This window comes from Elaeis guineensis, chromosome 1 (genome assembly GCF_000442705.2).
Source record: "Elaeis guineensis isolate ETL-2024a chromosome 1, EG11, whole genome shotgun sequence".
NCBI classification, from domain to species: domain Eukaryota; kingdom Viridiplantae; phylum Streptophyta; class Magnoliopsida; order Arecales; family Arecaceae; genus Elaeis; species Elaeis guineensis.
Genome location: NC_025993.2, coordinates 144,088,842 through 144,149,481, shown reverse-complemented (window position 1 = coordinate 144,149,481; position 60,640 = coordinate 144,088,842). Strand labels below are relative to the sequence as shown.

The following is a 60,640-nucleotide window of genomic DNA, read 5'->3' as shown; positions in this document are numbered from 1 at the left end:
GACTTTGGCTTCATCCCAAATGGATTAGCTGGAACATAGCCTGTGTTCAAAGTCCTTTCTTCACCATCTTGATCAATGGATCGCCATCAAATTTCTTCCACTTTACGATCCGACTGAGACAAGGTTGTCCCCCATCCCCTTATCTTTTCATTATTTGTATTGATGCTCTTTCACGAGCCATCCATGCTGCGGCCCAGGGGTCGGTCTTAAACTCCTATGCACCGGCTATAGGTGTCCAACTGATCTTGTACCTTCTCTTTGCAATGACTGTTTGCTGGTGGGTCGGGCTTCTGTTCGAAATGCAGCAGAGTTTTGAAGGATCTTGGTGGAGTATTATGCTACGTCGGGCCAAAAGGTCAACCTCTCTAAATCTGTAGTTATATTCAGTTTGAAGACACTGACCTAGCTACGGCTCGTGATTATGAATATCCTTAGGATTGGAGAGCATAGTGAGACTCTATAGTACTAGAGAGTTTCTATCACCTGATGCAGGTTGAGAAAGGCTGAGTGCATGGATGTTGAGCAATCGATCCATGAGCGGCTGGAGGGTTGGCTGGCCCGTGCCTTATCCATGATGGGACGGGTCATCCTGGTGAGGTTTCTTCTCAGCTCCATTCCTGTTTACTTACTATTGAACACAATACTTCCCAGATCCCTGGTGGTTAAGCTGGAGTAACCTTTTCGGAGTTTCTTGTAGGGATCCCGTCTAGGAGGAGGGGGAGGTGTGCATCTGCTTGGGAGATGATTTGTTAGCCTTTGAGGGATGGCGGTCTGGGTATCCAATCCTTAGCTACGAGAAGAGAGGCCTTGATCGCAAGGCATGTGGTCCGGATTCTACTCAATCCGAATTCTCTGTGGAGCATGATCATGATGGCTAGGTATGGATCTTGGTCTGCCAGCAGTGATATCTGGCCCAACCATACTGCTTCATTTCTTTGGAGAGAGATCTGTGCCCGTGCCTCCGATGTAATTTCTCAGACACATTGGGTGGTGGAGGATGGACGTTCTGTAAGCCTTCTGCATGACCAGTGGATTGGAGACCTGCCCTTGAGTCGTTGACCGACCTTTATCAGCTTTGAGGTGTTGGACTCCATGAGAGTAGCTAATATTCTTTGTGCCAATGGCAGGAGGTGGGATCGAGTAGCGGTGTCCCATCTGTTCAATAAGGAGTAGGGGGAGAGGATGTTGTCTCATGTGACTCCCATCTACAGTAGTCTGAATATCAGGATTTGGGGTCACTCCTGCACTCTGAGGGCTGTGATGGCTGACCTCTATTGGCTTTATAGTAGGAAGCCCACTAGGCATAGGGATGTCGAGTGGATTTGGAGGATCGGGTGCATTCGAGGGTGAGTTTGTTTCTCTGAAAGGTGGCTTGGGGCTGGCTCTCGACTAGATCTCTCCTACGAGCTCGAGGTATAGACATTCAACTCGTTTGCCCTTGTTGCAACTTCGAGGAGGAGACTATGGAGCATATTCTATTCTCGTGCCCGAGGGCAAAGCATGTTTGGTCCTTAGCTGTGATGTACATACAGGTTGTCCAGGCAGAGGCCCCTATCGAGGCCTTTCTAGAGCTCTTGGAGTGCAGTTTTGAAAGTGGCACACCCAGAGCAGTGGGCATCCGAGTGGCCTATGTGGCCCTCCATATCTGGCTGGCTATGGATGGCCTGGTGTTTGAGTCCATGCGATCTTCTATGAGATTTACTGTGGTGAGAGCCTTGGCCATAGCAGCGAAGACAATGGATGTGACATCCAGACAGTCGGAGATCTGGGGCTCCCACCTTGGTCATGCAGTGATCCATCAAGTATTCATTTCATGGGAGCCCTCTCCTTCATCGTATCTTAAGATTAGTTTTGATGGGAGCGTCAAAGGTAGGCACTGTGGGGCTGGCTTTATGATTCGTGAGCCCGACTCTAAGCTGGTGGCGGCATGGGAGGGTTACCTACTAGAACCCACAATTCCTGAGATGGAGCTCCATGTGGCTTGGGTGGGAATCATGTTTGTCAGGAGAACTCTGAGAGCTGGTCAGCTGCTTATCAAGGGAGACTGCTATGGTGGTATCTTGACTGTAGAACTGTACCGTAGTGGAGCCACTCATCTCCTTCTGTATGATATCTTGATTTCACTAGAGGATGCACTACTTTAGTCATTAGGTATATTTTCAAGAGGCGAACACTACAGCAAACTGAGTGGCAACTTTTATAGCTGAGTATACTAGTGACACCTCATAGATCGGGTTTGCGAGCATTTTTGAGGATCTTTAAGATTTTTTATTTTCTGATTTACTTAATTATATTTATACAAAAATTATTTGAATGAACCACTTTATCAAAATAAAATAAAATAAGATAAATAAGTCCAAATTGAATGATGTAGGCCTGTTGACGTCTGGCTAATTCCATTTGTCTTAAGAGAGGGGTATTCCTTGTGAGCCTGTTCTAACCGCTTAAAAACAAAAGCATCTAAGACAAGATTACAAGAGACAGATTTTGCTCCTCTCAACACAGAAGTGGGTATGCTCTTCTCTCATTTCCAAAATCAATAATTAGATATTCAAATTAAAGATTCAGATAATTTTTCATGACTTATATCCCTAAAAATGCCTCAATAATGAAAATCACATGTTTTTATGGTCTTTAACCTATGTGTCAATTAGATGAAAACATCGAAGGTAAAGATAACACGAGGCGAATGATGAATGGTGATTAGTAGGCATGTCTATCAGGCTGTTGACCACGATGCCATGACCCTTCTTGCAGCAATATTAACAAAACCTATCTAATTTATCATCACCAGGCTGAACCTTGTAGTTGGAGGGATGCAACTTAATCCTATTCATCTTCAACAAGAAAAGAAATGAAAGCACGTCTTCTATCATTACAACTTTGCTCTTGCCTTTCGGCTCTGCTGCAGGAGTAGTTTGTCTTCTGCTGCACATGAGCTGAAACTTTGACACACGGAATACCTTCGGAAGTCCCTCAAACTCCCTAGCATTCATAGCCTGACAAAATTAGACTATAGTTAGACCTGTCAAGATTGCCAGTGACTCCACCTCCACAGTTGATTGCACCCTAACAAAGCCTCTTTCGGGCTCAGTTAAAAGTTCCTAAATCTGATCTATAAATCGCCAGCCATGATTGTTGAATCTATCGTGAATTCTCGCATTGCATAATTGGAGAAAGAAAAAGGAAATCGCACGTATTTGTGACCCTGCGTGCGTTTCCTTCCATTTTGAAAATCTAGCTACATTGAAGGGGGGTATTGCCAATCACACATTGTCCACATAAAATTAGCAGATGGAAGCGGGGTGATCCAATACTGGCAAAGACCAATTCTATTTTGTTGGCTGATGCTCATGGTTCTTGTTTTCTGAGAATATAGGTCGGGGCTTCTCCCCTGTTTGTTCCTCCACACCAAAAGGTTGTGCTTGGGTTCTGAATTTGGCTTGGTTCGACCTATTCTTATGTCCAAGTGAACATGACGAGGACCTGAACGCCAAGCGTGCCAATACAAGCATGGTGTAAATCAGCCCGTTTCTATTCAACTAGCATTTAACCCCCGAGTTACGGAGATTTAATTGATAATAATGATAAAATTTTACATTAAAGATTACTCTCACCAATTAATCCCATGATGAGATCAAAAGGATCTTCGAGAGTTCTTCTTTCCAAAGATGGTCTCCCAAACCAGTAAAAATCACTGCATTTGATAAATGTCTGACATCCAACATCTCCATGTAGTACTCAACAAAATCTTTCAATTTTATCTTTTTGCACAAGCCCCGAATCAGATCTGCATAGCTAAAAATTTTCGATATATCCCATTTTTCTGCATCTTTCTTAAAAATTATCTTTCGATCATCAAACTTCGTTGTTTTGCAAAAGCCTTCCACAACCACCGTGTAAATCACAACCTTAAAGATTATTCTCTTCTTACGCATTAACTCGAATAGCTTTATGGAGACTCGGGTACCATAGAGTCAAGTCTAGATGATGTTTCGTTTGCTTCTAAAGAGCTTCCTCCATCTTTCCACCATGATGGACATTATCAAAATTTAATTTTTTTAAAAGGAACGATAACAGAAAGCCGAAAATAGAAAACACAAGCTTCGGAGGCGACGTTAACAATGAGGTAGAAGAAGGACAAAAGATTCTAACTTTTGATGATCGCGTCTGTCTGCTTCTTATTTTCTTCTCTTTTTTATAATAAAATTAAATTATAATAATTTAAAATATTTTTTATTTTTATTATATTATTTATATTATTTATTTTTAAAAATATAAAAAATAAAAAAATAAAATTTGATATATAGCATTGACTATAATTTTAAATCTCAATATAGAATGCCATCTCTAATATTTATATATCATTTTATTATTATTATATAGACATACAAGTTAAATCGGCCAAATCAATTGCTGAAATTATCATGGCTGGAAGTATATACAAACAGAAGGGTCAAAAACCTGTCTCGATATGAGATGCAAACGGTATCGACCGTACCATGGCTCACTGTGGCAGACCGAAACAGTTTTGAGTACCAGTTTTGCAACGTTGCCCGGAGTTTTCAACCCACTGGTGCTTCATTAAACCCTTCTGGAAGAAAACAAATCTCAAAAATGTCTACCAGTACAGAAGAGGTTTTTATTATATCAAGACCTCCAAAGAAACTTCATATGACAAAGTCACGAACCCAAAAGTGTATTCTTCGGTGGAAAAACCTTTTGGACCCACTCTGTTGTTGGGTGTATGATACAACATTGCAGATATTGGACGGTCTGTCTCTCTAGTATCGTACACAAGCACCATCACTCGTTTTAGCCGAGTTACAACATCCTGTCAATGACCCAATGGCCCCAAATGCATAGGTTGAAACCAGAAAAGAAATCAGTTATCCATATAATTTAATCTATATCTTCAAAAAAATAAGTACAAAAAAATTTTAAAAAAAAAAAGAAAAAAATGTTTATCAGCTTACATTGAATACCAAAGCACTAGCTTATCACCATATAGAGGGTACCTTTCACCCTACTCCCTCCTTAAATTACCCATGGTAACTGAGAAGATTGTGTGACATGTTGCAACTTTAAATCCATTATATGACTACAAGCTGCAGATGAATGTGCCAGATCAGTATTGTGTTCCCCAATGGATCCACTGACTTGGAAGATTCCTTGCATAGAACCTGGCTCATACAGTGGGGATGGCACATAGAATCAAGATCAAAATCAGCAAAACAGAACCTATGCATTGCAACATGCTTACTGAAGGGATCCTCCAACTCGTGTGCTCCATAGTAGAAGTAGCTATCGGACTAGATAGCCTATGTGTTCTGTTTGAGGAACTCCAAAAGGTAACTAGATGATTTGCTGTACATAGTCAGTGCCCATTTGTGGTGATTTCCAGAAGATCTTCTTTCCTTTGCTGATAGATGGTCTTCTGGCGTTCCACTTCCTCCCTGTCAGAATAAGAGGCAGGTAAATATGACTTCTTTCCACGCTATGTCCAAAACACAAGCAGCCAGTCAGTCCAAGGGCATGTTCCAAGATTTACAACTCAGCTGGTAGATGTGAAAGGTTCATGTTTGTGATTTCTTCCTTATAATGATTATGTTAATGTTGATCATGAGAGGATATATTTATAAGATTAAACATTAATATTTTTTTTATAATTTCATCAGAGAAAAGCTGCGTATTTATATCAATCAATATCGACTTGAAAAATTAAATTGGATCAACATTAATTTACATCTATAAGAATATAATAGTTAACAAATAGAAGACCAAAGACCTCAAAAAGTTTGTAAAGATCAGGGATCTAACAATAAAATTTGCAATAACTTCCAGTATTATCATGATATAACACAGTTACATAAAGGGATGTAAACTTATTTTCTTTCAAGAATCATGGACTTCTATTAAACTAACACTGAGAAGAGAAGCAATTAAAAATAATCTGTTCTAGGAAGGCTCATTAATTCTTTAGGCAATGGCATAATAGTCTAGTGAATAGTGAGTTGAGATCTCAGACACTACTTTCCCCTTTTTATGCACCTCTTGAATCCTCTGGCGTAGCAAATAGGAAGTGAGTTCAAAAACTGGAACCAAGAAGTCAATTAATCCATTAATCCAGCAAAAGTGTGAGCATAGAAACCAGAAATACTGACCTAAGGCAGTGCCCAATTGAATCATAGCAAAGAAGAGCAACCAGTCTACGCTTCCATTTGTTTCTAGAGCCCCAACCACGCCTGACCACTGGCAACTGCTTGATTCCTTTGGCCTCCATAAGCTCCTTTGCAGTTGTCAAGTCTGTGTCTGGGAAACAGGTTAATAGTCCACGTTCACTCCCCCGATAGTTGAACCCTCGAGTAAGGCATGATGAAATGAGACAACTATTCACCTGCAAAACAATTTTCCAGTCAATAATATATGCATTTAAAAAGCTTCTAGAAAATAAAAAAGCCAGCTGGAAATCTTAAAATGTCTGTTGTCAAGTTGAATGAGGTTGGGTTTAGAATTTAAGTGGGATTTAATGATGGTCAATGTGGAAGATTATGATAGAATACACACTACAATAAGGTGACCCAGATAGTAGTGGTCACACTTACATGCCTGCTATTTCTTAATGAAACTATCAATTAGTATAGATGTTGATAATTTACCTTAAAAGCTACCTAGGAAGATGGATTAGGTTTGGCTGAAAGTTGTGCAAACTGGATAAAAGTCCAGTATGGTGCACAGACATGATAACTTACTAGATAGATTATACCTAGGTTGATTACAACCTAACCTGGAGCCTTCCTTACCCATTTACATATATTGCATCATAACATATGTAAAAAGATTGATAATGCAATGAATACCTCTGCATGTGCTTACGTCAAAGCTTAAAGTTGCTTATATAAATCTATGTAGAGCTATGCTATGACCAGTGCAGCCAAGGCAGACCTACATTCGTACGTTTGTCCACTTAGCCACTTAATTGTATCAAGAGTCCGAAGAGTCCGATGTGCAGCCTGAAGCCCCGTGCACATTTGGACAGAGGATTGTACAGAATAATTACTGTGCATGACATCTCTCTCTCTCTCTCTCTCTCTCTCTGTGTGAGAGCAAAAAATGTGCTTTGTATGATAGTCTCCACAAAAATCTTAACATTTTGATATGTCATATTATAACTAACCATTATATTCATACAATAAGATGATAATCAAAACTAACAGGCAACAAAATTCTCAGAGATTACATACATCCAAACCAGTTGAATCACCCTTGGGAGTACGAGGAGTCTGTCCACGTGCCTCTAATCCTCTCCGCCGAATGTCACCCAGTGTAAGAATTCCCTCCAGAAATTCTTCATCGTCAACAATGAGAACACAACTTTGATGACTATCGTGCATAAGTTTTATAGCTTCTTTCAACATGACTGTCGGAACAACTTTAACATAATTCTTTGACATGGCCTGAGAAACCTGATAAAATAAACTAGTTGTGAATTAATAAAGTATGATAGCAGAAATGCCTTACTCTAACCATATCTGATCAAAAGTATTGAATATGTTTGACAAAAAAAATTTAACAAAGCAAGTTACATCACAGCTTGATCACCAACTACAAGAAAATGGAGAATCGAACCTTCAGCTCATCCAGAAGCATTTCCTCATTAATAGTTCCATGTTGGTGAATGCCAGTTTCTATTGTAGAAAGTTCAAGATTGTCTCCTCCATCAGGTCTTCTCCAGACAGCTTCATTTTTGTTTTCAGCAGATGAAAGTGAAGAATAACCACCCCCGTGTAACCTGGATTCCAATATATCACCATCTTTGGACTGGTTTGCCACAGAAGGCACCCATATTGCTAAACCAACAGCTCCCTGTTGACCAAAAAAAGATTAAAGGATTCATTAAATCAGCAAATACACAATCCATCTTTGCTCACTTTTCACCCATATAGGTAAAATTGAGAACTTAAACTATCATATTATACAATGATTAGGACAGCAAACTTCTGAGTTATTTTTCCTTGGATTTGATGAATAACCAAAAAGACCTGAATTTCATTTGTGAATTGCACAAATACTGAGTCATGCATGTTACCAGGGATCAGCTAGTAGAATGCCTCATTTCATATTAGGTTCATTATTCATAAACTTAATGGTTCATTACTAGACTAGAGTGCAGTATAATCATTATGATTCAACAACAAACTAATGCAATCCAAAAGCACATAAGTGCGAGATGATCTCCCTAGAATGCCTGCTAAACTGAAAGATGAAAAAGAGTTTTCATCATATTCTTAGGTTCTCAGTAATGTGGATTTTAGGTAACCTAGAAAGCTCCATTAGAAATGTCTATATTTTTTTAACAGTGTAGCTTACTAGAATCGGACCATGGATGGATACCACATGAATCATCATAACCACATATTACAATCACATGTTAAATCATCATTGAATGATTCCATTTTTATTTTACATATACCAAATTTTGACAATCATATGCATAAAGGACCTTATGAAAAATTGAGTTTGTGAACAACAAGATGAATGACTTCAAGGCACCAAAATAAAGAATAAAGTTCATGAATTTTGTTTAAACGACCAAGTACTATCAGGCCCTACGGGATATCTTCAAATGAAGCAGAAAATCAGCTTAACACTGCTTTAACAAGAATAGACAGAAGTTAATATACGAGAATGTGCATAAACAAGTGGGGTTAAGTCATAGATTGGTCTCACAAAATTGTGCTTCAAAGAACATGAGACCAAGAAAAATTTTCCCCCAACATCAACTAAGGAAGGGAGACTATTTAATACACCAGAAAGTTGATTAAAAGAAAACTATTCAAACTAGTTGATTTTTCTCAAATTCTAAAACTAGTTGATTTTCCCAAGGAATGATCGAAAATAATATTATTTGTCAAAGAGTTGCAATTTGTTTGTATCTATATATGTACATATGTACGTTAAATACCCCAGAAAGTTGATTAAAAGAAAAATTTTAAAAATAGTTGAATTTTCTAAAATTTTAAAACTAGTTGATTTTTCTAAGGAATGGTAGAAGATAATATTAGTTGTCAATAAGCTGCAGTATCTAATGTACGTACCATGTACATATGTATGTATATATATGCCCGAAAGTTGATTAAAAGAAAATTTTCAAAACTAGTTGATTTTTCCAAGGAATAGTAAAAATAATATTAATTGTTAATGAGTTGCAATACATATCCATGTATGATGAAAGTTGATTAAAAGAAAAATTTTAAAACCAGTTGATTTTTGTAAAATTTTAAAACTAGTTGATTTTTCTAAAGAAGGGTAGAAAACAATGTTAGTTGTCAATGAGTTACAATATGGATGCATGCAAAACAAGCATCCATAAAACTTAGTAGGCTGTCAAAATAACATAGTCCATACTTGATATTGTGGTATTGTCTTTTACCAGCTCACTATTAGTCATTATTCCATAAACCATAATCCATATTTTATATCTAATATAAATATCAATATGGTACAAAATTGATCCTCCCTTTCATATAGCATCTAAAGTGTAGTTATGAAGGATTCAAGGTGCTTTTTAAATTTAAAAAATAGGATGCTTAAAAGTTTCAGGCATGCACTCTAGAAATATCCGACGAAGAGCATCGATATTGGATGCCAAGATTTGATGAACCATGCCAAATCGGACTGCTCGATTACCAACATAGTTCAAAGGCTCTCTTCAAAACAATAAACACCTTCCCCTTTTGATGCTCCGAACCCTCACCCCCCCTTCCCCCCCCCCCCACCCACCTCCTCTGGCCTCTCTCTCTTCTTTTCCCCTTCCACAACCTACTCAATTTAAGTCGAGTGACAAATATCGCTTTCGAGGGCCTTGCTCGATGGTTCTTAGGGCCTATCTCTCACCTCTTTCCCTCGTCGCAAAGAACTTGAAGCCCTCTTCATTTGGATCCGGCCTCTCTCCCTCATCATGAAACCCTCAAAGCCCGTCCAAACCTGTTGAAGCCCGATCGAGCAAGTCCCCTCTCTATCACCCTCCTTCCTCTCCACCCCTCTCCTTCTTCCTCTCCAACCCTCTCCCTCTCTCTCTCTGCGGTTCTAGTATGCTGCAGTTTAGTATCGTCCACACTGATACTATGTTGTACCTATCGCCAACCAACACACCTGTCGTTATCTATTCTGCTTACCTTATCTGATACGGATACAATACATATATGGCATGTGATTTAAACTATCTGTGCTTCTTAGATTAGACATATCCCTTCTTTGTACATGCAAATTGTTTTGACGTGTAGGAAGAAACTATCCATTCCTTAGACATAAAAGTCTTCTGGATGAGCAATCCAACAATCCTTTAAGGTGAGCTTTCGTGTATTTTGCTGCCACATGCATGAAGGACCACATTCCAAAATTGTGGCTAAAAGCTTAATGCAACAACTAGATCCACAATAATCTCACCTGCAGATGGGCTAGGGAGTTACTTGCTATCCCTCCATCAAGGGTTGAAATATTGTGCATGCTTGCCTTATATTGGTCGGTATGCATTGTACTGCCATGAGCAAGGTTCACGGACTCGATATCGGAAGCAGTGCCGATCGGCCGGCGATACAGGTCGGTACGGATTCGTATCGGATCGGATCGATGCGAACCGACACAAGGAAAGGAAGCAAATTGGGAGAAAGAGAAAAATAGAGAGAGGGGGAAAAAAAGAAAAGGAGAGAAGGAAAGCCATCGGAGAGACCGCCGGATAGCCTCCGACTAGCCGCCGTGGCCATCAGACGGCACAGACCATGCACGCAGTGCCGCAGGCGTGAAATAGGGGCGACGCCCTTGTTTCATGAGATTTTTTTTAAAAAAAATCTAAAACAACGTGAAGTCAGCAATTGGTTTGCTGGCTTCACTGTTTTTGAATTTTTTTAGAAAAAATTAAGTCAAACCGACAAGCCGAGTGCCGGCTTCACTATAAATCATCCTTTTAAAAAAAGATGATGAAGGAATAGAGGCAGTAGGCCCTGTTCCGCGGCTGCGGCTCCACCCCCGCAGTTTCCACCGTCCGATGGCCCCGATGGCCACCTGACAAGCTCCAACGGCCCCTCCGCCAGCTGCGCTTCCCTCTGGTACGTCGCTCTCCTCTCTCTCTCTTTCTTGCTCGTTTAAAAATCCTATGGGGCGATGGTCGAGCCGCGGAGGCTTCCGAGACCCTCCAGCAGCCATAGCAAGCCACTGTCGGCCTTCGGCGGTGTCCTCTCTCCCTCTCCTCCTTTCTCTCTCCCTTCTTCTCTTTCCTTCTCTTTCTCCCTCGATGCCAACGTGTGCCACTTTCCAAGCCAAAACCATCTCGGTTTCCCATCGGTCCAGTTCGGCACGCCCCAAACCGTCCAGTTCGAAATGGTTCTGAAAATCTTGGCCATGAGCCAATATGATTGGGGTCAATACTAAGCAAACTAAGCCCATATTGCACCACACTGTCCATATCGAGGCATCTCACCCCATATCAGATGTCCCATACTATTTCGTACACTTTCTTTTGTTCTTCTTTGCACTAAGGTATATCAATTCATCCCACCCCATATCAAGGATCATAACATACCAGCCAGCCATCAATATGATTATCGATCCTCAAATTTAAATCAATGATTCACATCAACAATGTTGAACAAAGCATAAAAAACTGAAAGAAAAGTTTATTTCTACATCTAACGAAGCTGGATTAAAAAGCATGATTCGCCCAAGAAGAAATAAGAATTGAGAAAAAGAAAGGAAGGGGACAGAGAGAAATGCAAAAGTATATAAATTGAGAGGGCAGGATGGGTACTAAAAATATCCTAAGAATTACAGAAACTGAATTCCTATAAGAGAGACAAACCTATAAAGAAAATGTGATACACGCATTATCCATCCATACATACATGCATACATACATAAAGACATAAATAGACATGTATATATTTCTATATGCTGAACTTTTACCATGAGTGGAAGCAAAATTCTGTAATCCTTTGTTAGCTCGAAGAGGAGCAATACCGAGGTCAGTGGAACTGAACAAACTGAAGCTAGTGTAGCAGCCATTCCAACCTGTATGCGGAAGAAACTCAAAACCATTTTACAACAACCAAAACTTTATTTGTTCTTTGCCTAAACGATTCAACAAAACTTACCAGTGCATAGGCCTGTGGTTGGGCAACAGCGGCATTTCCTGGAATAGCTGAATTTATCACTTCTGCAGCTGAACCACCAAAAACAGCACCAACAGCAGCGCCGATCATCAAGCTTGGGGCATATAGACCACCTATAAGGCCTGAACCTTTGCAAAGAGCAGTTGCTACTACTTTTGCCCCAGCTAGTTGAGTTAACAGCCAAATTCCAGGTGCTGAAGCACTCTTCCCTGTGTGTAGGATTTCTTCAACATTGGTGTAACCCCAGTACAATATTCCAGGATACCTAAGAGCTATCATGCCTGCACCTAAGCCACCTAAAGCAGGGCATACAACAGCAGGAAGACCAAACCTTTCCTTTATATACTCAAAAGACTTTGTGAACCAAACTACCAATCGAGTGAAAGCCACACTCACTGCTCCACACAGCATCCCTAGGATAAGGTATAGAGGTAGTTCTGCAAGGGAATGTGGCAGTCAGACTATGAACTCAAGAATAAAATACAAACATAAATTTATGCAGGTCAGTCAATTAATATCCACAACCTTTCAGAAGCATCTTTCTACTTATAAGCTCTATGTGATATATTTATCCGGCCTCAGACTTAGGAGCTCACCAGTTCTTATGTTTATTAAGACAAAATTGCAAAAAACTAAAATAAATCAATTCTATAAAATCTATATTGTTTGCATTTCATAAAACTTGTTTTTGAGAAATTGACTGATTACAAAACTTCAAAACGAGGTGGGGTGGCAAGTAGATTGGGTCGGACCACATACGGGTCAGTTTGGATGCAAGATAGATCAAAAATCTGTTAACCCAAACTGGACCTATTTATTAAAGAGGTCAAAAATCTAGACCCGAACTTGACCATTTCATTAAAAAGGTAACCTAACCTGACCTACGACAAGTTGAATCTGTTAAATGGGTTAAGCACTTGAGCATTGCCACCCCTAAAACTGAATTTTATGAGAAAGCTCCCCCTTGTTCCTCATACAATTGTTTCATAAAAATCATGCTTCATGATATCTATTTAACTAAAACTGACAGACTACCAAATAGCTCTTTATTTGATTGGTGGCTGTCAGGAATGGAGAACTAGTTCCCTTGAAGTAAGATGGCAGAAGGAAAGACAAATAGGTTCTAAATGGGATTTCAAAGCTATGAAGTTTCATAGCTGCCTGGTTTTCAGTTTCTGATGTGATCAGATGAGGGGTAAGAAAAATTAGAGAAAAGATGAGGACAAGGAAAAAGATGAAGGGTAAAAAATGAACAAACTTCCTTTAATTGATTTGAATGCCAAAGTACTAGGTAGCCTCTTAATTAGACCTAACAGAAGTCAGTCTAGTGAAACACTAACCTGGGCCTTTGGTATTTCCTACAATTAAAACATTGATAATGAAAATGGTGAGAATCCCACTTTATGATGCAATATTCACTTGGAAACAAGAAAAAGATAAATGATAATAGCCGCCCAGATATACATTTCTGTTGGCACCCTTTTCAAATTTTCACTATGATTCCAAAATAATACCTTCCTCCATAACAGCAAGTAGCAGGCCTAAGTTTCAACCTTTTTGACCCCATCAAGCCCAAAGAAGGCCCTTCTTTGAATACTTATACAGCTTTTCATATCCATTGCGAACCATCAACTTAAAGGTTACAGCAGACCATTATACACGAAATGAGAATTTTGATATTTTGTTTAATCATCAAGTGCGTCCATCAAATGGTCTCTTGGAAATGGAAAAAATAACATTAGAAAAGGTGGAATATGTTGATGGACGACATCAAAGTAATATTTCCATCCACCAAACCTTTCCTATATATTTATGATCATTATTTTATGCATGAATCTCAGTTTATTTACAACATACCTACCAAAAAATAGCAAGTGCTACATGAAATTGATAATTTCTTCCTTGATCAGCTAAAATTTTGCAGATGGACTACGAAACAAGATGCAAAAGTTAGCCCTGCTTTCCATAAAGCTAATAGCATGTTTCCTCAATAAGATATATTGATAACCACCATTGACAATATCAAACTGGGTTAGACAAAGATAAAATACCAGCAGCAGATTTTAGTTCATACGTCGGCACAATAAAAGCTGGCTTTTCTCCAAGTAAAACATTTGATACTGTGGATGATATAACGGAAGCCAATATTATCATAGCAGTTGTAAATGGAGGTGAGTTTTCTGCTCGAAGGGGCCTCAGTACTGTTTCAATGGCAAAGAAACATCCAGCAACTGCCGCATTGAAACCTGAAAATCCAAACAAGATCATATAATAATTCATTTGGATGTGTCTAGTGAACTAAACGACATGACAAGAAAGAAGATCAATAAGTGACAAATAAATGAAAAAAAATCTAGTGAATAAATTTTGTTTTTTTTTTTAAGAAAAAAATAAAACTCATAATGTTCTCCCTTATAGACAGAATAATCAGGCCTAGGGTCACAAAGAAGGATTGAACTCATCGATAGAGAAATCACAAAACAGCCAAACATAAAGAAAATGAATAACTGATTCCAGATAATACAATTCATCAATATATTGAGAAGACAGCCTTGTTCCTTCTGCATAATATCAGCTCATTTTACTAATAAACTTTGCATCTTTGTGATTATGAAAAAGACAGAACTTCAGTAATATGGGAAAATAGAGACATAATTTGCGTTCTACAAGAAAAGTAATTTAAAAGCTATACCTGAAGCAATCCCAGCAGCTGCACCAGCTGCAACAAGAGCAATCCTCCTTTCCCTATTATTCTTCATCATTTCTGAACATCCACTTGCACATGATTTGCCAATATCAACACTGGGCCCCTCAGGGCCTAATGAACAGCCTGTGCCCAGAGTCACTGCAGCCTGTATCGCCTTTATTGTTGGAAAGATTGCAGCCACTAAATCAATACCTTGCCTCTGTGAAGATCTTGACTGCTTTATCTGCTCAAATATTTCAAGTAATCCATGCATCATGCCAACAACAACTCCTCCTGTAACTGGAATCAACAATATTCTGTGCCAAGTATCAGCCAGTCTCTGTAAGCGAAGCCAAGCAGCACCCTCATTTGGGGTACCTGCCCATGCCCATTCGTGAATTACATGCACCTGTCCAAGATATTGCCACATTTGCATATTTTAAAATTATGTAACTGCAAGTTCAAAATTTGAAATTTTGCAGGACTCAGAAAGAGTTCGACAAGAGGAAGTCAAAGCAAACAAGCATCTGAATTGTGAGTGTAGAATTGTCTATAGGCCATCGGTTACAATTGTCTTGATGACTTCATTCATTCGTGCTCAAATGTAGGAATGTTCTTGGCTTTTTTGCTTTCATTGTAAGCGAACCATTAAATGGAACTGATTTAAAATTTGGTTCAATTGCCACAGATTAATCTATCTGTGTGCCACTAATGAAATTTGCAAATTAATTATTCCATAGATTCTGTAGGCATCAAACTCACATGCTCACATGTATTTTTGCATAAAAGGCTTTTCAAGCTAGTGAAATTGTTACAGTAATTTAAAAGAGGAAGGCTTAGTTTTCCTAGACCTGCAAATAGTTCCTCATACACTTGGAAGAACTCAGAGTGACCACTTCAAATCCATATAATAACATGATAATCTGCCCTTGTGCAACCTTAAATTTTGTGAATGTCTCCCTTTATGCAACGAGAAAAACCAGCTATCTATGGCACTGAGCATACCATCAAGGCTCCAACGCATCACACCAAGTTGACCTAATGGTTATGAATTTGCTAATGATTTCAGATCCCCTAAAAAGAAAATGTATTCAGATCCCCCCTTCCTGATTCAAGCTAAACCACTTTGGATCCAATAACTTACATAAACATCTCGTAAAGATGACTCTTTTCATAGTCAACAATAAATAAAAAAAAGGGCTACTATTCATAGTTCCATACTAAATTAAACATGATGGGAAAAAGCCGGACTCAATTTATTGATTTCAAATTACAAACAAAAATAAAAGGAAAATAAGAAGGTAACAAAAGGGGGAATTTAACGGTTAGTTGGCATGATCTCTTTCTTACCCAATGGTTAAAGGTGGCGACGCAAATTCCGGTGGCAAGACCAAGGAAGCACCCAATGAGAAGCAGAGCCCACTCCGGCGGCGCGCCGTCGCCGAGGGGGTCGTGCGCCCCGTCATCGAATGCCAGAGGCGAGCCCCCATGGTCTGTGTACCGGCGGCTCCGGCTCCGGCCAGAGAGGCCACGATCAAGGTTCCTCAGAAGGTCGCCAATCCCGCTCCTCCTAGCCGATGTCGGCGTCGTCACCACCGGCTGCCCCTGAGCCTCCGGATCGGCGTCGGACGCCGAGGGGGCGGATCTGAGGAGGGCCACGTGGTCCTCGATCCCATACTCTCCCCCCGACATCGCGCCCTCTTCCTCCCCCCTCCAAGGAACCCTAGAATTCCATGGCGAAGTGGTCCCCGATCTGATCGAAACGGATCTAAAAACCCCAGACAGGGGGGTGGGGGCGGGGGGGCGGTGGAGGTTTGTTGTGGGGGGTGGTTCCTCTCCTTACCGCTTGCCGAGGAGGAGGGCGGAGAAATTAAAAGAACGAATAAATTTAAAATTTTAAAAATTGTTTAATATATTTTCGTCCCTTCTTGTTTACTTTTCTTCTTGTTTTCCTGTCCTTTTTATACAGTGAGCGAGAAAAAGAAATGCTTCCGTGCATCTTGTGGGGCCCACGTAAATTGGTTTAGGTGGCGGTCTCCCGAGTTGATCTGTACCTGTTTCGTCTTCTATGTGTATCACTTGATCCACCGATGAATGAGGTCGGTGATTTCGAAGAAGGTGCTCAGTTGGATCCCAAAAACGGTAACAAATGATTACCTGCCACGTAAGACGATTTCTGTGGGCCCCAAAGTCATATGGCGTTTTAATTACTCGTTTATAGCTTCTTGGTGTTACAAGTCGGAGCAGCGGATCAACGGACAAAGGATCAGCTGTCACAACGTCCCGGCTTCCCCGTGGCAAATGACCGCCAACTTCGCGGCACGCAACGCCGCATCCGTTTCAAAAGAACTCTGTTTGATCGTTTCCCCGGATATAAAATGTCGTTTCCCCTGACTTCGTCGATTCCACCGTGGAAGCCCACTTACGCGGGTGGAATTGGAACCAGCGGTCACAGTTCAAAGACTTTCTTCTAGTGGGTTTGGCATGGGCATCCACCGTCTGAAGATGCAAGCAATCATTAGCGAGAGATCTCCCTGATAATTCCAAACTTTGCTTCATGACTAGGATTAATATACTGATTAAAGAAATTTAAGTTTTTTTGTTTTTTTTTTTCCCGGAGATCTAGCAGTTTGTTCATGATCTAGAACGTAAGATGGACTGCCTCCAAGTAAGTTGGAAGCATCATGAGGGATATCTGGTTGTTATGAAAATACGGACAGCAAGACCCATGCAATATATTTTAAAAGAAAAATATGTAATTTTTTAATTTATGTTATGTTAAAATTATTTAAAAAATTGTTATGATTTTTGAATGAGAAATAGAGTTATGTAAATGGATTATTTTAAAAGACGGATACTAGAAAGATAATAGTTCAATATCATCTTCTAAACTGGATAAATAATTAAAATCAAAAATTAATTAATAATTTGTGACCAGTGAGAGATAAATGAATAAAGCATTTGATATATATATATATATATATATATATATATATATATATATAACGTGGTATGTTGAAATAAATGCTCTTTTTTAATATTGATTTGATTTTCACTGCTTGTAGATCCATATGAAATGTATCTAGTTTTGGGCAAAAAATAGGCTATGGGCTAGACCTAATCGCGCTTGGTCTTAGACTTTGCTAGGAGTATGAGAGGGAGAGGCCATGGGTGACTTATCTATCAATTTGGATTTTGATATTTGTTGAACTCAATTAAAAATAAATTGCTATATAGAGGAAAGATTGTATCCAAAACATTTCAATATCAATGAGTAACTAGATAGATTCAAAGATCATCTTTGATGTTGTTGATTGCTGGTTTTGTTTTATCAAAAATAGGTCCTTGGTTACTAAATATAACTAATAAGATACTTAATCTAGGCCGGCTACTTGTCTTTAAGATTTGATGGCATTTTGGGTTACCTTTAAGACTCATTGTTGTGGTTGTGTAAGCCTAATTTAGTCAACATGATTCATTTTTATGATGGGCTTGATGTTTGCTTGGCCTGACACCAAGCCTTAATTATTATATGAATAGTACAACCTCTCTTTGATGAAATTAAAGTAACCTAGCCCTGTAGGCCGACGATCTTGGATCTAGTTATGATATTAAATTATCGACTTATTAGACTATATGCCTCTTTTTTTTTTTTTTTTTTTTTTGATACAAAGTGACTATGCCTTTTGTCCAAATATCCTATCTACAAAATTTAGAACTTTTTTGAACCTTTGCAAAGCCATATTCAATTTGTTATCAAAATCAATAATTGAAAGAGCATGTTTAATTCACTAGAATAGATAGTGCAAGTTTTTAATAATTTTTTGTTCTAGTGATGTATATGTTTGGTTATTTGTTTGAATACAAAAATGGTAATTTCATCCAGTATCGGATTTCCATTAAAAAAAGATAAAATCATTTCTAACAAAGCATTTGGGTATTATTTCCCATATTAGATAGGCATTTAAGTAATAATAAAATAAAATTCTTATATCCCACATTTATTAATATGAAATATGTTAAAGTATATTATAATAACACACCATCCATTGTATAATTTGATATTATATATTATATTAATTTTAAAATACTATCTTTCCATAATACTATAATTTTTACAATGTTACTGATGTTCTCATTGACTTAATGTTTGTTTTAATAATAAGATATTACATATTTATATTAATAATATGATATTTTATATAATTTTAAGATACTTTGTTGTTTGTTTAAGAGGAATTTGAATTTCAAATTTTTAATAGATGTAGGGATTTTTTTTCTCACTTCTATACTTTTTTCTTTTTTGTACTCTTCTCTTTTTTTATATTATTTTTTCTTAATAAATTTGGATGGATTTTCCTCTTTTTTTCATCAAAAAAAATTATCATTACAATATTATTTTTAAATACTATGTTTTCATAATATTATCATTTTATTATATGACTCATGTTATCATTAACCTAATATTTGTATTAATATTGCAACCATGGGTTATCAAGATAATCAAGCACATAGACAATTTTTTGTAACAAGCTACACAGATAAATATAGTTTCTTTACTTTTGTGCGATGTGTTTTCTAATTATGCGGTTGCTTCATTTGCAAGATAGAGCTGCTTTTGAATTTGGTGCAGGATGATGCACCTTTTGTTGCACTAGCTAATCATCACTGTGGCTCTTAGAAATTATATGAAATTAGCAAAATCCACTTCTTGCATTTGCCTATAAGCAAATGTAATTTAGATTTGCTACAAATTGATAATCAAGGGAAAACTTTCTCCTCTATCGCATATACCATGAGTCTACAAAGTATGCAGCAGGCAAGCTTTGAGTGCAAAAATTTATGCTAATCTACGCTCTAACACTTTATTTATAGCCGCTAAAGATGTGGAGTCGTCTTTCTACGTGATGGGAACTTATCATTTATCAAGTCACGTTTTAGCAAATCATTTTTTTTAAAAAAAAACCCAATAAATTTAAATGAAACTAAGACGGTGAAGCACCACCTAAGCCGGGTGTGAGGAGGGTCCTCCTTTTAGGTCCGTTTGCAAAATGCGGAAACGAAGCCCATAAACCCTAGCGAGAAAACCCGACAAGCCCCAGGAGAGCTCCAAGCTTCGAATTCGACCTTCCCATGGAGGAAGAATCCCAGTGACCAAAACCTCTCTCCTCGCAGCCAAAAAAAAAAAAAAAAAAAGAAAAAAAAAGAAAAAAAAGAAAAAAGAAAAAAAATCCGGGAATGCTGACGACGATCCGAGCTCTCCTCCACCGTCGCCTCCCTCGCCGACTCCCCTCCCCGTCCTGCGCCATCCCCCACGCCTCCGCCGCCGTCACCAGGGTTTCCGATCCCAGTCCCCTGGTCGGCGGCATTGAGGCCTCCTTCGCCCGACTCTACTCCGCTTCCTCCGGTGGCGGAGGCGGCGGCGGGGGGAAGGACGACGCGTGGGACGACGCCTGGGGCGGCTCTGACCAACCCCGGTCCGATGGTGGTGGCGGCGAAGGAAAATCGATCACCGGCCTCGATTGGGGCGAGGTCTCCTCCTGGTCCACGGGCCTGACCAAGGAGCACTTCGATGGTGAGGCCGTTGGCCGCCAGGTCGCTCCCGGGAGCGAGGCCAAGGCGGTGGTGCGGGCGATGGATGAGGAGGATGATATCTTGCGGGCAGTGGAGAAGGATAACCGGGAGAACAAGGCGTTCGTGGATGGGTGGGAGGGTAGGATGATGGAGACCTACCAGCTTCTGAAGCAGGTGAGGGAGCCCGGGGCGAGGGGAGCTTATCTCAAGGACTCGGAGAAAACGGAGATGTACCGGCTTCACAAGGAGAATCCCGACGTGTACACGGTGGAACGGTTGGCGAAGGACTACAGGATTATGAGGCAGAGGGTGCATGCCATCCTGTGGTTGAAGGAGATGGAGGAGGAGGAGGAGAAGAAGCTAGGCCGGCCTTTGGACGACTCTGTTGAGATTTTGCTCGATAACTTTCCAGAGTAAGCTAGAAAAATCCATACTTTTGGGTTCATTTTCTGTAGCTGCATGATTCGAGCTTACATTTGCTGCTATCGCTTTAAAATCTTAATCTTTCCTTGGGTTAAAGAATTACCTTTTGATGAGATCACCAAGAGTGGATGCCTTGGTAGCTCATTTCGAGCTGAAACTGCTGAATTTGTGTGTGAACACTTGCCATATGCATTATGGTCATTTTGGTTTCTATCACTATGTATAAAAACAAATGCAGCTGGGAACATGTATTTCTTTTATATTAGGTGTTGTTGTTGATAACTGAATTTGTTGCTTTTATAAATTATGATGTTGGATGGATGTTAATGTAATGGAACAAGGTTTTGCCAGATGTATTTGACAAAGGAATGTAATGACAGTGAAGTAAGAAGAGGAGTGTGGGACATGAAATGAGTTCCCTTGTCATCAAGCGCGGTTATCATTTATAGCTGAACTTAAGCAAATAGGAAGGCATGACCTAGGATCCAACCTTAAGCTTCTAAGAACTATGTGTTGACATAGGAACTGATATTCAATTAATTTGTCACTCTAGACTAGTGGCTTACCATATGGAGAACCTTAGCATGGATGTTCCTAACATATGAAGAAAGAAAATTATAGGTTATGATGGGTTAAAAGGATAAGAAAACAGATTAGTTAAAGAATTATCTAAATATGTAGGTGAATGATGGGAAATATCAATAGTCGTAGGATGTTTAATTGTTTTTAGAAGAAGCTACTTTGACTCATAAACTGGCTTAATTAATTACATGCTACCAGCCACTATAGATGAACATTATCTTCCATCTTTCTAATTGTAAGGTTGGAAGCTGAACACAAAATTCTACCACACAATTTTATTATCTAGCCTCTAGTTGTTTTTTTTTCTTTTTTCTTTTTTTTTTTTTTTTTTTTTTTTTTTGCGAAGAAAAAAATGTCCTGACCTTCTTTGTAGGTGTGTTTACTGGTCATTAACATCCATACATGAAAGGGATTAATGGAGATTTAGAAGAAGTTAAGTTTTAGAGATTCAATTTGCCTTCATTATATGGATATTTGATTTAATAACATCATGCTTTGAAAGATGGAAGGTATAGATTGTTTCAACATGGGAGAAGGAATTCATTCATGTAATAAAGATGCATGTAGGGCTTTCTAGTAAGGAAAGGTTGCAAGACGGAATGCTGAAGAACCTTATAAAGCATCAGTTCCATTAATGATTGATAAATAGTCACAATTCATCTAAGTCTTGCTTCATGGCATCAATAGTATCAATGAGTCTACCAAACATTTCTTAGACTCATCCATGATGTTGGGCAGTAAGTTACAAGGTATTAGTGTTGGTCTAGTTATTTCATCCAAAATGATTTATGGAGGAGAGCATCGAATAAAGACCATCTAGTTGAAAGCAAATAATCATCTCCTTCGAAGTTATTAAGTTTGTGTTAATCACATTCTGGTTTGTCATGTGCCTATTTTCTCTATTAGAACCTGTCATTGGTTGCTTTAACCAACATGTCAGTTTATTACATGCCTATTTTCTCTCCTTAAAACCTATCAAGGTTGTGTTAACCAACATTTCAGGTTACCTATGCGTATTTTGAAGCACACATTGCTGCCTGCTTTAGCTTAAAGGCAAGGCGATGATGATGTTTTGCTATAGCCTTATCAGGGCATACATTTGCTTGTTTAGGATATGGTATAAATTTAAGGTTGTAATGGAGTTGATGCAGATTGATAAAGCTATTTTATAAGGATAATATGAAGATTATGCAATCAAACAGTAATTTATGTCATATTGCAATTAAACCATGTATGAAATGTAGATGTTTGGGACATAAAATGTAGTAATATGATATTTAGATTTTAGAAGGATGTTTATAGAGTTTTTGAAAGTTGGTTTGTGATATATGAGGAGGGTTTCAGGATTAAATTTTGATTGGTGTTAGTGCAGAGAGATGACCTTGGCCTCATGTTTTTTTAGATTTTAGCATCCAATTTAGAGTCTAACTTGATGCATGTTAGTATTGGGAGGTTGGAGGGTTAAGCACATTCTTATATTGAAAAGAGACTTGTATGAAGAGGAGGCAGTTTTTTAAAAAAGACTGTTCTTGGCTTCTACTCAACATGATCAGTGTCTGAAGTAATTTTGAATGTGCTGAGTTCTTGTTGTCAAAAGCAGCTGTATGAATAGTGTTGTCAAAAACCTAGGTGTGTGGGCAGCCTGACCACTAGAGCTGCCTCGCCTGCTCGGGCTTGAGGCCTTTTGGGCGGGCCAAAGGTTTTGGCCTAGCAGGCCAAGTTGGCTTGAAAAATAAGCCCATTCAGCAAATGGGCTGGGCTCAGATTTTTGAGTATTAAAGCCTCACTTGTCTGATTTTTTTTTTCCTTTTTATGTTCTTGTGTTATCTATTTATGTTTGATGTATTTGTAGACTTAACAAACAATTGTCATTGATGTGTAAATTTAATGGGATAATGGATATGTTGTAAGCTATTGAAAATATTTAAGTATTCATATTTTGTATTCTTTTAGAAATATTTTAAAGTACTTTTTTTAGCATTTTTTTAATAAAAATGGAGTCATGAAGCTCGAGGCCTAGTTTGTAGCTCATGTACTGGTCAGGCTTGGGCCTGAAAGGTTGGTCCAAAGGTTGGGCCACCCTAGGCATAGGCCTAAAGAAAATAGTGTTGACCTGTGCACAAAGCCCGGCTTGACCTGGCCGACGAATAGGTCTACTCATCACATAGGCACTTGCTGCTATCAGGACTCTAGACCTGGTGTTAGTCTAAACACATAGTTGGACACCTAAGTCCTCTTACCGTAATCTGTTTACATGCATGCTTGCATGTAAACATGATGGCAAACTATCCGTCCTTTTTCCATAATTGCGTTCTAATAAAAACATTCAGAAACATATGGAAATCATAAAACTAGAAGTTTTGCATGTATATATATTAATTAATTTATTAAGCACATGCTTTTAGTTCCTTTAATAGTTCGTAAATGGAGGAAGAGATGTTCGTAAAACCAAAATTGTGAACTCATTTATCCAAACATTTGAACTAGGTTATGTACCCCTTTTCCCTTGAGTCAATCACATGTATCTACCATTCATCGAGAACCCTTGTTTTGGTTTTTGATGGATCAATGGGATGTTATGGGCACCTTATCAAGGGATGGACATATTATTTTTGGACGTGTCTTTAATGATTTTTGTAAATACGAATTGTTGTAGTTTCATATTATGTCACTTGGAAAATTCAGAATATCTATTTATTAACTATAAATAATAAATAAAATGCATTATTGTATATCTTCAGCCATCAACCTGGTTATCTAGTTTTTTTTGCCCAGTCCATTTAATAGGTCGTCTCTTGCTTTGGATGGCCTAGGTAGTTTGATAACCTTGTATTTGGGGCATAGAGATGGGATACTACTGTTCTCGTTACAACCCTTCACGATTTCATTCTAGGCTCCTGCTTCTTATACTTTTTTATGACAATCTTCAATAATAAATCTACGGCTAATGATTGTGGGTGTTGGGAGGATGAATGGTGTATGGTTTCCTATATTATGCTTGCATGAAGAGAAAACCAAAGAAGCTTGTTGCTTAAGCCTAACTTTTTCATGGATGGCTATTTGTAGTGGGAAGTACAAGCGTCGTGAATAATATTGCAAAAAATGGGGACTGTCATACATAGGAATGCTCTTCTTTTTCCAAGTGAAGGTTGAGTCCTTGGGGGCCTTATTTTTTCAGTTTCTAACTTTTATGGTCTCTTTTGCCAATGGTGAGAATCTTGATCCCATTGCTGATGAGAATGCTTATATGCTTTCGTCTCAAAAGCCACCTTGAGGCGGTGATTGTGGAGGATGTCAGCTGCTTATAATATCTAATCAGAAGTGTGGAAAGACAGGACCAAGGTTTGAATCAAAGTAGCATTCAAAAGAACATTAAAACTTGGCCTGTTAGCTTTTAATCCTTCTATTTTTGTCCTCTTGTTAAGGATTAAGATGTATTTTGTACTGCTTTCTTTTCCTCATACCATAGCCATCATGTTGAGAGTCTGAAATATCTCCATCCAAAGAATGCCGTATCGGGCTGAATCGCCCGGTACGGGATGTACCGAACCGGACCGACGGCCAACCAATCCGATTCGGTCATTTTTTTTCAGAAAACACGTCTGAACCGCACCAAACGAGGCGGTTCGGCATGGTTCGGGGCCATACCATCCGAAATCGGGCGGTATGGCTCGGTACGGTTCGGTTCGGCGTTGAACTGAACCATACCGACAAAAATCAGATGGGGGAGGTGGGGGGGGGGTGTGGTGGGGTCTGGGCTGTCATTTAGTGGCAGTCCAGAAACTCTTTGAGAGACCTGAGAGCTCTCTCAGAGAACTCTCGAGAGAGACTCGAGAGCTCTCTTAGAGAACTCCCGAGCTCTCAGGCGTTCGACGATATGCAGAAAAATTAGAAAAAGGAGAAAAAATTTCATCAAATTGTAGCACTGTTTCGAGGAGACGCTGATTTTTGGCCGGAAATAAGGTAATGTATTATTCTTTTAGTAAATATTTTATTGTTTATGTTTTTATGGTTAAAAAAAGATAAGAACGAAGAAGTATGAAAATAAGAGAAAATCATGTCAAAATTTTGTGAATTTGGTATGATTTGATCATATGTGATAGTCTTTGGAAGATCTACATGATGACATTAAAATCATTGATTTTTATTAATTATATATTTTTTAAATATGTATATATTTATTCGTAAAAAATTATTAAAAAATAAATTCAAAAAATAAAAAATCAGAGTTTCAGAATCATGTTTAGAATGATTCAAGTTACTTGAATCTAACCTCAGATTTTTTTTGAAACTTTTGAAATTAAAAAATATTTTTATAATTATTTAAATAATAAAAAATATTATCAAATAAAAAATATATAAAAATAGTATTATATTTTAGTTAATTCAAAAATATTATTTGAAGCATATAGCATATTTTTTTGAATTTATATGTTTTAAAATTATTATTAATTTTTTTTTGAATTTATATATAATATTTTTTAATAATTATTAAACTGTCGTGTTTTATTATACTTGCAGAAATTTGTAAGAAGAAAGATTCAGAGCGTGACATTCGTTGACTTTCATTAATTATATATTTTTAAATATATATATTTATTCGTAAAAAATTATTAAAAAATAAATTAAAAAATAAAAAATCAGAGTTTCAAAATCATGTTTAGAATGATTCAAGCTACTTGAATCTAACCTCAAAATTTTTTAAAATTTTTGAAATTAAAAAATATTTTTGTAATTATTTAACTAATAAAAAAATATTATCAAATAAAAAATATGTAAAATTAATATTATATTATAGTTAATTCAAAAATATTATTTGAAGCATATAACATATTTTTTTTGAATTTATGAGTTTTAAAATTATTATTAATTTTTTTTGAATTTATATATAATATTTTTTTAATAATTATTAAACTGTCGTGTTTTGTTATACTTGAAGAAATGAGTAAGAAGAAAGATTCAGAGCATGACATTGGTTGGGATCATGGCGAGATGCTCTCGGCTCGACATCATTGAAAATGTAAATGGTGCAACATAGGGTTCAAAGGAGGAGGGTTGAGTAGGTTGAAGAAGCACTTGGTTGGTGGTTATCTTGATATGTCCATATGTCGAAAATACCCACAGAAGGTCTGACAGTTGATGAAGAAGCACTTTGTTGATTCGAAAGCAGCGAAGAAAACGGCAAAGCAGAAGAGGATGTAAGTGGACCGTTGAGCTGCAGAGTCATTTTTTTATCACTCTAGAGAGTCAGAGGAGGCTTCCGCTCTAGATGATGAGGAGGTTCAGATTGAGGCTGTCATTCAGACGAGCTTGGCTGATCAGTACCGACAGGAGGAGATGGCCAGGCATAGAGAGCGATTTGGACCATCATGCTATGAATCGGGGTCTGGATCAGCGATCGATGGAGAAGAATTCGAGTTCAGGAGGATTACCTTAGTCAGAGAGTCCGATGGTAGAGGGAGCAGACACAGTATGTCATCTTTGTTAGGAGTCTTTGGCAGTAGGAGGAGGTCCTCCAGAGATATTCCAACAGGAGCCACCATCCATGATTTAGATCCATATTTTTTTCAGTAAGAATTCAAAGCAGTAGAGGATTGACACTATGGTGAAAAAAGATAAGAAAAAAGATATGTGGTGAGCTATTGGATCATGATTTCATTTCAGCCATATTGCAGCAAATGTAGCAGGCAATCTTTACTATCGATTTGTCATTTCAGCCATAGAGGCAGCTGGCTAGGGTATAGATCCGTCAGGACCTAAGGACATCTATAGTCAGCTTCTTGACAGTAACAAAGAAGATTTACAGAGATGGATTGCTTCTTACAAGAATAAATGATCTATATATGGACTGACAGTGATGTGTGATGGTTGAATCGATCCTACTAGATGGAGCATCATTAAATTTTTGACATACTGTGATGAAAAAATATTTTTTCATAAATCAATTGATGCTTCAGATATGATGCACGATGCCGCATATATCTTTGGCCTGATGGAGGAGGTAATTGATTCAGTGGGTGAGCAGTATGTCGTGCAAGTCATCACAGATAATGGATCACAATATAAGGCTGCTGGAGTTGTTGATGGAGCAGCGATCGCAGATATACTGGACCTCATGTGTTGCACATTGCATTGATCTTATATTGATGGATATTGAAAAGATTCGTAGGGTGCAGCAGATAGTAGAGATTGTCCAGACTATTACTAGATTCATCTACAATCACACATGGGTCTTCTCATTGATGCGGACGTATACTGGGAGGAGATCTTAAGACTGGATATCACATGATTTGCTACCAACTACATAGCACTTGATAGTCTTTTTCAGAAAAAAGCAGCCTTATGTCAGATGTTTGTCAGTGTCGAGTGGCAGGAGAGCAGATATGCGAGGGTTGGCACTGATGGAAGTCATGTGGAGAACTTGATGACGAGTCAGTCATTCTGACAGCGGGCTGAGAAGATAGTGAAAGCTATTAAGTCATTATATGATGTGCTTCACAATGTGGATAGTGAAAGATATCTCCAGATGGGCTTCTTATATTATGTGATAGAGAGAACAAAGAAACAGATCAGTGAGAATGATCCGAAACATGCTCAAAAATTCATTAACATCATTGAGCATCGTTGGGATTATCAGATAGATAGAGATTTGCATCTAGCCGGTAAGCACGGATTCAAAAATATTTTAAAATATTTTTTTTTATACTCGTAAAAGTGTACTTAATCAATTATGGAATTTATCTGCCGCTTATCATTTGAATTTAAGATTCTAGTATACCATTTCTGGGATAAATATGGATAACGAGCTTCTTGCTGCTCTTTATAATGTGATATATAAGATGGTGTCCGATCCAGAAATTGCATCTTTGTGTCTGTAAAAGGTACGCTAGTTTCAAACAGATGTGAATATTCAACTAAATTCGATCTGTACTCAACGATATATTTATAAATTTAATAAAAATATTTTTTTACAGACGAAATAATTTAGAGAGGGATCAGACAGCTTTGGAGTCCCATCAGCTGTTGTAAGCAAAAAACAGATGAATCCAGATAAATTACATATCAATAATGAGCATCATAGATTGACATCAAATGCCTAATAATATCATAAAATTTGATATGTAATTTTGCTTTTGCAGTTGAATGGTGGATTCATTTTGAAATGCCTGCAGAACATTTGAGAGGTGTGGCTATCCGCATGCTTTTTTAGACGGTCTTTACTAGTGGTTGAGCGCAATTAGTCTATTTTTGTCCTTATCCACAACAAATAGAGAAATCGTTTGATACAAAAGTGCCTCAATGATCTTGTATATGTTCACTATAATCTGAGATTGAGGCTAAAATGCATTCAGGAGGAAGCACAACTGAAGTACACTGATCCGACACTAGATGATTATGTTGACGAAGACGACGATCTGATCATCGGATGGCTTGCAGGTCAGCAGCAGGAGTCAGGGCTTGATGAGTCGGGGTCCCCTCTACGACCAGCCAGTGTAATAACTAGAGAGATCAGGGTGGATCTAGGGCAATGGGCAGAAAGAAATATTCCACATAAGGTTCCAGCTGATCAGTCACAGCCTGAGGGGGTACAGGGGACTCATTCATCACATGACTCAATGTTCGATATATCCTTACAGAGGTTTGAGCGACAAATGTTTAGACGAGGTCGACAGTCAACAACAAGACATCCATCCTCCCAATCACAGAAAACTCAGTCACAGAGGGGCACAAGGAGGGAAAGAAAAGATAGTTGCACATGCACTACTCTTGAGAGTATAGGAGCTATCTGGCTCAGATTCGGAGATCAGAAAGAGTGATGATGATACTAGTAGTAGTCATGGATCTGATAATCAGGGAGGAATTGGAGGATATGAGACTACTGCTTATGAGACACAGCCACAGGATGATATTCGATTCATCGATGAATCACAGTTTATACATGCCACACAAGATAGGGACCATGGTGGACGAGCGGTAGAGATCATGGGGAGCTGATTTCATATAGACGATGGGCTCTTAGAGGTCGTCCAGCACACGATGCAGCTGCAGACGATCTTGCATGTGGAGTAGGATTCATAGATATATCTGGATCATCCTCGTATTATGGATCCTATTACCCGCAGCCACCTTATGATCCATATGGATAAGTGAATTTGAGGTATCGTCTTCTAGTAGTTACTATCCTATGCAGCCTGGAGCATCTTACGGATCAGATTTTGTTGCCGTCATATTCGGATGGGTTCCTCCACAACCATACCATCATCTTGAGGATACTTCTCAGAGCCAGAGTTTGAATGAGAGATCTGAGATGTCTTACAATCCAAAGAAGATGTCTTATGGGATGAATATTCAGGAGTACAATGCGTCTTAGTTAGAGGGATGGACTGATATTCCTCCAGACTATGGCAATGATTCAGATATCTATGAGCGTCACAGACACTCGACGAGATATTAAATACAGAGCAGATCTTGAGGTTAGTATATTATTTTTTGTGCTTTATACTTTAAAAGTTTAGATACATTTTAATGCATATTTATATATTTTCTTTTTAATTTTAGGATGATAGAGTTGTAATATAATATAAATAAATATATATTTAGAATTTTGGATCAAGAATTTTTGTACCACTATCGAATTCAAAAATTAAACCGAAATATGTCAATAATATGCGATATAATATAACTTTGGGATTATAATTATAAATTAATAACTTGGAGACCCTAAAAAAAAATGAAACAAAAAAAAAGTACCGGTACCGAACCGGTACATCGAAGCTACCGTGTGTTGGTACGGTATGGTACTAGTACCGTACCGTATCGGTCTGACATTGGTATGCGTACCGCATATCCGTACCGGTACAACGGATCTTGTCTCCATCAATTATTTTTTTCACGGTTTCTTATTACTTTTGGGAATAATGATTTCTACATTTAAAACCATGCTTAGAGTTTGCATGGGAGATCCCTGGGATCTTCCTCTCTTTCTTTTTCTTTTTCTTTTTTTCTTTCTTTTTTTTTTCCATTTCATTTTCGTATATTTGATTACAGGCTAGATTTTCAAGGTTGTGGCTTAAGAATTGTGGGCTTGCTTTAACTTTGTCATATGATTTTGATGTTGCTTAACATGAGGTGACTATTGGAAGTTAAACTGGAAAAAAATTCATTTGTAATAGTGAAACTGGTGCTTACTCAAGTTATCTTCTTGATGGTGCTACTAACTCAGGGCCGTGTTCAAGGATGAGGTGACCTAAGGTTCTGTTTCAAGAATGGGAAACATCACAATCTAGTCCTTTGCTTATAGTTCTTTTTGAAATGAACAGACAAATTAGAATCTTTTCATCATCTTTTCCATTGGAAGATTGCTAGAGCAAAGACATCATATTCAGCATTCATGGGGTATAAATGCTTCCAGGTAGCAATGATACGGGAACAAGCTATAGATCTTTCAGATCCAGTCCTCCATGGTTGCAACATGGAGCTTGAATAACTTTACCAGATACAAAACTAGATCTAAGTCTGGCATGGACTTGAAAACCATGGGCTCAAATCACTGTCCGATAGTGCCAAGTATGGGTTCAGATTATGGTTTGGACTCGGTATGGCGTGGACTAGCAAATATAGTTCTTCTTTTTCCACTGCCAAGATTGGAACCAGCTAGCTGCTAATCATCTGTTCATCCAATAATCTAAGCATAAGGATTCTTTGTTGTTTGATGTATTAAATGTAACTACCATGACATATCATGCTTTACTCTAAGGAAATATAATTGCACTCATGCTTTTTGATATATTTCCTCTGTTGCATTTCTTTTCTTATAACACAAATTTAGAGAGGGATACATCAGAAGTATCTATATGAAAGCACACATATCAAAGACCTTCTGTTGTATATAATACTGTGTATTTACTTGTTCTTCTACTGGATAATCATCATTGTTTATAAAGGAACAAGTTCAATAAGCATTCAAATTCATCTTCTAACCTGTATGTGGTCAATATTACATAGACAGATAGACTATTGTTCATATCCATACCCAGAAATTCTGGTTGGAGTATTAGGTTGTCAACCTCCATTTTCAACTGTAAATACTAAATAGTATTCTGTCTTTCTGATGTGCTTGATAAGAGTGAAGCAATCCGTTGAATTGCCTGTCAATGTCATGCAATAGAACAAAGGTTTGGTGGGATCTGTAGGTTCAGTAGGTTTGAAAAGAATGCTTGCTGGGACAAAGGCTATTTATAAAACATTACCACTATAATATCAGTGATATGAATCCATGCTTAAACTGTCTCTTTGGTGATTGAGAAACCTTTGATGCTGCATGCAGCATACTCCATCCAAAGTGTCCAACACCATTATTAATAAACCATGTTGGTGATCCTAATTCTTATTATGATATGCCAAAATTCTAGATAAAGTTTGAGCCAAGAGCTAATTATTAATGACCAAGAAAATAACATAATTTTTTTAATGATCACCTCCATAGATATAGTGGTTCTTGGATTTGAATGTATGGCTTAAGTTCAGCAATTGATCGGACCTGGGGATTGATATACTGTTAAATGATAATGTAAGTTATAGCATCATGATGGGCTCTAAATCTTTAAGTAGCTATGGTGGTAATAGTATCATAGGTGTCCTTCACTGATATCATAACGACATACAACAACTCAAGGTGAATGAGCTTTCTAGAGCTCTCATATATGTTCCATTTTACTTGAAGGTACTAAATATCTTTGTTGGAGCAGGTAATTGATAGTTGAGTTTGTATGAGGTAGAAGATCTATAAGAAAGATCACTAAACTTCATAAGTTTAAAACCAATGAGCTTAGTGTTTGTACCATATTTATAAATGAATGATGTTGGGTGTTTCTTTCGTTTTTTGTAGTTATTTCGATGTGTTTGTGATTCTGATTAGAACAGGTAGGTCTAATTAGCATCTCAATGTAATAAATTGTGTTGGAATTTGATATATCTTGGGCAATTAACCATAATTATATGTGAGAAATTAGCATTATTTTTCCTTGTCTTGATATTTTTGATTGGAATCTTTTCTTTCAGTTTACTACACTTGTAGGATTTTTTTTTTTAAAAATGTTTTACACCTGTACTGCATAATATACAGCATCGTTATTGCAAACAGTCGACATTTTCTTTTGTTCTTAGATTCAATTCAGGTTACTCATCTACTGAGTATGTAGGATTGGTGAAAGAATTGAGTTAACTTCTTGATGTATTCCATTTTAATTTCAAGAAGCACTTGGTGGTGCCTCTGTCACTTTAATACAATATCGTACAATTGACAGAGTTCTGATGCTACTTCTTTCCTTTATTAGAATACAAGGGTGCGATTAATCTGGTATTAGGAGCTAGATTGGTGTGTATCTTAGAAAATCATCATATTTTTATACGAGGAATGAGATCCATCTTTAAATTGTGTGTCATATCAATAATATGTTTGCTAAATAGTTTCTATATGTGGTGTTTCTTTTTTTCCTCTTGTAGATTTTTCAGTTCCCATGATAGGGAATTCCATGTAGCTTCTCTTCCTTACAAACCTGACTTCAAGGTTATGCCCGAGGGCTGGGATGGCACCACAAGAGATCCTGATGAGGTTCTCTATGAGATCTCAATGAAGGAAGACCAGATGCTGTGTGAAGAATTTGTTCAGCGGTTGAACTTCAACAAAAAGAAAGTAAGTTGTTTTATTTTATCCCCTCCTTTTGCACTTGTATTTAACTTGGTTAAACCAGTAGGTCAACACAAACTAGAACGGGTCACTTTATTTAAGTCAGTTGTTTTTAGCGTAGTTAAAGTAGTTGGCATAAACCAGAACAGTTCACTCTATTTGAAATTCATAACATGGAAGTAATTATGATAGAAATGCAGGTTATTTTTAAGATAAATCAAACAAATCATTTCTTATATGAAAAAATAATTAGGCTTTTGAGCTTTTGCTGATAAATGTACTAAGATGAGATGTGAATCAGCACAATTTAAGCTCAGCTGATTAGTCCCAGCTGATACCAAGTTAACTTGGAAATTGTTTTATGATTTTTTTTTTCAAAATTCAATGTTATATTAAATGAACATTACAATCCTTTTTGTTTCCGGAATATATGCTTCAACTAGCTTATAACCCCATGCGATGCATGGGATATGATTTTTTTAAAATAATATTTAATAATATTTATCTATTTTATTATATCTATTCTATATACATTTTAAAAATAGTTAAAATAATTAAAAAAACTGTAAAAGGTGGTAATTAGGTGAACATCCGATCATAAACTAATGCAAGTGGTTCACTCATCATGTTTATACTCATCATGATTGATAGAATTATAACCATTCATCGGATTATCTTTCATCTTGAATAAACCTCCTTTCTCTCAAAAGAGCAACTCAAGACTCAAGTTTAAATTCGAAGTCTGAACTGAGCGAACTGGATGAGTGACTAATAATGCAAACAATTTTCTAGTATCAAATCGCTAGTTAAAACATTTAGTTACTAAACTTTCACTACTATTTGTACCAGCTATTTGCACTGATATTTTTACTTGTATTGATATATGTGCTTGAATTGGAGACACATGATTTCTTGCTGCTAGTTGGCTAGCTTGTTTGATTGGCTTGATGATTCAAGTTGGTATCTTGGTAAACATCGACATCGGTAATCCAATTGATAATCGTGGTTAGCGGCTCCATTTGCTCCTAAGACTATCAACTCAATTTATGTCAAAGCCAGCACTTCGGTTAGTTGCTGAGGTTAGACTGACGAATCAATGCATGTCATAATCTAAGCGAGACTCAAGTTCATGGCCTATTTCAAGAAAGAGGTAAACAAATTATCCTGCGACTCTAGATGTTATATTAGATTTGCCGAAAGTTTGGAACAGACAGATTCATGCAAATTAAATAAATAAAAGGTGGATCAAATGGCCAGCTGGGTAAGCACCACCCACAATCAGACACAAAAGAAAATTGTGATGTGGCATCAATGCAATCATGATGTGGCTCGCACCATCGAACACCAACAGCGGCTGGGGGTGTCGCCTATTCTCCTCCCAGTCTATGAACTCTCTCCTTCGCTTTTCCAAATCCCCACTTCAGAGATGCTGTCACTCTTTGTAAAACCCTTCTCAAAATAAATTTCATGCGATGCATAGGATGTGATTTTTTAAAAATAATATTTGATTTTATTTATCCATTTTGTTATATCTTCTTCAAGGATAATGACTTAGAGGGGAGATGAGCATCAAATTAGTGGCAATTGGTTAGCATTAGAAGATGATTATTCAAGGAAATAGTTGCTTGCTGATTAGCAATCCAAAATAAATGCAGCAACACTGATCAAAATGAAGATCATTAGGAAAAAGCATGTTTAACTCCTTCAGATTTATACAGCATGCTTGCGAATAATAAAGCCTGGACGATAACACCTTGTATCATAATATAATGCTCATTAATAATTTTAACAAAAAAGGAAGTACTGCTAAATGATAATTTTATTTACAATACAAAATAAGCGTTAATCATGAAACCTTGATTGTTTCCTTTAGTGTTTCTCCATTGAAATGAATGTCCTGGCTAGGGTTGGTCTTCAACAAAATCATATAATTTATCTAAATGAACACATAGAACAGCCATCAAAGCACCTTGGTCCATTAATCCACTCCAGAAGTGTCTTTTGATGCGGCCATGGGACCTTCACATATGAAAAATACCATAGGGAGGTCTCATCATTCATCAAAATAGGTTTTCCAATCATTCAAGGACTTTATGCATCTAATTGGTTCCCTCATTTCAACATCTACATAAAGAGTTAGGCCACAAACCAATCAAACCTCTGCGCAATTCCAGAACTACACTTCATGTAAAAGGAAAACAGAAGCCAGTCTAGATATTAGTTTTCTGGCCCCACATTTAGATCCACTTTTGGAGAGAGTGGAGATCAAGAAGCACTGATTCCACTACCCACACATGCTCCATCTCTCATGTGCATCTTTTCATGTGCATTAAACTGTGAAAGACTTGAAACCTATATTCTAGGAATTTAATCAATGCCAGAAACCAAGTTCTTAAAGGTCACCTGCACTTGTTCCCATTCATAATCTATCCTTTCAATATAATAATATTAATCTTCTTTGACCATCCTCCATGAGACACTTAAAAATAACTACCATTGATCTTCAACAGAATTCAATACAAACTACACGATCTAATCGCTGGTAAATAAATGCAATAATATATTTTGATTGACATACGGAGAAAAGAAGAAAGTGGAAGGAGATTGTACTAGAGATGAAAAATATGAGCAGAAAGGGGACTTGAAGGATGGCTATTGGTTGAACTTCTTGTGAAGGTATTCGCGGATGAACTCATGGAGGGCGTGGATGTGGGCTTGTTAGGGAGTCTCGATGGCGATCAGCGATGCCCATCGCGAAGCAGCAGGCCGTCGCTGCCACCTGCTTCGGCATTGGGAGGAACTGCCACAGGATTCCCAAACCACCGCATTAGAGAAAATCTCAAAACCATCTCAAATAGGTACATTTATACTTAAATCAATATTTAAATACGAATCAAAAGAAAGCCACGCACCCTCTCTTGAAGGCCAATGCTGACTTGATCAAAGACAGCGAAGTCGGATATCTTGAACTTGATCCCAGGGCCCAACTCATCCTTCGATGGCGCTGTATCCTCCATGGTGGAGGAATCGCCTGTTCGACCCACTGTGCCTTGGGACTGGGGCCCCGACATGATCTTCCTTGAGGAGCACCTACTCTCCAGCCCCTTAATGCTCGTAATCCGACCAAGAACTGCGGCAGAGAGGACTGTCTTACCCTTAAATTCTTTTCGTCTTTCCTTTGGTTTCATTGATTTTTCCTATGTTTCCTCCCTTTTTCTCTATTTTTTCAGTGCCAACTGGGTGGGAGGTTTGGAGAGGCCGAATAAGAAGCTTCGAGACCCATGCGGCGTTTTTCGGGAGAGGCATGATTCCATATGTCAAATGGAGGCAATGCAGAGGCCTCCATTTATATATATATATATATATATATGTGTGTGTGTGTGTGTGTGTGTGTGTGTATGCTAGCTTATAACCTCATGCGATGTATGAGTTGCAATTTTTTCATTGAGAGTCTTCCTTCCCTTGCCTTATGTGCACAGTGTGTGAGGTTTCCAAAATATTTTTTTTTCTTTTTTCTTTTGCTTTATGATTCATGCAGAGGAAAATTGAGAAGGTTGGCAACCTTCACACCGTCCTCGTCCTCAGCCTCCTTGTCGCCCTCGATTTTCCTGACTGGTGCTTCCTCCCCCTTCTGTGTAGGAAAAATTGAGAAGATTAGCGACCTCCACGCTGTCTTCGCCCTTAGTCTTCCTGCTTTGTAACCTCCGATAATAGCAGCCTGTCGAGCATAGCTTTATTAGATTTTCTCGAACGGACCAAATCTGGTTCATAATCTCTTGTTGCTTCCATTCTCTCACTCCTATCCCTGCGACACTCCTTCCATCATGGCACGAACTGAGGATAGTCCGCAAACGGGTAGTGGCACTCCTGCACCAGCCACCATGTATGCTCTCTTTTCTTTATGCAAAATTCCACATATCAAATGGAGGCTCTACCAACGTAGAAGCCTCCATTTATATATATATATATATATATATATATATATATATATATTAGATATATTAAGTTAGATTAGCATGTATATAAAAAAGCAAAAGTTCATATAGACCTTGTGGATAGAAACCATTGAGTCACTCATCTTTTTCTCTGTCTCTCTACGCTTGCAACCTTCAACTAAGACTTTCTTATGGACTTCAAGGCCCACCCTCTTCAGCTCTTCTTCCCTGTTATGGTACATGGCCACATTCTCCCCATGGTGGACATGACCAAGCTCTTCGCTGTCCTGCGGTGTAAAGGCCATCTTTGTCACTACTTCGGCCAGCACTACTGTCGTCGAAGCAGCCATCGGCCGCGCCAACCGCTCCTACATCCACCCCATCCACCTCCTCCCCTTCCCCGCCATCGCCGTCGGCCTTCCCGATGGCATTAAGAACTTATCCTCGGTAACCGACAACGACCCTCCCAGGAGAAACTCTCCTCCTTCCCCCCCTCCTCGCCACCTTTCTCTTTCCGGCTCCAAGCCTCTCGGCTCTCACCCGATTGAGACTCTTGAACGGGAAAAATAGAGGAATAAATTTCAACATCATTCCGAATTCGATCCACAAAAGAGAAAAAAAGGAATGAGAAAAGATAGATGATTACTTGATAGATGAGAGCTTCCTTGAAGTGGTCGAGGCAGAGGTAGACCTTGTCGAGGGATTGGCAAGTGGGGAGGAGCTGCTTCTAGAGGAGGTGCTTGATGGAGATGTCGTCGTCGAGGCAGAGTCAATGGAGGGCCTCGACGTACTCGCCGCGATGCTTGAGGATGTCGCCCACCATGTTGGCCCACTATGCTGCCTCCTCGTGGTTCCCCTCCTACTCTACATCACGATACCCCTACTTCACTGTCCGGAGCTCCTCCTCCCCCGCCCCATCGCCATGCTCGTCCTCGATTAGGGCATCGAATTTATCTGGGTGCACTGAGGCAGATTTTTTTTCCACACACGCGGCGGATGGGAGTACATACGTTACATCTACGTGGCGGATGGAGGCTTTGTCAAGGCAAGGCCTCTAGTTTAATATATATATATGTGTGTGTGTGTGTGTTAGATTAGTAAGCTTTTGTTGATTATATCTTCATGGGAGTTGACTTGACACTGTTTTAGGAGGATTAGAGAAACTATAAAAGGAGTTTCTGGGTTCGGCCCAATTATTGCGGTACTTGAGAAGAAAGAGAAAATGATTTTCTTTTGAAAGGCTCCTACGTAAGCTGCTTTAGCATACCCAACAGCAAGTTGAGTAGCTAGAGACACTTGTGCTGTCTATAATGTTGTTGCCAAGCGCTAAAGATCTTACATTTCTAAAGGATCTAAAGCTACATTTCTTTATAATTTCCATTCTAGAGTTTCTACGTGTTTCCATATCTCTCTGAGACCTCACAAAATAATGAAATGGACATATTTTTTTCTTAAGAACACATAAAAAAGAAATGATAATGGTAACTTTATTGGAGGTCCATCATGTACTATTTATTTAACACTTACAACCTAACACAAATTAGTTTTCTAGCAAAGTAGAGCAAACTACGTCGAGCCAAGAACATCTTCATTCCTATAGAAAATGGTGGATGTAAGAATCCATAGCCAATCATGTCTTTCAAGTTGGATGTTGCTCTCCAACACAACATTTCAAGCGAGGTTTTGCCATAACATTCCTTCAAATTTATTTCAAATTGATGTGAAATTGATTCAATATGGAATTATGAAAATTTGTGTGGACTTCAGAGACCTGAATGAAGCTTGTCGAAAAAATGAATTCCAGCTTCCTAATATGGACATTGCTAATTGATAATATGATAGGCTATTAGATGTTTTCCTTTAGGGTCTGTTCTTTTGTGACTAAAAAAATTACCTAAGAATTTGTATTTTCTTGGATAGATTTTTTTCAAAAAATATTTAAACAGGAAAATGATTTATCCATGTTCTTTTATGCATAGAAAAATGGGTTTGGAATCTGTTGCCTATGTTCTTTTGCATTACTACTTTTTCAGATAAGTTGCTAAAGTCTATCCATATTTTTCATAATACCCTTTATGCCTTTTTGGTCAAATTTGATGAGTTCTTTATGAAGCCAAATTTTTCTATACCAAACTTAGAGATGGCAATTTCATTCGATCCACCAGATACCAGATCCAACTCGAGGTAAGGCGGTATACCCGACCTGACTCTATCTTAACTAGCACCCTCTATTTTATCTAACTTGGGATGGGTATGGGAGTATGGATATGGATTTTTTTCATAGTGGGGCAGGTATGGGTTTTGGCAGATCCGACCCAAATCCAATCTGTTGATCCTTAACCAAACTAGGCTTTTAGCTTATACTTCTAGAGTAATAAAATTATCAACTTCTAACAAAAAAGGTGAAGGCTGTGCAGCATCAAACCACCGTCACGATCCAAACGCTCTATTATATAAATCAACACAACTTGGCATTTGAAACTTAAATATCTCATTGATCATTACATATGAGTACCAAAATATACCATAATGAGTGCCATAGTCCAAATAGTCCATCCCCAAACACTTCACAGCTTCATCACAAAATTTATTACGTATAAGTGCTAAAATATGAATCCAAGATAAACACATAAGTAACAAAACAGGTAAACATAAACGACCCATATTAAATACTAGTATACAAGTACGAAAATATCACTCCAAGGTAAATGTGAGTAATGAAACAGGTAGATATAAAACAACCCACATCAATAACTAGTATATAAGTACCAAAATATGACTCTAGGTAAACATGAGTACCAAAACAAGTAAACATAAAACAAGCGATATCATATATCACTAGTAATCTAAATGCATAATCTATAGCTACTGGCCACGTCCCAACATGGAAAGAACATGAGCATGTCTATAGTCTTATGGTAAACTAAAGAAATAATTAGTCTATTGCATATTATTTGAAATTTTCCTTCCCGCCATCATCCTTTCATTTTGAGTGAGCCTCTCAATCTTCAGAGTCTCATCAAACACTTACATTTTCATCTCCCTTTCTACATTGAATGCCCTAATCAAGTGTTTCATATGATCCCTGGTCATTTAAAAGTATGATCCCAACTTGAATAACTCATCTGAAGAGGACTCACATCAATGGATCATCATCAATATTGCCTCTTGATATCTTTAATCTGCGCTGCCTAGAAGATGGACTTATTGCTTGACTAGATTGGATGCCAATAGGTGACTGTGTGTCACATGCAGAACCAATCCAATCTTCTTGGATATTTTCTAAACCTATATTGTTATTCCCATTTACATCCGACATCTCTTCATTAACAAACCCAATAAAATTTGCCATCCCTTCTTCTCGCTCCATATTCTCTGCTGCATTTGATGGTGCCTCACCCGTTTCTCCAGTTGCTCTATCTCTACCAAATACTACCGCCAACTCATTCAGATGGGGGAAGAGCTTATTTGCCCTTTGGCATATGGGTGACTCTTTGAGAAGTAAAGAACAAGTGTCCAATCAAGTGTTAGTGGAGGGTTTAACTTAGAAATTTCTAACCAAAAAAGATGAAAAAATATATTAACGTTTAATGAAAATTTATATCACTTTTATCCAATTATTGAAGACACTCTCCTCATATGTGATGCATTTGTCTGTCATTCCATCCAAATCCTGAAGTCCGAGGTCTTAGTATCTCCTGAATTGCATTGTATTGCCTTTTTAGATGTTTCACCCTTGATTCAATATGTGGGCTAGCTTTTAACCCACAACTAGAAAGCTTCTACTCCATCCACTTCTCCCATTGCTCAAGATAGCCACTTTTGGAAGTGCCATTGTCCGTTTCTAACGTCCAAAATTTACCAGATCCAATAAGCATTCAACCAACTTCGTATCTTCAATGGGTCCCCAAGTTCTATTTGTGCCTCGATGCTTTCTTTGCCTTTTTAAAAGTCTCAGCAGTTGAAGTGCTCATTTCTATGCAATGCAAATGATGACCATAATATAATTGGAAACACATGATTGGTTAACATGAATTAGAATAAACAACATACAATCCTTTCATTAAATATAAAAGCAATCCGTAAATATTACTAGAAAACAAACCCTCAACAAATTATAACAAGCCACAATAAAGTTGTTCATACTTTTACATGCCAAAACATAGTTGTTCAAAATATTACCAGGCCAAATGATATAATAAAATAATGTCTTAACATATATCAATAAGAAGAGATATAACAATCTAGTACAATGTGAATTAGAGGAAAAATTATCTCTGTCTCTCTTTTGCCACTATATGAACATCTGTATAGCTAATGCACCTCTCCAAGCATTCCATTCATTGCTCGTTTCTATTATTGTTATTCTCTCTTGATGAATGTCTTGCATGCTATCAACTTCATCATGCTCAAGTGCTTCCTCAAGTGGATCAATTGACATTTCTCTTCTTATAAAGTTGTGGAGAAGATGGCAAGTAGAGATTGTCCTATAATGAATCTTAATAGGATAGAATAACGGTCCTCCAAGAATTGCCTATCTTATTTTGAGCAGACTGAAGGCTCTTTGTATGACATTCCTAGCTTGTGAGTACTTCATGTTAAAGAATTCTGTGGGTATTGAGGGTTGAACTCTATTTTTTCACTCATTAAGGTGGATCTCTAACCTCTATAAGGGGCTAAAAATCCTTCATAATTTGGACAACCAGCATCATATAGATAGTAGTGATATAACATCAAAGAACACAATCAGTCATCAAACAAAGATTTAAATAATTATGTAATCGCTCCATAGTTTTTTTTCTATGCTTAATTTACCTCGAGATACTTTTAATCTATTTCTCCTAGTGATTGCATCACGAAGAATACTACGGTCTTGTGTAGAACCCTTCTAACCAGATAGAATATATATAAACTGCAAATCTTGAGAGCAAACATCTAATACATTTGTTGCAATTTCATTCTTCTTGGTCCGATACATAGGTTTATCATATTCCATAACTTGGACTATAATATGTATCATCTAAAGCACCTAGACAATTCTATAACTGCGAATAAGGTAATAGTCAATATACGTATAGCATGATAAAACCAACTATAGCAATGAAGATGATACCAACCTTGAACCATCTCCACCGATCATCTATTGAGTTTTCAAGAAGTAGTTCTAATTTTTTAATTAAAATCTCATGTAGGCATAGTATTGCATGAAGAATAGCATTAAAATATCTACTAGTGGTGCTTGATCGATGGAATAATAATTATGTGGATCTATTCTTTGAATGGTGACTTATTGTATTCAAGAACATGGCCACCATTTCTTCCACCCTAATATCTCTACTTGTCAATTTTCCAATTGTCTTCAACATGTCATGCAACTTCACAAACCATTTCCTATCCATCTTTAGATGATCTATACAAAATTCATAACTCTTCATTGTCATACGTCTAAGGTTTGCAACTCGAGTTGTATATCTTTGTTCATGAGTGTCCCTAATTTCGTCACCTTCTTCATATATCAGCCTAGGCACTGGTTTTCTCCTTCTCCTAATGACTAACGCAGCCATGTAACACGCAATTAAGAAATTCATCATCATGTTATAATATATCTTTATGATAGCTGCAGCAACTCTTCTCTTCCTATTCCTATCTATATGATCAATGGCCATCCCTGCACATACAAATTGATTAAAGGTATGGTCCAAATTGATGATTGGATGAGAGGAATAACGCCTTGTGATAAAAATGAGTAAGCTAACAAATAAAGAAAACTTTAGAATACATGGTCCTTTTTGCAAGCATAACACAATATTTCTGCATGTTTAAACTTGACATATCTATTGAAGTTATTTTGTGTTTGATTTATATTTGATAACATGCCTATTGAAGTTATTTTGAAATTGATAACATATCTATTGAAGTTATTTTGTGTAGGATCACTATTGATTAAATAAAATCTACAAAAATATACTAGAAAATCAAAAAAAAAGAAAAGTTCTTAGTTAGTTCAGCATAATCCAGAAATTCTAGCTTCATCCATCCCTTCATAGTTATTGCACAAGCATTGACTATATTAGCTTCAAGAATGAAAATTATATATTGTTCACGGACAATTAAATGCCCGAATGGAATATATCCCAAAAATCTCTGTTGGAAAGAAGTAATCTACAATCAGAAATAACCCAATCAAATTATAAAGAAGCAATCTTTTTCACTCTAATCAACATTTGACATCCATATTTTTTGCTTTATTCTCTACTGTACATTCCCTCCATCTTTTTTGTAAATAATTTTGTTGTTAATAAATTTGGAGGAAGTGCCTTGCTTCCTCTGTTATCACTCAAAAAAATAGCCTTGCATATCTGAAAGAAAAATGATTGTACAATTTTTCTAATATTATTCTAAACCAAGAAGAACAAGAATAAAATTTTTTACTTATTTTTTCAAAAAATAAAAATGAAGGTCTTTTTATTTGGTTCCTGAGGAATTTGGACCACCTTGTCATTAACTAGGCACCTCATGTTGCAAGGACCATCTGCGCCAATGTCCAATCAAATGCCAGTGCTAGTAGAATACATTCAGATTAAAGAACATATTCAAAACATGGTGTATTTGAAAGATAGAACTTATCCCATGACATCAATGCCACCGGATTTATATGAAACAGAATGAAATAATACGATGATCAAGACACATCCACGAGCTCCTTGAGTTCGAGATAGCCTTGGGAGAAATCAAAATCGACATCCTCCCCTTGGAGGCCATTCTCCCATGCAGGAGCACCACAAATGCCTATAATTTAAATTAAAAAAAATCATAAGAGAGAGATCGATGAGGCAATATTGTATACTTTTGAGGGCTTGGAGGAGCAAGACCATCGTAGACACCTTTGAAGGAAGGGGAGGACGACGACAATCAGGGAGAGCCAGTGGGAGGGTGGTGGATGGATGGGATATAGGAAATAGGGGAATGGGGTTTAGGGTTTGGGAAAACTGGATGACTGAGTTATTGGGCATTGAATGATGGAGACATCAGAAATGAGGGATATTTTAGGAATAAAATTAAATATTTATGTTACTGGCTGATGGAAAAATGATTTAGTCATCCGATGGGTGGGTAAGATTTTTCCTTCATTTTATGGATAAATACTAACTATGGAAAAGTAACTTGCCCATCTTTGAAAGCACAAGAGCATGGATAAGTTGGTCAATAGAAAAATTGACCAATTTTCTCCGGATATTTATCCATCAAAGAATGGGCCCTTATGGATGGCTCCATCGGTCACAAATCCCCTCTAAAACATAACCTAGAATTAGATATTTTTGTCTAAACAGATTTGGAATGTACCATGGGGAAGTGAACCTTCATGAATCAATTTTTGTTCTTTAATTCGAGGTAATCACCTTGAAGTATCAACTAATGAAGGAAAAGGTATATAACTCACTTTTTCTCTCTATTTCACAATTTAAAAGAGAGATAAAATTAGGATACGAAAGGAGGTGGAGGATGCCAGCTTGCCTTCCTTTCATTTCAATATGGCTTGCGACTTCATTAGAATCAGAATTAGAAGCAAATTGGGATATTTCTCAAGCTACTGGGCATGCAAACCCCTAGCTATTGGGGTCATAACTCATCCGTTGCTTGGTTCTGGTTAGTTTGATCTGAATTTTCACTTTCAAATCAATCAATCAATCCCGTCAAGGTAACCTTTCTTTGAAATACTTTGATATTGCTTCTAGATCACAATATAAACGATGAATTAGAGCACATAGACTAACTGATCTTTACATCGGTTGATGAAAGAGCCCAATGCAACTAAATGCATGTTATGTTTTTGAAATAGTTCAAATCATTTTGATGATAATCAGTTGGATCTTTTTACTGAAAAAGTTGAGTGTTCGAGTCCATATAGCCTTCATACATTCTATTTTTGTTTAGTTTCCATTTCCTCATTAGTATTTGTTTATAGACTGGCCAGTTGGTTGGTCCAAAAGTATTACCAATGTTCATATAATCCTATAGGAATAGGAAGAAAAAAACAATAAAAAACAATAATTCATTCCAATAGATGTAATCCGTATTGGTCAAATCTTGGTAGGTGCTGGATATTCCTTACCAAGCTGTTTGATCTGCTACTAGCAGTTGGTCCTCTCCAATCCAAGTTCTTCATCGATAGGCGGGTTTAATGAATTTGTAGGTTACTGCTTAGGTTGTCGAGAGGAGGAAAGCTAGAACAAGTTCCAACTGAGTAGCTCCATCTCTGTTCTATCAACTGTATAGGCAAGGAGCGAGTTAAATAAAGAAATTAATTGTGGCCTCTCCCTCGAGATTATGGTAGCAGTTCTATTCCATTTTCTTCAGAAGGATAGGCAAGTGGGAAACAGCAAAGGCAGTTGGAGCCAACCTAGTTTATAGAATAGGGCAAGGTTAATTGCTTAACTGTTAGGTTAAGGGAAGAGGGCCATCCAGTTGGTTGCTTATCTTTCATCTCCGTCGAGCAAGGTAAGAGTAATCATCACCGATAGGAGTCACATTAGGAGCATAGGGAGGATGGTGGAATAGAAAATCAGGGTAGGGGGCACATAACTCCTCAAGATATCATCTCACCACATTAAGTGAAAAATAGCAGACATGACACAATATGTAGCTAACCGATGGAACCAGTTGATTTGTGTCTTGGGCTACAAATCAAGAGAGGTCGCGGATATTGTATGAAATTCAATGAAATTTGCTTTGGGAGGGAGAGCAGGGGCATTGTTCATGTGGTTGAAGTTTGAATCTACAACATCATTACGCATGCATATATGACAATCAGTTTGATAGTTGATTTATGAATTGAGTGGTAGCTTAGTACTAGTAGCACCACCTTGCTTGTTTGCAAGGGTCAGGGGTTTGAGTAATCCCTCATTTGACCCCAAATAATCTTTCAGGAGAAATACCAGGGCTTATATCCCCAATGGGGCAGCCTCTTGATCTCAAAAAGGAGAAAGAAAGAAGATAGTTGATTTACCATATTCTAATTAAATGTTATTGTATTTCCAGCCTCTTGAATCTATATTCATTTACTTTTCCATCCACTAACTCTTATCAACCATACTTACCATGTATTTTTCCATTTAGAGATCTGATGCTTGAACATGTTTGGATGCCCCACTATTTTTACACCTTGGGCATGTTTGGATGCCCCACCATTTTTACACCCCTGATGATAATAGAATGATGGATTGTCTGATTGTCTACTGGAAAGTTAAATGGCTGCTTTCTGAAATAGTTGACTGGCGGAGACTGGGAAGGGGATCCTCAAGTACACAGAGTCTAGTTCTTAGCTGACTGCTCTATGTGTGTGTGTAAAAAAAAAAATGCTGACTGCTGTATGTGTGTGTGTGATAGGCCGGAGATTCTCTTTCTAAAGAAAGGACTTGTATTTACACCAGCCATTTAGATTTTCGCTAATGTTTGATTGATCCAGTTTTAGTTTATATTTGATTGATCCAGTCATGCTATCCTTATATTATCTAGCATTAGCATCCAGAAACATTTGTAGCAAGACAAAAATTTCAGTCTATGCATCTATTATGCAGTACATTATGTTTTAGTAGTAACTGCTGGTACAAAATGGGAATTTTGAAAGAAATAGCTTCAGAAAGGTACTACTTGGTTGTTCTCTCACAATGTTGTTTGCTAAGATTTTGGATTGAGGTTGGATGGTGGGGGCACATTTTCTAAATAGTCTAATAGGACCCAATGTTTCCTCTAAAGAATTGGCGAATTAAACTCTTCCTCCCTATGATTCCTTTCACATTGTTCTGAGCCTTCTTCTCTCCATGAAGCCTTTTCATCATTTTTTCTTCTTTCTCCAGGTGGCTGGGGAGGTGAAATGCCACAAATATAGCAGGAGGCGACCATCAGAAGGATGGAGTTTTACTATAGAGAAGCTGGGTCCTCGTGGAAAACGTGGAGGTGGTGGTGGCTGGAAGTTTGTGGCCTTGCCAGATGGATCAAGTCGAGCATTGAATGATATGGAGAAAATGTATGTGAAGAGGGAGACTCCTAAGCGCCGGAGAAGAATTATCGCACCTTTTAAATAACTATAACAAAGTCTTAATTTGTAAGGGATGCCGCTACTGCTGCAATATTCTTGGAGATGAAAGTTTTCTGGAAGCACACCCTCCTGAGCTGTGCACCACAAGCCAGTTTTAACACATGACCTGTTTGAAGGTCTAATGTATGCTTCAAAATAGGGGAGGAAAAGCTTCACTCGCAGGGTGGGACTTAAGGTTACTTTTTGAGGGGTGTGATGCCAAGTTTTCAACTTGCATCTGATAATGTTAGTGAAGTTTCGATGTTGTCTGAAGGAAATCTTATGCTGACCGTAAGCTGATTCGAGGTTCTTAAAATCATTAAAACAGATTTTGTCTCCAGAGGGAAGAACTTTCTTGCCCATTTGTTATTGTAGCTTTTTTTTCCTCAAAATAAATGTGCTGTACTTATCACTTGACATTAAAAAATTATTTGCAATGCCATATTTTAGACAAACTGCTTTCAACTGTTATTTTGCTGAAAAATGCATAACCTTGGCAATTGCACGGGCAATCTTAATATTATTTCTATCAATTTAGCAACCATTTTCCCATATTTTGGGTTGATTTTAAAACTGTGTATCATCGTCTGCTGTCAGTTCAATGCCAATTGTTCCATATTCGTTGTTTAGGTGCTCTCTTCCTTCCCACTTGCCAAGATGATTCTGAAACCATCATGTTTTATGAAAACCTTAGTTTCTTCTTTGATGGTTTTTTCAGACATTTTCTCTTGTGAGCTGAACTTGTTACACATCCACTTTAAGACGTTTTATTGCTGCTGATCATTAATTTTCACTTTGCCATAATCCTTCAAAATTAGAGCATGGATGACTTCAAGTGAGGAAATGGTTGAGTTTGGTGAGAAGTAATCCCCAATATGCCATGTAAAGCCATCAATTATCTTGTTCTGGTGGAGTCTAATCAGCCATCTTCATCCATATTCAGTATTTAGTTGGTTTCTCAGTTCCTTAATCTTATGATGGTGGGGTTATATTGCTCTCTCGATTCCTTGACTTCTCAATTCCTTGACATTCTAAATTTGAACTTCATGTTACTTTATCTAGTGAAAATATCATTGTAATATTTTCTACCAAAAAAAATATGATTGCAGTATTTTAACGATTTCCTTGTCTGGAGGCTCATAAATACTGATTCTAGTTTTGATAAATTTAATAATACCTGGGCTCAAATCTTTAAGAAGCCAAGAGGCTTGCAGGTTTGCCTCACTTATTGGGTCTCTTTCAAGGCACAGCAGAAATAAGTATTCAATTGTGTGTTGTTACTTTTCAAATGGTTATCATTGTGCAATAAATGGTTTGGTAGTGATCGACTTGGAAAGCATTTGTTAACAAGTTTAGAGACTAACTCGGCAACTCAACTTGTGAGTCAGCCCAATCGAGTCAAAAATAAAGACTACCGAGTCAAAAATCGAAACAACCTAGCTAGTATTAGAGAATGAGCAAACTTTGGCCAAGTTTTGGCGTCTCCGGGCTCGGTTGGATTAGCGAGTCAAATAATCGTCGGAGTCACATGCTTCTTTTATGTTTATGGAAGACGAGTCATCACCGAGTTAGATAATGATAGCAGTGCCTACGGCGGATAAGAGCGAGGAGACTGGTTGTGGGAATGCAAAATTCTTTGTACACCATCTGCAGCATAGAAAATTTAACGTGGAGCATACCATATTATCTGATTAGTTCATGTAATGCTCTCATGACATGACGTGATGGATGTCGCTTCGTGTCCGATTGGATATTTGAAGGCTTAAAAAAATAGAGACAGTGTGTTGTTTTATCACCGAATTATATTTAATGCATGTCATAGTTTGCTTTTCAAATTAAATATAATCAAAATATCATTTACCTTCAAAACTAAATATTTTTAGTATTTTGAAGTCTGGATGTATATTATGAATGATGCTCTTCTCTCTCTTCTTTTTCATTTTGTTGAGCTTCTGCCTCAGCATCTGGGTGTCCAGCATCATGTCCCAACCATAATAAAATAAAATATCATCTATAGATCTTTTATTACAATCTTTTTATAGTTCTTTTATTACAACAGCTCTTTTGATAGGCTTAAATAGAATTCTTTTTTTAGTTCTGAATACAGTTTGTCATATAAATTTTTTCGAAAAGTTATATAATAAGTTAGAATGTCATAATTTTTGTTAAAATTTTTTTTTGACAATATTGTAACATCCAAAGTCTAATATGGCATTATAAGTTTCATATTATGACATTGTAGATTACAGTTATAATATTCTATTGATAAAATACTTTTTGAAAATAGTTTTGACAATATTATGATATCCTAAATCAAAATTATGATATTATAAATTAATATTATGATATTTTATAGGTAAAATATCTACTAAATATATTTTTTGATATTTTTATGACATCCTAGATCAAAATTATGACATTATATGTTAAAATTATGACATCCTGTAGATAAAACACCTTCTAAAGATAGTTTGACGATATTATGATATCCTAAATCCAAATTATGATATTTTAGGTTAATATTATAACATCTAGAAAGTAAAATACATCAAAATTAAAATTTTTTGATAATTTTATGACATCTTTGATCAAAATTATAATATTCTATGTTAAAATTATGACATCCTTGTTGGATGTATGCCTTAGAAGCCAATTTTGGCTGACATATTTCATATTTTTAGGACATGATTTTGTACTTATTGGGCAGTTATATTACCATTCATATCTATGTGTCCATGAATCATCCAAGGGATTAACAAGATGATGACACATATTCTCAAAGAGTTGAGAATTTGAGGCATATGTCATTGATGGTTGATTCCTAAATTGCTCATCGTTATAGGATCATCATGGAGATGGTGATTGATCTGGATAGACCAGTGCACGGACCACTTCTTTCGGACAGATGGATCTTGAGTCTGCAGTATAGAGATACTGGAGCGAGAGTGCAGGTGGTTGTTAGAGAATAACTAGTACTGAGCGTGACCAATACGAGAAGTCACATGGATGTCTGCTCACTCGTTAGTGACTTTCTCGATGCTGCAGTTGTATGACTGGTCCTTTGATCTGAGATGACACTACTGCTTGTAATGAGGCTGGTGGAGTTTGACTGACACATCAATATGGGTCTCAAAGAGCCCTTGTAGTGGATGTTGGCGATAGTTGATCTACTGTAGGAGTGGGGTGTGCATCAAGATGGGATCTATCGACCCTAGTAAAAGGGAGTAGTTTTATAGAATTTAAGAGGCTGAGTCCTTAAGTCTATGGCCATAGCAGTGTGATTGATGGAAAAGAGTTTTTATAGAATCACATATGGACTTAAGCTGATTGAATCTATCATATGACCGATGTTGAGATTTGATGATTTATCCATGATCTGCTATCTAGTCGGGACTCATGATAGAGGGACTGAATCACACGTTAACTACACCTAGAGGTTCATTTCAGTTCTACTGAGTTGCCACTACATACTGCTAGGTGTCACTAGTGGATTGTGAGAGCTCACTAGGGTTGTTCTGGATCAACAATCTTTGTTGAGTTAGAGTAAAATTATTCTGATCAATTGAAAAGAGTTTCAATGATATGATGATAGAGATCATTGTATATCTCACTATCAGATAGAATTAAATCTATGAGGTCACACAATAAAGAAATTAGGCCTGAAATAAGTAATTGAGCTTATGAAGTGTCAATTGGGTTTAGAAAAACTCATTGGGTTCATGGTAACCTTGCTAGCATATGATTGGACCTAATTCCTCTTTCCATTGGGATTATTTATTTGATAAGTTAATTCTAACTTAATTACCTACTAATAACCTACATGAATAAGATTCATAAGACTTCAATTATTGGGTATCTAAGGTTATGGATCACATAAATTAAAGGTGCAAGTCCCTTATGAATCTTCTTGATAGTTATTATGGGGTGCCACCTTGATTTAATCAATTTGGGCATGTCCATTGATAAGAGGGCCTTTTGTTTTCATATGGGGCAACTCTTGGGTGTGTTTTGGATGTCTAATTATGGGTACAAGAGCTCTAATTATTGGCGCCTAATGGACTTTCTAATGTAAGTTGGATAACTTAAGTTAATAGGAATCCTAATGCAAGTAGGACTTGTATTATGAGATTGAATAGGATTCAATCCTTATGCCTATTTAAAGGGACCTCCTTTAAGGTCCCTAGAGCATCAAAACAAACAGCCCCTCACACTCAAAAGCTCTCCCCATGCCCTCTCTTCCTCTCCTTTTCTCTCCTCTTGGGTGTTCTATACACCCCTTCCTTGGGACGTGCATCCCAAGGAGTTCCATGCCTAAAAGAGTTTGGGTGCCTCTTCCTTGCTGGTTTCTAACATCTGGTAGTAGCATATAGCAAGAAGAAACTCTAGAGAAGAGGAGAAGAAGAAGATCAAAGAGAAAGATCAAGTGTTGATCGCGATCCAAACTTCGTTCAGATTCAACAGGCTGAATTTTGGAAAACCAAAATTCAGATTAAAGAAGACTGTTCTAGGCTGATCCCGAGTGGATACTCATAGAGGCCAGATACTTGTGCGGCTAAGAGAGAGCTCTTCTCTTTCAGATCTAGTTTTGAAGAAAGAGATTGTGAAACAAGTATGTGATTTGATCACAATCTAAATTTCAGCATATATCAATTTCAGCATATAAAATAGATCCATATGGTTTTATATTTTTCTGCATGCAAAATTCAGATTAAAATTATTTTAATCTTATTCTCCACTGCAGTATTTAAAAAATTAAGTTTTGAAAACACATATGCATGCATCAAACTCCAAAATGCAACAATAGTATCAGAGCTACGGATTTTTATATGCTGAATTTTAACATACATGTTTTTGAAAAGGTTTCAAAATCAATTTTTTCTTGATATATGAGATGTATGGATGGATCTTCAAATCTAAAATTTGATTTTAAATTTAATTCTAAAATATATAGTTGATATGTTAATGCATGCATAGATCTGAAAATTGATCTAGAAAGAGTTCTAGTTCATGTGAAATAGATACATGCATGAAACCTAATTTTTTTTGTGATCTGAATTTTAATTCATATGTATGATATATGATTGTATATTTAGATTATAAATTTGATTTTAATCTGATCTATGATTAGTACATGAGATATATGATATCATGTTTAGATCTGAAATTTTGTTTAAGATCTAATTTTACATGCATATATGTGATATATGTTTGTATGTTAGAACTTAAAAATTATTTTCATATTTTAATACTTACTTTCATGCAAAGTATTTAGATCTGAAATATAATTTTAGAATCTGAAATTTGTATTTGTGTATGAGGATTTTGATCATGAAAAAATCAAAAATTAGGTCATGTAATAGGATTACATCTAAAATTTTTGATTTGGGACATATGAGTCTAATTTGATTAAGTAATTGGTTAAACTGAGTCAAGTATTCAATTGAGTTAGATCAATTAAGTTAATGATTATACAATTATTGTTGATCAAATCGATTGAGCCCATATATAGAATCGATTAACCTAAGGACCTAAGTTGGCTTGTTGATTTGAGTCTGATTCACTTGAGCTAACCAATTCTGATCAATTGTTCAATTAATGTCTAAGATAAGTAATTGAAATATGGTTATTTAATTAGTTTTGTTCGCTTATCTGGCCAATTTATTGGTGTCTAAAGAAGGCAACGGGGGTACCCCTACTAATCTTCACTTACCTGGCCAATTTGAAAGATTGAGTCACAAATATGGTTGCTTGATGGTTTGATTTAGTCCATGCCAATTACATTAGTCATGTGATGATTGATTAGATGAGACCTAAATCTAAATCTCTCCATAAAATATTAAGTCCAAGGTCTTCCACCATTATAGATGTACGGGCGTGCTACCGGCGTTGATTATTCTCGGCTGGTCACAGTGGTTTAGTTGCATCAGGAACACGCAACTACTCTATTAGCAAAGAATTACTGTGGGGTAAAGATGGGGTTGGGCCCAATAACTGTTAGGTGAGAGATCCAATGACGGCTTTACACCTGCTTGTGAACGGTGGGTCTGACTTAATTAAAAAGTACGGACAATAACTGTTAGGTGAGCCCACATGATTTAGAGATCAAGTAGCTGCAATATGCTTAGAGAAACATCTGGGCAAAGAGTTGTCTACGCATCGGTGTTTATTCGTATTACCAATAACTGTTATGTGAGGTGCACGATATCGGTAGGACTACAGCACCCACTAGAAACTCAATTATCGCGTTAGGATTTTCATTTCTGCACCCGGAGAGTGTGGGAGTTTTGATAAAATAGTGAGTCTCCTTTTGCATCAAAAATCTCTAGAATAAAATTATAAAATAAATATAAACATCCAATTAGAATCTTTACTCTCTGCTGTTCATTGTATCAGCTTCCAACCTTCTACCTTGAATCTTAGATATCAACTGATTAATCAAAATCGAGTATATAGACTGGCTTACAAACTTAAGAATTATTCTTATTTTAGAAAATTAAGCAATGTTCTCTACCAGATTATTCTAATGTTAACAACCCATCCAATCCATAGTCAACGAGCTATACTTGACGAGTGGATGGACAATGACAATAAAGATAGATGCTATGCATGAGTATATGTACACTGCTAACAGCATGTTGATTCATCCACAAGTGTTGTGAGGTGATCAAAGTCGCACAGCGTATATGATGCATGATGGGCAGACAGTCTATGATCGTTATTTGATAATGATCGAGGACATTAAAGAGCTTAAAAGGCTCGACATGACCATACATAAAAAATTACTTATAGATTTGATCCTGCGATCTCTGATTAGTTTATATGGATAGTTTATGGTAAACTACCATATGAAAGACCATCATGGTACTTTATCTGAATTGATCAAAGTGTTGATAACAAAGGAACCTTGAAAGAGTTCAGAGATAAATACTTGGAGAGCCTAAAGAAACAAAGACACATCTAGAGTAGGTATATCAAAATTGCTCAATACTGTCCCTACGATTTTCTCTTCTCCTAGTTGAGCTGCAAACTCTAGTGTAGAGTCGATAGGAAGGTAGAAGGATGAGGAAGTAACCTTTGAATTGATTATAGGACAATGGTTGCTGCTGCGATCATGGATATCTATCCTTTGCGATCATCATTTGGATTTAATTCTTAGAGACAGTCTCTATCATTTGCATGTTGATGCATATGTAAACTTAATTGAGCAATCAGTGAATGCCATTGGATCTGAGAGATCCAAAATTGAGGTAAAATTTAAAGTATATGTGGAACCTATAGCTAAGTCATATTGGAGAAGAAATAATTAACAAACTGAAAAAATATGGGCTTGAACTTATTGACTGTTAAGTCAAATCTAGTTTGTGCATCATCTCTTTGAGAAAATATGACCAAGCTACTCTTGTGGGACAAGAGGAAAAGGACCACTGAGATACTTATCTTTGTATACATTTGATGTGTATAGCTCATGTGATGTGCTAATCAAGGAGTTATTTCTACTTTGTATGTGAGATACAAATCTAAAATTTTTGAAAGATTAAAAGAATTCAGTTGTAAGTAAAGAAATAAATTAAAAAATTTCTGAAGGTACTTCGATCGGATCGAAGATGCAACACCATTGAAAGAAATCTCTCGATTTTCTCATAAAATGATATTATTTCATATTGGACACCTCTTAGTAAATCTCAGCTCAATAAGATAAGAAGAGTCATGAGATTATATGAGATATGATCTGGTCCATAATGAAATTTACTGATTTATTTATATTTCTTTAGGGACATACTTTATTTTTATAAAATTAGATTCTCTTTAAATCTATTCCTACCACACCATATAAGATATGATATGGTGAGAACTGAATCTTGATTATTTTGAGATTTAAAGATGTTCAGCTTGTGTCTAGAACAGCAGGTGGATATATTAGTGGATAGATCTATAAAGCTTTTTCGAAAAGAGTTTGGGATATTACTTTCTGATGGGATTACAATGTGATTGTAACTCAATGCTATCTTTTTAAAAAAATGTTTGACCAAGATAAAGCAGCGGGAGGAAAGTTAAGCTCTAAGAGAGTGTCTCTGAAGAGCAGGGAGCCTTGAGATATTAAGAACATATTAATCATGAACCAGTATGTGTATATTTTTCTTCTATCTCGTACATATAGTAGGATCTCCAATCCTCTCGAAAGGTACTTGAGTATGCTTAACAGAGGATGTAGAGAAAATTATTTCTCATGGGAGATAGGAAACATAAAGATGATCCTAGAACCTACAATGAGGCGATGTGAGACATCGACTCCAAGAAAGGATGTGAAATAGCTTTCTTGAGTAGAGATCTTTTGAAGATTTTTATATGGAATAGCCTATGGATTTCACTTCTTGTGATAGGTGATCACAAAGACCACAATACCTTTGAAGTTAGAACATTCATTTCAATGATATATTCAAATTATTTGATCAGATATGAGGAATTATGGATTTCAAAAGGGTCAGTGGGAGTGTCCAATACTGATATCGATTAAAATATAGTTAAATATAGATTTCTCCATGAAAGACATAAAGTGAGCATCCTAAAGATCTATAAAGATAGATGCAATTGAATGCTTGTATTTTCATAGATAAAGTACAGAGACCATATGCTGAAAGCGTTCAGCATAAAAATCTTGGAGAGGGATCTGCTACCCTCTCGGGCATAGTCGTATGTCATAAAGTACTTGAACTGATTATACCGTGATTGTCATAAGTAGATATTAGTTGTATCCAGACTGTGAGCTCTGGATTGCTGTGAAAACATCCTTAAGCTTTTAAGAAGAATTGAGGACATATTTGGAGAAGGATCAAAGCCAGGAGTGGGAGGATATACCAATTCAGACTTTATGTCTGATGTTGATGGTAGAATGTCTACATCATAGGTATATTCCTATATCGATATTTTGAAAGAATTTCAAATAATCGATCAATGAAAGTTGAATACACTGTAGATGTGTAGGATGCATTCTAGTTTTAATGTTAGTTACAAAATTGGTTGTCATGCCATCAGATATCGTGACATTATACTACAAAGACAATGGCATCATAGTCTTTGCTAAAGAGCCTAGGTCTCATCAGATATCCAAGCACACAGAGCAGCAGAACATGCGACCACCTCAAGTAAAAATACATAGAGGTGCAGAGAGCAAACTCCACATGTGATGTGGATGATCCACTGGTAAGTCACTTAGCTAGCCTAAGACTATAGCTTGTCTTGTGAAGATAGGGCTTGATACATGGCAAATTGGCTTTAGTGCAAGTGGGAGATTGTTGGATGTATGTCCTAGAAGCCAATCTTGGCTGGCACATTTCATATTTCTAAGATATGATTTTGTACTTATTGGGTAGTTATATTACCATTCATGTCTATGTGTCCATTAATCATCTAAGGGATTAACAAGATGATGACACATATTCTTAAAGAGTTGAGAATTTGAAGCATATGTCATTGATGGTTGATTCCTAAATTGCTCCTGATCATAGGATCATCATAGAGATGGTGATTGATCCGGATAGACCAGTGCATGGATCACTTTCTTCGGACAGATGGATCTTAAGTCTGCAGTGTAGAAATACTGGAGTGAGAGTGCAGGTGGTTGTTAGAGAACAACTAGCACTGAACGTGACCAATACGAAAAGTTACATGGATGTCTGCTCACTCGTTAGTAACTTTCTCGATGCTGCAGTTATATGATTGATCCTTTGACCTGAGATGATACTACTACTCATAGTGAGACTGCTGGAGTTTGTCTGACATATCAACATGGGTCTCAAGGAGCCCTTGTAGTGGATGTTGACGACAGTTGGTCCACTGTAGGAGTAGAGTGTGCATCAAGATGGGATCTATCGATCCTAGCAGAAGGGAGTAGTCCTATGAGATTTAAGAGACTGAGTCCTTAAGTCTATGGCCATAGCAGTGTGATTGATGGAAAAAAATTTTCATAGAATCACATATGGACTTAAGCTGATTGAATCTATCATATAACCGATGTTGATGTTTGATGATTTATCCATGATCTGTCATCTAGTCGGGACTCACGATAGAGGGACTGAATCACACGTTAACTACATCTAGAGGTTCATTTCAGTTCTATTGGGTTGCTACTATATACTGCTAGGTGTCACTAGTAGATTGTGAGAGCTCACTAGGATTGTTCTAGATCGACAATCTTTGTTGAGTTAGAGTGGAATTATTTCGATCCATTGAAAAGAGTTTCAATGATACGATGATAGAGATCATTGTATATCTCACTACCAGATAGAATTGAACTTATGAGTCACACAACAAAAAGATTAGGCCTGAAATAAGTAATTGAGCTTATAAAATGTCAATTGGGCTTAAGAGAAATCCATTGGGTTCATGGTAACCTTGCTAGCACATGGTTGGACCCAATTCATCTTTCTGTTGGGATTACTTATTTGATAAGTTCATTCTAATTTAATTATCTGCTAATAACTTATATGAATAAGATTCATGAGACTTCAATTATTGGGAGTCTAAGGTTATGGATTACGTAAATTAAGGATGCAAGTCTCTTATAAATCTCCTTGATAGTTATTATAGGATGCCACCTTTATTTGATCAATTTGAGCGTGTCCATTGATTAGAGGGCCTTTTATTTTCATATGAGGTATCTTTTGGGTATATTTTTGGGGTGTCTAATTATGGATGCAAGAGCTCTAATTGTTGGCGCCTAATGGGCTTCCTATTATAAGTTGGATAACTTAAGTTAATAGAAATCTTAATGCAAGTAGGACTTGTATTATGAGATTGAATAGGATTCAGTCCTTATGCCTATTTAAAGGGATCTCCCTAAGGTCCCTAGAGCATCAAAATCAGTAGCCCCTCACATCCAAAGGCTCTCCCCATGCCCTCTCTTCCTCTCTCTTTCTCTCCTCTTGGGTGTTCTATACACCCCTTCCTTGGGACGTGCGTCCCAAGGAGTTCCATGCCTAAAGGAGTTTGATGCCTCTTCCTTGCTGGTTTCTAACATCTGATAGTAATACATAGCAAGAAGAAACTCTAGAGAAGAAGGAAAGAAGAAGATCAAGGAGAAAGATCAAGTGTTGATCGTGATCCGGCTTCGTCAGATTCAGCAGGCTAAATTTTGGAGAACCAAAATTTAGATTGAAGAGGACTGTTCCAGGCTGATTTCGAGTGGATATTCGTAGAGGTCAGATACTTATGCAGCTAAGAGAGAGCCTCTTTTTTTTCAGATCCAGTTTTGAAGAAAGGGATTGCGAAATAGGTATGTGATTTGATCACAATCTAAATTTCAGCATATATCAATTTCAGGATATGAAATAGATCCATATGGTTTTATATTTTTATGCATACAAAATTTAGATTAAAATTATTTTAATCTTATTTTCTACTGCGATGTTTAAAAAATTAAGTTTTGAAAACACATATGCATGCATCAAATCCCAAAATCTAACAATCCTGTAGGTAAAATGCCTTCTAAAGATAATTTTGACAATATTATGACATTCTAGACCAAAATTATGACATTCTAGATTAATATTATGATATCGTATAGATAAAATACCTCAAAATTCATATTTTTTTATCAATTTTATGATATCCTAGATTAAAATTATGATATTGTATATTAAAATGATGACATTCAGAAGGTAAAACACATCAAAATTGATATTTTTTGCTAATTTTGTGATATCATAAATCAAAATTATGATCACAAAATTATGATATTTTTTGTTAAAGTTACAATATCTTATAAGTAAAATACCTCTCAAAGATAGTTTTGACAATATTATGATATTTTTGATCAATATTATGATATTCTAGATTAATATTATGACATCTTGTAGATAAGATACCTCAAAATTGATACTTTTTATCAATTTTATGATATCTTAGATTAAAATTATGATATTCTATATTAAAATTATGACATCTAGAAGATAAAATATCTCAAAATTAATATTTTTTGATAATTTTATGATATCGTATATTAAAATTATGATATTTTATGTTAAAATTATGACATCCTATAGATAAAATATATCTCAAAAATAATTTTGATAATATTATAATATCTTTGATCAAAATTATGACATTCTAGATTAATATTATGATATTCAAAAGGTAAAATACCTAAAAAATAATATTTTTTTAAAGTTTTATAGTATTATAGATCAAAATTATGATATTCTATACTAAAATTATGACATTCTGTAGATAAAATACTTCAAAACTGATATTTTTAATTAATTTTATGATATCTTAGATTAAAATTATAATATTTTATATTAAAATTATAATATTTAAAAGATAAAATATATCAAAATTAATATTTTTTGATAATTTTATAATATTCTAGAATAAAATCAAGAAATTCTATGTCAAAATTATGAGATCTCATAGGTAAAATACATTTCAAAAATAGTTTTGACAATATTATAAGATTTTTGATCAAAATTATAACATTCTAGATTAATATTATGATATTTAAAAGATAAAATACTTCAAAATTAATATTTTTTGATAATTTTACAGTATCTTAGATCAAAATTATGATATTCTATGTTAAAATTATGATATTCTATACATAAAATATCTTAAAATTAAAATTTTTTATAAAGTATCAATTTTATAAAATTTTATATTAAAATTATGATATTTTATGTTAAAATTATAGCATCTAGAAGATAAAATATCTTTAAAATTGATATTTTTTTGATAATTTTATGATATCTTAGAATAAAATTATGATATTTTATATTAAAATTATGATATCATATAGGTAAAACATCATAAAATTAATTTTTTTGCTAATTTTAAGACATACTGGACTAAAATTATGATATTTTTGTTAAAATTATGACATCTAGAAGGTAAAATACCTCAAAACTGATACTTTTTGATAATTTTATAATATTTTAAATCAAAATTATAATATTCTATATTAAAATTATGATATCTTATAGGTAAAATATTTTTTAAAGATAATTTTGATAATATTATAATATTTTTGATTAAAATTATAATATTTTAGACTAATGTTATGACATCCTATAGATTAAATACCTTAAAACTGATATTTTTTATCAATCTTAGGATATCTTAGAGTAAAATTATGATATTTTATGTTAAAATTATGACATACAGAAAATAAAATATCTCAAAATTGATATATTTTGATAATTTTATTACATCCTAGATCAAAATTATGATATTTTATATTAATATATGATATTCTATAAGTAAAATATCTCAAAATTGATATTTTTTTTGAATTTTATTATATCTTAGGTTAAAATTATAATATTTTATATTAAAATTATGATATCTTGTAGGTCAAGCACATCAAAATTGATATTTTTTATCAATTTTATGATATTTTGAATTAAAATTATAGTATCTTATGTTAAAATTATGATATCCAGAAGGTAAAATACGAAAACTGATACTTTTTGATAATTTTATATCATCTTAAATCAAAATTATGATATTCTATAT

The 60,640-nt window shown here is 36.5% G+C and overlaps 2 protein-coding genes and 2 pseudogenes across 3 annotated transcripts; 3 read left to right on the top strand and 1 right to left on the bottom strand.

Moving 5' to 3' along the window:
- Window positions 1–4,971: 4,971 nt before the first annotated feature.
- On the bottom strand, window positions 4,972–16,667 carry LOC105038994 (chloride channel protein CLC-f). Its single transcript, XM_010914951.4, has 9 exons — window positions 16,204–16,667; window positions 14,860–15,262; window positions 14,219–14,413; window positions 12,150–12,604; window positions 11,962–12,066; window positions 7,630–7,866; window positions 7,245–7,466; window positions 6,165–6,397; window positions 4,972–5,456 (listed from the first exon to the last, which is right to left on the bottom strand). Exons 1-9 carry the CDS (start codon window positions 16,543–16,545, stop codon window positions 5,378–5,380), a joined length of 2,271 nt encoding a protein of 756 aa, XP_010913253.1. The 5' UTR covers window positions 16,546–16,667; the 3' UTR covers window positions 4,972–5,377.
- Window positions 16,668–19,876: 3,209 nt separating this feature from the next.
- LOC105038995 (protein GAMETE CELL DEFECTIVE 1, mitochondrial) lies at window positions 19,877–47,599 on the top strand. Of its 2 annotated transcripts, XM_073242705.1 has the most exons (4): window positions 19,877–20,840; window positions 32,938–33,129; window positions 39,145–39,240; window positions 46,914–47,149. In XM_073242705.1, exons 1-4 carry the CDS (start codon window positions 20,092–20,094, stop codon window positions 46,927–46,929), a joined length of 1,053 nt encoding a protein of 350 aa, XP_073098806.1. In that variant the 5' UTR covers window positions 19,877–20,091; the 3' UTR covers window positions 46,930–47,149. The 2 variants fall into 2 exon arrangements, with proteins under 2 accessions (XP_073098806.1, XP_010913254.1); XM_010914952.3 differs by lacking the exon at window positions 39,145–39,240 and having other exon boundaries at window positions 19,884–20,840; window positions 32,938–33,127; window positions 46,914–47,599.
- Window positions 27,404–28,532, top strand: LOC140854795 (uncharacterized; annotated as a pseudogene).
- Window positions 28,595–29,963, top strand: LOC140854787 (uncharacterized; annotated as a pseudogene).
- Window positions 47,600–60,640: the final 13,041 nt, after the last annotated feature.

Excerpts from the sequence above, each read along its gene's own strand:
- LOC105038994 (XM_010914951.4), bottom strand. The coding sequence starts at position 16,545 with ATGTCGGGGGGAGAGTATGGGATCGAGGACCACGTGGCCCTCCTCAGA. Across the intron at positions 7,467-7,629 it reads TGCTTCTGGATGAGCTGAAG|GTTTCTCAGGCCATGTCAAA; the intron begins GTTCGATTCTCC and ends TTATTTTATCAG. Across the intron at positions 5,457-6,164 it reads TCAATTGGGCACTGCCTTAG|GGAGGAAGTGGAACGCCAGA; the intron begins GTCAGTATTTCT and ends TTATTCTGACAG.
- LOC105038995 (XM_010914952.3), top strand. The coding sequence starts at position 20,092 with ATGCTGACGACGATCCGAGCTCTCCTCCACCGTCGCCTCCCTCGCCGA. Across the intron at positions 20,841-32,937 it reads TTGCTCGATAACTTTCCAGA|ATTTTTCAGTTCCCATGATA; the intron begins GTAAGCTAGAAA and ends TTCCTCTTGTAG. Across the intron at positions 33,128-46,913 it reads TGAACTTCAACAAAAAGAAA|GTGGCTGGGGAGGTGAAATG; the intron begins GTAAGTTGTTTT and ends TTCTTTCTCCAG.